This window comes from Globicephala melas, chromosome 6 (genome assembly GCF_963455315.2).
Source record: "Globicephala melas chromosome 6, mGloMel1.2, whole genome shotgun sequence".
In the NCBI taxonomy this organism is placed as follows: domain Eukaryota; kingdom Metazoa; phylum Chordata; class Mammalia; order Artiodactyla; family Delphinidae; genus Globicephala; species Globicephala melas.
The window spans coordinates 107,670,048-107,741,253 of NC_083319.1; the positions used below are offsets into that span (position 1 = coordinate 107,670,048).

The window sequence follows — 71,206 nt, forward strand, 5'->3', positions numbered from 1 at the left end:
CAGCTTCTCATTGCTGGAATCATAAGGGACAGAGACCTTTGGATTCTGGAGGCTTTTTCCTTGCTTTCTTTTTTTCATCTTAACATAAGCATCTTTCCCATGGCTACATGTCTTCACAGGGATCATTTTTGAAGCTGCATAATATTTCACTGTGTTAACTCTATTTCAAACTGGCCATTTTAGTTTCCTTTTTTTAACATCCCAGAGGGCTATGATTAAAAACAAAATAACATGTAGCTTGCAAAGTCATTCTGAACTGCATCACTCAGCCAAAGAGTATCCTTTCCTAGTCCTTCCGAGGAACGACAGTTATATAGGGAGACGGAATGCTTATTTGGGGGTGGAGTGGGGTGGACTTGGACTTGCATTTGAAGCCGTGGTGATAGTGGCCTGAGTTTTCATCCTCTCATCTAGCTCCCTCGTTGTCAGCAACTATATTCGCTGACCAGGGTTACTGATGTGGTCTTTGGCCGGAAAACAGACTTTCCTCTCTGTGAAATGAAATGACTCATAAGGAAACAAAACGCAAGGCTTTGACCTCATTTGTCACATAGTCTAAACCAAGATTCTTAATCAGAGGTCCATGAATCGTTGTGAGGGTTTTGGGGAAGAAGCGTCCTGAAAATGAACACACAATTGGACATGTATGCACATAAGTGTGTTTGCAGGGGGAGGTGTCTGTAGCTTCGTCAGATTCTCCAAGGAGGCTGTGGCCCCCAAAACGTTTTTAAAAACAACAGACCTTTCTTCCTCTCTCTCTCCTTCCCTCCCAGCCCCTTTTGGGAGTCTGGGGTTGAAATAAAAGAATCCGAAAGATCTGTGTCTCCATACAGGAAGTCCAGGCGTGGAATGGTGACCATACGATCCCCATCTGGGGAGACTTGGATTCGAACCCAAGCCTGTCTCACTGCCAGCTCTGCGTGTGCGTACCCATTGTGCTAAAGTGCCTTATGGTTGAGAGAGTTGCTTCTCTTTTTACTTCTTTAACCAAAGCCAATTGCGAATGTGTTCAAAAAAGAGGCCCTGCCATGATCATGGCCATCCTTGGTTCTTAACAAGAGGAAATGTTTTGGCCTTGCATTTCTCTCCAGGGAGTTGGCCTGACACAGAAATATTTGTGGTTGGTTAATTAACCATAGGAGATGAGCTGAGTTTATCACAGGAAATGTTATCACTCAAGGCTTAAGGAGCCAAAGAAACTTTGAAATCCAAGAGACCAAACCCAACAGTTCAACCCAACGGGTGGGAGACTTCAACCCATGACTTCCTGAATACCAAGGGGCCTCTTTTCTTCAAACAGATGTTTTTAGTAACAACAAACTATGTGGCACCCTTAAGTGACTTTGGCTTCCTAAATGTGTTTGATTTCCTTTCTCTCTTAGTAATCCTGTCCTGAATCTCCTTAAACACAAGCGTGCATACCTGGAGGCAAGAAGATGGGGCAAAATTCAATCTCAGGTCTCCTTGTTTCCTCTGAGAACCTCTGCTAAGTTAACCACTTATTATTCCTGAAAACTGGCAGCCCTTAAAGGGGAAAGACTTCCTGAAATATGGGAAATAATCATGCAATAAAAAAGGAGTAAATTATTTCATTTTGGACATCTTAGATGTAATACAATATTAAACATTAGATCAATGTGCCTTGTTGACCACATAGTACTGGCTAGGGATCGATAATCAGTACATAGAATAACACTGGCTTTTGGTATAAATGGCAACTTTTTACTGTAGTCCTGGTAAATTAAACTGATTACTCTTTATGGCAGCGGGATATTAGGGGGAAGTGGATAAGTAGGCATTTTCTTATATTTGGGTTCTCTCTGATTGATTCATTCATTCAAAAGAAGAGAAAGCTCTACTGCATATTAGAATACGTTCCAAGTGCTGAGATGGGTCCTGGAGATATAAAGATAAAAAAAAAAGCCCCTTCCCTTGAGGCATTCACAAAATCTAATTTAGAAGGCAGGCATTAAACAGAAGGCCCAAAGGACTGTGTTTGGTGCTGTAAGAAGTGCTGTGGGCCAGAGGAGGGGGTGACGTAATGGAAACAGGGTGCCAGGATGATGGATGGGCTACGCCATGAATGAAGACTAGTTCTTCAATCAGACCCAGGGACCAACACCCAAGAAAATCATGTTGGGTGTTTCCTTAGCTTTTTTCCAGAACTTATTATCATTTCTTAATGTGGTCTAATCAATATCATCGTTAGCATGTAAAAATCTTGACTCAGTAAGTCAGAAAGAGAAAAACAAATACCGTATGCTAACGGATATATATGGAATCTAAAAAAAAAAAAAAAAAGGTTCTGAAGAACCTAGGGACAGGACAGGAATAAAGACGCAGATGTAGAGAATGGACTTGAGGACACAGGGAGGGGGAAGGGTCAGCTGGGACGAAGTAAGAGTATAGCATTGACATATATACACTACCAAGTGTAAAATAGATAGCTAGTGGGAAACAGCTGCATAACACAGGGAGATCACCTCTGTGTTTTGTGACCACCTAGAGGGGTGGGATAGGGAGGGTGGGAGGGAGACTCAAGAGGGAGGGGATATGGGGATATATGTATACATACAGCTGATTCACTTTGTTATACAGCAGAAACTAACACAACATTGTAAAGCAATATACTCTAATAAAGATGTTAAAAAAAACACTTCACTCTAAACACTGCACTGAAGTCCACCTGATGACATATGAGTTATCCAGTAGGGAGGCGGATAGTCTGGAAGATGGACAGTTCTAAATTTTTAGGTTTTATTATTTGGTCTTAACAGAGATTTTTATTAGGTATGGTACTTTAAAGTTTACATATTATTTAAATGATTTTCATTTGATCCTTTAAGGCAAGCAGGAAACATATCCCTAGCCCCATTTTATAGATAAAGCAACTGAGGCTCAGCGAGATTTAAAAATCTTGCCCCAAATCACACAAGCTTCTAAATAAACATAAGTATTTCTTGATGGTTTGGGGGTCTGTATAATAATATATTATCAAGCCGTGGTATAAAAATAACTGACATTTATTGAGGGCTTACTATGTGTCAAGGCACTACTGTAAGTAAGTTATATAGTTCAACTTATTTAATATAAAATCATTCAGGAACTTGCTTTCATAAAAGTATTTTTGGCTTTTTTGCCTTTGCTCATCTTATAGATGAATCCAGATTATTCACTTTCAAGGTTTTCTGGGCAAAAAGCATGATTGCCTTTCCAAAAAAGTAATGAATTATTCAAGAAACACTGAAGCAAAGTTCTCCCTTTTTTTTTCTTTTTGCTCTTGGTAGGATATTTTCTTTTTCTTTCTTTCTTTTTTTTTTTTTTGGCCGTGCCACGCGGCATGAGGTATCTTAGTGCCCCAACCAGGGATGGAAGCCTTGCCCCCTGCAGTGGAAGTGCGGAGTCTTAACCACTGGCCCACCAGGGAAGGCCCAGATACAGTATTTTCATACTCCCCATATAGTACCTTCTTCATTCAAGTATTTGTTAAGTTGAACTTTTGCCTTCTTTTATTGCATTGAAAAAGTTATTTATATACTCTCGTATCAGATATATGTTTTTCAAACATTTTCCCCTGTCTGTGGTTTACGTGTTCATTTCTTTAATAGTGTCTTTTAAAGTGCAGAAATTTTTAACTTTGGAAAAGTCTAATTTATCAATTTTTTCTTTCATGCTTACGTGCTTTTAAGTTCTAAGAGATGTTTTTTTGCCTAAGCCAGGATCACAAAGATTTCCCCTATGATTTTTTTTCTAGAACTATCATGTATCTTTTTTAGCAGCTTTTGGGATTTTTTCTTTATCACTAGTTTTCAGCAATTTGATCATGATGTAACTTGATGTGGTTTTCTTCATACATGAGGTTGAGTGACTTTCTTGAATCCTTGGGTTTATAGTTTTCATCAAATTTGGAATTTCCATCTTTCATTTCAAATTTTTTTCTCTTCCATCCCTTTTCTGATAATCCAATTATGTGTTTTTTGACCACTTAACATGGTCAGTTGTCTCACAGGTCGCTGTGCCCTGTTCTTTTTCTAGTTTTATTTCTCTTTATTTATTGAAAGCACTTCACTTTAGTTTCTTTTTCTATTGCTGCTATGTTTACAATCTCTAAGACCTGCATCCTGTTCTAAAATCCTACCATAATCTACTTTTACTTGTTTATCACTTATTACTTATACATAATTTTCTAATCATTTTTATGTTTTTCACAGATGTCATCACAAGTGTTTCATTTACATTACTTCACATACTTTGGAACACAGTAGATTCAGCCAGATTTCAAAGCCAGAGAATTGGTTTTTAAATATTAGTGTCTGACTCGGTGTACGGTCTTGATCAAGTCTTTAGACCTCACTGAGCCTCAGTTTCTTCATCTATAAAATGGGAAGGAATATGTCTACTGTCAGGTCTAGATATACTATATGTAAAGCACATGGCAGAGTGTCCAGCCTTGAGTAGGAAGGAATACTAGGTCCAGTGCTAGTAATCATTAGTATTCATGCTCCCCTGTGATAGGCAAATCCTACAACAAAGAGTTTTATAAGTTAGTTTTAGATCTCTGTGCCTCTAGCCGGACATCCATGTCTCACAATAATTACAGTTAACCCAAAAAATGTCAGGGGGGGCTTCCCTGGTGGCGCAGTGGTTGAGAGTCCGCCTGCCGATGCAGGGGACACGGGTTCGTGCCCCGGTCCGGGAAGATCCCACATGCCGCGGAGCGGCTGCGCCCGTGAGCCATGGCCGCTGAGCCTGCGCGTCCGGAGCCTGTGCTCCGCAACGGGAGAGGCCACGACAGTGAGAGGCCCGCATACCGAAGAAAAAAAAAAATGTCAGGGACCTAAGACCTTTTTTTTTTCTTTTCCTTTCTTTCTGTCTTTAACCTTTTCCAATTTCCTGTTTGCAAGCATAAAATAGAGCCAGCATTTTCAGTCCGAATGTCTCCCCGCCCCCTCAAGCCTGGTAGAGGTGCTTCTCTACACAAGCCTCCCTTCTGTTTACAAATTCCGCCTCTGAGTTGTGCATAATAAGCATTGGAGAGGCGGCTCAAAAGGACTGATGATGGCTAGTGCCTTTGAAAGCAATTCAGGTCGTGAACAGACGCGCATCTGGGAAGACACCTGTGAGCCTCAGCTTGAGAGAACAAGGCTTCCCGTCAGCGATGTGACACAAATCCCTGTTCAGTTGCTTCTGTTTCTTCACCTCCGTCTTCAGCCTCCTGAGGACGAAGATGAGGTTTCTGTTCAGCTCACAGGGTCGTTTTGAGGGACACGTGTATGGAGGACAAAAAAAAAAATCATTCCTTTTAAAGACAAGAGGATCACAGGCAGGAAAACTACAAGCGTTATTTACGAGGGACTCATATGAAGAAATACCCAAGGTCTTCAGGACTATCTTTTAATCCTTTTTGCAAGTAATACTCCAGAAATGCAGCCAAATGAAAGAAAGGGTCTTCATGAAGTGGGGTTGATGGACCTGTCTGCATCAGCATGGTCAGGGCAGTAATTAAAAATGCAGATCCTGGGGCTCCAGGCTGGACCTACACGTGTCAGAACTGCTGGGACTGGGCCTCACACTGGCTGTAAACTCCCAGCTTTGATAATGCAAGCTTAGGAACTACTGTGCTGAAGAATCATAACTGACTCCATTAGGAAGTGAACTCATGATTTAATTTTTTAATAAAATCAGTGCAAAAAAAATAGAAACTTAAAAGTAGATTAAGATCCATGGTCCCATCGGTACCAAATACACCAGTAGTTTTTTTGTTTGTTTCGACATACGGGTAGCATGTTTTACTTATCACTACTGTGTGTTTTTTGTTTGCTTTTTTTTTTTCATTTATTTTCTTTTTATTTATTTTTGGCTGCATTGGGTCTTTGTTGCTGAGCACGGGCTTTCTCTAGCTGTGGTGAGCAGGGGCTAGTCTTTGTTACGGTGCGCTGGCTTCTCATGGCGGTGGCTTCTCTTGTTGCAGCACACGGGCTCTAGGCGCGCGGGCTTCAGTAATTGCGGTGCGCGGGCTCAGTAGTTGTGACGCACGGGCTTAGTTGCTCCACAGCATGTGGGATCTTCCCTGACCAGGACTCGAACCCGTGTCCTCTGCATTGGCAGGCGGATTCTTAACCACTGCGCCATCAGGGAAGCCCGTGGTTGTTGGTTTTTTTTTTTAGTATAAATGTACATGCTGTCTCCCGATAAAAGAATTTTATTCACAAGCTAGTAATTATCACAAGAATTTAAATATCATCATGATACCATTTTCCGCCTAATTGCCTAACAAATTTCAAGCTTGCCTATGTCAGCAGAATCAAATGTAGGTGACACAGGAAGCATGTGTCTATATTTTACTTAACACATTGTCACAAGAAGGCTGTCTTCCTTCCTGAAGTTTTGCTCAGCACCCTCAAACATTTTACCACCTGAAAATCATTTTGATCAATTTACCATTGCGGGGAGTGAATTTCCACTGCAGAAATATTTTCAGTTTACAAAATTGAAATAGCCATATGTGTGTCTCCTCTTCACTGGGCCTAAGTTGGCGACCGCTTTGACCAAGGGCATACACAAGTCCAAGTCCACTGCTAGCTCGCCCAGTGGCCCTGACATACTCAGGCAGGAGTTACAACTCTACAGTGGGTCCTGTGCTAGCACTGGGCAAATATTCTACTAGTATTGAAAATATCGCACAAGGTGTCAACTGTGGTTTCTTGACTAATTCTAGCATTAGCATCCAGCCAGTGGAAAACGCTGAACAAGGTTCTTGCATCGATGTCTTTGGGAAAGCACCATTTCTGTATATGCAGATACTACCCAGCCCTGGTGGAATTATGCAGGGCATTTTTTTCTGGTGTTCTCTCGCTCTCATCCTTTACTCTCTCAACTCCCAACTAACAAGCGTGGAAGGAATGCTGGAATTAGCACATTGACCCCTCATGGAACCATTAGTTGAAATGTTGATGAGGAGATGATCGATGGAAGGATCAAACCAGCATCACCTGAACCCAGATCTATCTTAGCATCACTGAAGCGGTGCCGCTGGACAGTTGGGCCTCCAGATAGGTTGTGACACAGAGCTCATGTCACCCCCATAAGGCATCCCTACCAGGAAAAGATGAACCTGAATGTAGTGGACCCCGCAGAGTTAGTTCTATGTATGAGGAAGAGGTAGATAGAGCAGCAGGTTGTGAGCCACCACGAGGATGCAAACTCCAGCACGCAGAACATTCCACAGGACCACCACTCTGGATCTGATAACTCAGTGGCATGAAACAAACCTAAGCAGGGGCTGGGGGGCAGTTCCAGTAAAGATGACTTGAGAGAGACTCAACCATCCCATAGAATGTGTGAAGCTTGTTTGAATCCTGGATAGGACAAACCAACAGCAAGAAGGCATTTTTGAGACAACTGGGGAAATTGATTACGGATTGGATGTTACATAAAACCGCAGAATTATTGCTCATTTTGTTAGGTGTGATAATGACATTGTGAGAAAATGTCTCCATGTTTTAAAGACACGTGCAGAGTATGTGGAGGTGACACGGCATGTTTCAAGCCATGAGTTTCATTTCATTTCAAAGTTTCAATCCTTTATTTATAAAATGATTTGTCTTAAAACACCTAAAGTACTTCAATCAAGAAAACAATTTCTAAAGATAATTGGTGAATCTAGGGGGATGAGTATGGACGTGTTCATTATACTCTTTATTTTTGTATTTAGAAAGTTTTCATTAAAAATAGTTTTAATCTAAAAAAGTGATATCTGAGCCATCCGTTAAGGACTACCTAGTGTTTTCTTCCAGGTGGAAGTGATTTCTTCTTGCTGAGCTCACAAGACCTCTCTTCTGTATGTCACCTGCCTACCCTGATTGTTGTGACTTAAGTGTATGTCTCACCTCTTATCGTCCCCCGAGAACGGACGCCTTCCTTGTTTCATCTCTGTGTCTTCGCTGTGTCTGACACAGTACACGGTTGACAGTGACTGAATGAACACAAGAATATAGTTTCTAAGAGCCAACACTGCAGCTGATTTCATGATCACATGTGGGGGGAGCGATATGGGCAAAGGTGATGTAGCGTCATTCAAGTTAGTTATCCTGAACTTGAGACTCAAAAAATAAGTTTCAATTCAAGTTCTTTGGCCTCTTCTTTAGTTTAGAGTCATAGGCCCATCACTGTACTCTGTAGGAAATGGGCATTGCACTAGTGGATTCGTGGGGGGCAGGCCTTGGAATGCTTGGAAGTAGACAAATGTTCCACGAGGGCAGAAGGAACTCGCCAATGAGAGGCTGGCGTCTCACCACGATGTCCAACACTCAGGATGGGCCCTGGGTCTGCACACAGGCTTACCTGTTCCAACTTGAAGCTACCCACCCATGTCTGGCAGGTTAAGTCAGAGGGTAGAGCTTTCGGCTAATAACATGGCAGTGTTTCCAGATCCCAGACTTAGGAACCAGTCAGAGGTGGGTGTAAGGCTGGCTCCGCAGCTCACTAGCTTGACGTGGCTTCAAGTCTGAAGTCCATCTCATCTGTAGAAAGAAGGTAGCACTGCCTGTCCCACAGTTACTAAAGGAAATATTATTGTTGATTATTTGTATATGTGGAATAATAGTAAAATATTTATTAAACACTATGGGCCAGGCACTGTTCTAAGATGTTCCAGTAGCATGTAATAACTAATCTAATCCTTACCACGCTCTGGGAGCAGGAACTGTTACCATCTGGAGACTAAGAGACGGAAATGTTAAGCAACTTACCCAAGGACACACAGGTCAAAAGTAGCGAAACCAGGATTCAGAACTCAGCATTCTTGTCAACGGTGCCCCATGGTCTCTCTCAAACAAGACAGTGTTCATGGGGCATCTGGCTCAGTATCTGGCACAGGGGGACCACTTAACATATGACAGTACCTGCTATTTAAAAGAATAGACCAGAGTCGCAACATTGTAAATGAACTATACCTCAATTTAAAAAATTAAATTAAAAAAAGTAAACCAGAGTCAAACTGATTTTTCTGTCATGCAACCATGTGCATTCCAGGATTGATTTTATGCAGAAGATTTTTTCTACCACATCATCCTCCTGCCTCTCAAATAACCTGCTTCTGGAGCAGCCAGTTCAGGTGGAGGGACTCAGAGCCATCAACACTTCCCGGGGCCACACGATAGCCCGCCATCCTCGGTGGCCTCTGTCCCCCACTTACCGTCTCCACCACCACCCAGGCTCTCACCCCCAAAGGAAAGGTTAGGAAATCCCGAAGGACCCCAGTGGTAGCTTAGGGCACCATGAAGCTCTGCTCTGTCACCCAGTTCATCCTCTAGTTAGAATTTATTTAGCACCCTCTCTGCTCTCGTTCCTTTCTGACCCTCATCTTGTTTGGTCCACATGACAACCACGTGATTTACGTACGGGCTGTTGGTCCTTGAACTCTATAAAACCTATGTAGTTGTGCATTATGGATCAACATCCCCAAACATTTTCCATGTGTTGAATTCGGACTTGAGCACGTCAGCTGGTGAATGGACTGCCACCCGCCTGCCAACAGCTCCGTCTTGGCAGGACAACCATTTTCATCTGGGTAATAGAGTTTGCACAAGTGTTTTAATGTTTTGGTGCATCTGCCCCCTAATTTTACACAAGTAGTCATTGGAAATACGCTTGTAATCATGGGTAAGTGCATAATTAAAAGACATCTGTGAAAGGCTAAAAATAGACAAAGATTTGCCAAATAGGCAAGACATAATTGACACGTTATTAGTTTTTGTTTAAAAACATGCTAAAGATATGGCATTCCATAAAGCCAGGATCGGGATGGAGGAATCGCACCCATAGGGCATGGCAAGCAGAAAAGTGCACCGAAACCTGGTTTAATTTCCACAGAAACAGAACTGCCCCTTCAGCCCCAAACAGGAAAGTCCATTGTTTGGCTTTTTTAGGCATTCACCTTTGAGTATGTTTTCTCAGGAAGTCTTTATGTATGAAAACGAGGAGTAGTTTCATACTTCCCAATTTTATAGGTCAGGAGACTGAGCCTAGGTGATGAGGTGATTTGCCCAGGTTCACACAGTCAATTCGTGGCTTGCTTTTGAGCCCAGCTTGCTTGGACCACCCACTCCCCCCAGAGCCAGGGAGGAGGGAGATGGCTGTACAAAGCTCTCTGCCTGGAATTCCAGACCTCCCCCGTCCAGCAGCTCCCTAGAGGGTTTTCCTCCCGGCAGGAGGGCTTTGAAGGCAGGTGAAGCCTCCACAGCAGAGAGGACTGTGTGTCTGAGCCTGAGCTGTGGGCCCAGGGGATGGAGCCCCAGGCAGGGCACCCATGTCCCTGATTTGGGCAGGGAGGTCGGGGGCAGCATGGGGGCTGAGAACCCCCTCCAGCACCTGGCTCTGTCACCTTCAGTGTGACCTTAACAAGCCACCTTGCCACTCCATCCTCAGCTGTGAAATGAGAATAGAGTAAGTCCCCTACATACGAGCCGTCCAGCTGAGAACTTTCAAAGACGCGAACGTGCCTCTGTATGCCAGCTGTTGTACTGTACTACTGTACTTTTCAAGGTACTGTACTGTAAGATTTAAAATGTTTATTTTTTGTGCTTGTTTTTTATGTATTATTTGTGTGAAAAGCATTATATACCTATTACAGTACAGTGCTATATAGCCGACTGTGTTAGCTGGGTACCTAGGCTGTTTTGGACTTATGACAGCTCTGTCGGACAGGAACTCGTTCGTGTGTAGGGGACTTACTGTAATTGTAACCACCCTATGGATGCTACATGAATATTGAATGAATCATATATGTCAAGTGCTTTCATCCTGTGAAATGCTGGCCACTGTAAATAAAGGGTTTCCAGTTTCTCTATTTTTAGTTACTGCCTCTGCCACATCCCCTGCCAGGCTGAGGCTGTGTTTCAGGTTTTGTTTGTTTGTTTTTGCGGTACGCAGGTCTCTCGCTGTTGTGGCCTCTCCCGTTGCGAAGCACAGGCTCCGGACGCGCAGGCTCAGCGGCCATGGCTCACGGGCGCAGCCGCTCCGCGGCATGTGGGATCTTCCCGGACCGGGGCACGAACCCGTGTCCCCTGCATTGGCAGGCGGACTCTCAATCACTGCGCCACCAGGGAAGCCCCTGTTTCAGGTTTTAAGCGTCTCCCCGGGGGCCTACATTGATCTCCCTGCTCTGGTTAAGGTGGGCAGCGGCGTCTAATTCATTTCAAATAAACAAGCAGAGGTCGCCTCCCCCAACATCCCCTCCTCTTTCTAACCCCTACCCCCTGCACTACACACACACACACACACACACACACACACACACGGGTGCATTTACATGCTTGCTCTGTCATGCACTCACAGACACACGCAGGTGCACGTGTGTGCACTCTCTCACACATACACACACACACACACCTCACATCCTTCTCCCATCCATCCTTCCCCGCTGGGAGGAGGCCAGTGCCCTCTAAGTGCAGCAAAGCCCCCCGAACACCCAGGGAGCCGCACGTGTTGCCTTGGGCTTCTGCGTGGACGCTGCGTTTGTTTCCTGGCTCCACCCAGCCTGAAACTGCTAAAATATCACAGCGGGGTGGCAGCCCGAGCACGCGGACACAGCTCTGCTTGTCACATGGCTTCCTGCGTAACTCAGGCTCCAGTCAGAGCCTCTGGGGTGGATGGACCCTAGAGAACCGATGTGTTTATAAAACCCATGGAAAAGCATCTGCATACACACTGCTAAGGAGTCAAAGGACGAGGAAGTGTAAGTAGTGGTGATTTAATCTGAGGAATTTTACTTCCTGTCAAGTTATGTAGATGTTCAGTTCTGCTATTTAAGTGGACATAAAGGTCTGCCCAGGAAGTTTAAAATTGGTGGCAGTATGGTTGACGCTTCATTGCGCCAGGAGGCTGGGTGGGAGAGGGAGGAAAGGCCTGAGGCCCAGGCAGCTGTTCTCCAGAGCTGGGGCTGACCCGGGTCCAGGCCTTACGCCCCCTCTGGTCCCTGGCAAGTCATTCACATCTCTTTTCATTTTCTGCTTGTACCAATAAGATTATGTTTCCTGTTAAAGGATTCAAGGAATATATAAAATCATAAGAAAGAAGATAAAAGTCACACGAGGTCTCATTACTTGAGATAAACAATATTAACACTTTAGGAAATGTCTTTTTGGAGTCCTGCTTTGCATTAACACCCACACACGCACTTTTTAAAATTTGCTGTTTTTTCTGTTGGGTGTGGGCGTGCTTCCTCCCTTTCTGTCTCTGCCTCCCCTCTGTCTCTACCTCCTCCACCAATCACCAAAGTAAACACCTTCGTGTTTATCCTCCCAAACCTATTTCCATGTAATATAAAAACACGTGCATGTGCCTACATAGGGGTTTCTTGTCTCATTCTTTGGTTTTTCCGAATATGGGACAGCCTCACTTTTCACATCCTGCTTTTCTCACCTAACTATATGTTGTAGCAATTCCTCTTAGCCTCGCTGGTAAAGATCTAACATGTTCTTTTTGATAGATGCATAATATTGTAGAGACTTTTAAAGTGCAGATTTACTCAACAATTCCCCAGTTGGTGAGCAGTTACAAAGTTTCTTTTGTTTTGTTTTTTGTTGCTACAACTATTGCGGCAATAAACGTGTTTGTATCTCATATATTCCTATATAAGGATGTCTTAGTACACAGTGAGATTCTTGGAAGTGGGATTGTAAATCGAAAGGTATGTGTAGTTTTTCATTTTAATAGAACTTGAGAGATTGCTTTCTACAAGTTTGGCAATATTTCATATTTTATTTGTTCAATATTTATTAAGCACTTACTCTGTGCCAGGCACTGTTTTAGCAATTTGGATTAACAATGTATAATGCAAAGATCCCAGACGTCACAGAGGTTTCATCTTAGAAATGGAGTGGGAAAGAACAGATGAAATAACAATAATAAATACTTTTGTACCAGAAATGTAAGAAAACACAATTTTCCTTTTCTTTACCATCAACAATTGGTATTACCATTCCTCTTTTTTTTTCTTTTTTTAACATCTTTATTGGGGTATAATTGCTTTACAATGGTGTGTTAGTTTCTGCTTTATAGCAAAGTGAATCAGTTATACATATACATATGTTTCCATATCTCTTCCCTCTACCATTCCTCTTATATATTTCCCCATCTTATTGATGCAACGTTCTTGTTATTTTGATTTTCATTTTCCAGTTGGTAAGTAATTTCAACATTTTTCACATGCCTATTTAGTGATTTGGATTTGTTTTGGATGGATTGTCTATTTATAATTTTTACTCATTTTTCTATCGAGTAGATTATATGCTAAACGCATACTTCTGGCCAAATTTCATGACCTCTGCGTATAAGTGGACATTTGTTTGCCATATGCTTTGCAAATCTTTTCCCCAATCTATTGCTTATCTTCATGATGGTTTCTTTTACTGTGTAGTACCTTTAACATTTATGAATCTGTCCTTTTGTTATGAACATGTCTTTTTGTCCTCTCTCAGCTTCCAGCTATTCCATCTTTGTCAATTGTTATCTCCAAGCTCTGCGTCATATGTATGGTCTCCTAAATTTTCTTCCAATTAAAATTGTTTAATTTTTAATATATTTTTTCAATACACCTGGAATTTATTTTTTTAATATGGTGTGAGATTGGCATCCAATTGTATTTTGTTCTAGGTAGATAGCTATTTCCCCAATACCTTTTATTAAAATAAACCCTCAGTTCTCCACTGAATTAAAATGCCACTGTTTTCATATATGCAGTTTCCATACGTACTGGAATCTGTTTGCATTCTAATTATTATGCGTCACTGATGATATGTCTATTCCCATTCCACTTTCAGGCAGGTTTGATTTTACTCTCCTTTTTCATAATTTTAAAGCTAGGGTAGGACTTTATTTGGTCATAGAAACCTTCAGATAATGTTATCCAATTAAAAATTGTAATTATTGAAAGTACATTTAATTTATATTGAGAACAACAAATAAGTCATAATCAAGAAAGAGAAGAGATGAAAATAATTACAAAACAATACGATTTAAAACTTCATGGTAAATTGGAAATGGAGAGGAAATCAAAGATGTCCTATAAATCATATAAATTATCAAAGTGGTGCAAGAAGGAGGAAAAGTGGCAACAAATTCCTGTGGAAGAAACTGGAAATTTATTTAGAGATCTACTATGAAAAGGGTCCCAGGAACAGATGACTTACCAGCTGAGTTCCATGTAGTCTTTAAAGAACAGATAACCCCAATGTTATTAAACGATTCAAGATCATAGGAACAAAGACGAAGAGATCCCCGGTATGTTATGAAGCCAGAATCATCTTAAGGTTAATTCCTTATAGACCAATCATGCTCAGGAATATAGATTTTCATTCAAAATAAAATATTAGCAAATAGGACCCATCCGTGTATCCAAAAGACTAAGGCACTGTAACCAAATAGCTTTTTGTTTGTTTGTTTTTGTTTTTTCGCGGTACACGGGCCTCTCCCTGTCGTGGCCTCTCCCGTTGCGGAGCACAGGCTCCGGACGCGCAGGCTCAGCGGCCATGGCTCACGCGCCCAGCCGCTCCGCGGCATGTGGGATCTTCCCGGACCGGGGCACGAACCCATGTCCCCTGCATCGGCAGGCGGACTCTCAGCCACTGCGCCACCAGGGAAGCCCCCAAATAGCTTTTATTCCAGAATGCAAGGATGTTTCAGTAGCAGAAAATTGATCAACATAACTCATTACATCAACAGATTAAAGAAGAAAATTATCATATAAATAGATATTAAATAGTCCCCTGATAAAAGTCAGCAGCGCTTCCTAGTACAACCCCATAATCTGTTATCCAAAATGTGGGTAAGTGTGGTGGTCTAGTGTCCGCCAGGGCTCCACGGTTGGCTCTGCATTGCTTAACTCTTTGACCGGGAACCAGCTGCTTAACATCTCAGACCTCCTACTTGCACTTATTTTAGAGACTTGAAAGGATGATACAAGATAGGTGAAGTTCTTGGTCAAGAGTAAGCTCTCCTTGAACAGCCGGCCCTGGAATGCGGGTGGTGGTGAAGTGGCGATGCTCTTGGCTGTGGTCCCCGGGGTCTTTCCCACATCTGTCGTTTGAAGATTCTTTACCCAAGAAAAATCTTGATCGTATTTCACTCACCTGTCAAGAAGATTCCCCGATATTGTTGAAAAGTTGGCATTAGATGCCTGTACTATCTTTGTGACCTAAATTACAGCATCTCACCTGAAAATCTGAGCTGGAAAGAACCTCAGAATGTTCTAACGTGGGCCAGGAGAGGGAATGTGACTTTCCCAAGTGAAGACTGAAACCCAGACCACCAGACACATTGGTCAGCCTCTTTCTAGACGGCAAGGCTCCTACCCCCAGGGGCCTGGGATCCACCCTGGCGGTTTCTGGCAGTTTCCTCAGGCCAGACCATCTCTGTGTCCTAAACCCAGGAGTCTCTCCTCTCTGGGCCACTTCTTCCTGCTCTGGGAAAAGAGATGGAGGCAAGCTTAGCCCACCCAATCCCCTCCTGACCCCATGTTCTGACTTTGACCTTCTCTGCCCCCCTGCTTCCCCACCTTTCTAATCGGCAACCAGAAGGGGTTTGGGGACGCTCTTGTGCACAGAGGCTCTGAAAACCTACTCACATGGCCAATCTGCTGTGTGCTCTCCAACAGGATGGGAGTGGTGAGCAGCAAAAGGCAGGTCAAGGAGAAGGGGAAGGGCAGATGGAGCCCCGTGAAGGCCAGCACCCAGGGCAAAGAGGCCCCACCACTGCCGCCCCTGGTGAGTGACTGCTGTGCGCAGCTGGAGGGGTGGGAGAGGGGCGCACGGAGCTCCCCCGCGCGGCTCGGGGGCTGCTGCTCGTCTCCAGCCAGCACCAGCACCATCTCTAGACAACGCGGGGCACCAACAAGTAGACCCCTCCCACTGCCACCACGGCCCACGTCGCAGTGGTGGCATAGTACCAAGCTTAGCAGCCGGATTGCCGAGCTTAAATCTACGGGCGGTGTGCTTCCAGGGAGGTTACTTAACTCCTCTGTGCCTCAGTGTCCGCATCTGTAAAATGGGTACAGTAAGAATGCCTTTCTGATGGGGACGTGACCATATGCAGGTGTGCAAGGCACAGGGCCGGGCCTAGGGGGCTCCCGGTAATCCTTAGCCAGTTTTGAATGCACACGGGCAGCCTTGAAGAGGAAAGGAAATCAAAAATGTCAACTTGAACAAAGGGTGGGGCGAGGGGGGGTCTGGGGCATTTAGCAACATCTGCTGCCCCCACCCCCTGCCCAGAAGCTCCTGATGGTCATTGTCCCTTTCGTGGCACTGCTGCTGGTATTCCAAGCAGCTTGCCGTCCTGGGATAAGGCAGCCTAGGACTGGAGGGGCCCTCTCCTCCACAGCAGGCCCTCAAGTTCTCATGGAGCCTGTCATGCAGTTCTGGTCTGTTCACAAAACGGTTGGCACCCTTTGACGGTAGCATTCCCAAAGAGGCACTTTTAGATGATGATGTTTGTGTCTCCCCCGCCCGGCCACCTACCCCCTTTTGGTTTGGATCAGTTGGGAGTCATGCCTGGGTCCCCCAACCCTCACCAGCACATTCGACTGGCCATTGCTTTATTCTGACAGTGACCTGATGGGGGAGGGGAGGGGGAATTGCCAATCCTGTTTCTTAGAGGAATCTTATCTATCCGTGTCCCAATTTAGTGCAGGGCTTGGCAGGCAGCAATGAAATGTTTGTTGAATGAATGAATGATCGACTGGGAAAACGCCGACTTCGACTGTGTTCGTTATATGCTAATAAGTAGTAGAGCCTGGAAGGTTTTAAACTTTTTTAAAAGTCACATCATATCTATTAATTATGGAAAAAATCGTAAATACTCATTATTCCACTGCCCAATGATACCTGGAGTTAGCACTTCAGAGCTCCTGCCTCCAGACCCCTTTTCTGTGGGTTATTTATATTACATGTTTATATTGTCAATGGAACCACGCTATACATGCCATTTTGCAAAATCCTACTTCAAAATTGTTTTCAATAAATATGGAATACAAAAAGAATATTTGGAGACTTCCCTGGCGGCCCCAGTGGTTAAGACTCCATGCTCCCAATGCAGGGGGCACGGGTTCGATCCCTGGTGGGGGAATCCCACATGCTGCGTGGCCAAAAAAAAAAAAAATTTGTAACGCATATGTCTTGAACAAAGAACAGAATGAAGAGCCAGCACAGCTCCGTCATCTTCAGAAGTAGAAGGTGACCGGTTGAGACTGTCTGCTGCCCCCAGTCTATCCTCGTCACCCCGGGCCCCACTCTCCTGAGAGTGTGTATCATTCCTTAGCTTCGCTTTTTCGGTGTGATCACATATGTATGTGTTTCTAAACACTCTTCAGTTTGATTTTACCCGTTGTGAACTTTAAATCATTTGAATCAGACAGCACGTATTCGTCCGAGACATGGGTTTTGGATCTCTGTTACGTTTGTGGGTTTTATCCACGGGGATGCCTGGGGCTGTAGCCACGAACTTGCCCCGGGTTTCGTTGCATGACTCGCTCCAGTTTGTCTATTCGTCTTTTTGGTCAAAGGGTGATTTCCACACTTCAACGATGTTTATTTTTTTTAATTTTTTTTCTGGGAGCCTTCCGGTGCAAAGGTTTCTCTACAGGGTACATACCTGGGAATACATCTGTTGAGTTTGAGGGAAATATGCTTTTAAAATAATTTCCCTTGAGAGCAAATACTCTTTTGCAATTTCTCTTTTAAAGAAGAACCAGGACTTTAACCTGGGTGATACGGCTTCCTCCCACAGTTCCACAGCTGCCTCTTACGAAGTTGGGGCATCCCCATGTACCCCTCCTCCAGCCACGTGTGTGGTTGGGCAGGCGGTCCCGGCTTGTGGGACGTGGCACTGGCACCTGGGGCTTGAGGCAGCACGTGTAGAATTTACCTGTGCAGCCTCCTGGGCCAGCAGAGAGGCTCCCCCAGACCCTCCAGCTGGCACGCAGCAGTCTCACCCCTCCTGCCCTGCCCAGGCCTCGGGGCGTGACCTAACACAGAGCACGGTGCATTTCCGCTCTAGGTCGTGTTTAACCACCTGGCTCCGCCCCCTCCTGACACCAGCCACCCGGACCAAGGTAAGAAGGGGCTGCTTCGGCAGCTGAGGCTCCCCTGGCCACGTCCTCTGGGCCCCCGGCTTCGTGCAGTTGGAACAGGGGCCGAGGTGGGAGTGGCTTCCTGGGGAAGATGGGCCCTCGAGGGTCGGAGAGGAGGAGGCCTGGGGGGAGGCTGAGTGAGGTGCCCTAGGCTTCACCTGCCCTTGGGGGGTGTCCCTCCAGGAGCCAAGCCCCAGCTCATTTAGTGTACCTGAGCCTGGGTGGGCTTTTTTTTTTTTTTTAAAGACTTTACAAACTACGAACAAGCACCAAAAGAGTTACAGCAAATACAAACAGCATCGTCAAACCCAGGCTTTCAAAAATTCTAGCTCTCAACCTCCAAGGGCGAAGGCCGATGGCTCTGCGTCCCAGCCCTTGCTCTGTTCCATATGGAGTTTCCCATATCTAGTTTCCCAGTCCACTTTCAAAGGCCCCCTGCCGGCCTTCTAACCACCCCTGGTCTCCACTTCCACTCTGATGGGCCGGACTCTGGAGGTGACATAATGAATGACCTCGGGGGTTCAGGCCGGGGCAGGGGGCTCACAGGATGGGGCTTCCGGGAGAGCTCTGCCCCAGCATCTTCATAACCCACCTGCATCCAGCACCGGGAGGCCTCAGGCATTAGAGCACTCGCACGACTGCACTGAACAAACAACCCAGAGCCCGGCTCTGCCCCAGGACCGCGGAGGGCGCAAAACTCATTACGATGGGGCCCCTCCGCGAAGGAGCTCAGAGTCTGTCAGTCAAGAGCTGCAGCCCAGTTAGTGGCCTCACCTGGTGCCTGGTGTTTCTTACCCGTGCTGAGGATCACGGTTAATTACCATCAGGGGAGATCCTTACTTCCTGCCGGGGGCTTCGCATCTCCAGGAAGGAAGTCCAGGAGAAGGAAGTAAAACCAACTGCCTCTGGCACAAGACCTTGACTCTCAGAACCGGAGGCGGCCTCTGTCATCTATTCCAGCCCCCCTTCCCGCCGAGGGGAGGGGAACAGCCACACTCTGGTGACAAAGCTGGGGACGCTAAGTGGTCTCCAGGTGACCTTTTTCGGGGCGGGGGGGTCTTCGCTCCCCAGGGCTGTGCAGAAAAGCCGTGGTCATTGGAAAGACGATAGGCCACGCTCCGGAGCCCGCTGCGTTGCAGGGACCAGCAGCTCGTCTGGGTACTGCCAGCCAGAGCGCTGTGACAGGGCCCTGGGTACCGTTACAGGTCAAAGTTACAGCTGCTGTGTTCCGAGACCACTACTCCCCTTGGAACAGAGGCAGGGAGGGCAGGGGGAGAAGGGGAAGAGAGGGGAGGGTCATGGCCTCCGAAGTGATAAGGGATGGTTCCCAGACGTGGGTCTGCGTCCCTCAGGTCCACACAGCTGATCTCCCTAGATCTTCAGGATTTTTCCAGCCCCTACCATCGCTCTAGCAGCCCAAGCAGTGACCATCTCTTCCCTGTTCACCCTAGAGGAGCACTTCGTGGTGGCCCTGTATGACTACAAAGCCGTGAACGACCGGGACCTGCAGATGCTGAAGGGGGAGAAGCTGCAGATCCTGAAGGAGTAAGTGTCCCGGACACCATCCCTGTGACTGCAGGACCCCACCCCCCACCCACCTACCTTTCCCCCAACCCACCGCCCTGCACAGCTGCCTCCAGAATATCTTCTCCAGTGCCCTGCCCCCCAGCCCAGCCCAGCCCAGCCCAGTCACTCAGTAGGGGTTCGTATTCACTACCTCCTGCTCTGCTGTCAAAACCCTACTCTTCCTTCAAAACCCACCTTTAACGTCACCTCCTCTATGAAGCCCTCCGGATGCCCACAACGCTTGCCTGGCTGCTCCGTCACCGCTCTGGACTGGAGTCTGTTGTGTCCCGATTTGTCTCCCTTGCCAGACAAGATCTCGCCTGAGACCCTACCTGTGAATTCAGCTTTAGTTTATCCAGAGTTTCTTCTCAGAAACTGCTCTAAAGCCACCCTGTCGCACGTCAGGCTTGTCCTGTGGAGGCTGAGGACTCCTTTATTTCTCGATGTTCTGAGATAAAGTGTGAAGGCCCTGACCTTTTGACCATCTGTGGGCTTCGGTTGGTCCTCTCCTCCGCAGCCCTCCTTGTTTCTGTCTTTCCCGTCCAGTCCAACCTCACTCCCCAAACCCTAAACTTGTCCCATTAATCGAGAGGAAGGCGGCTCACCAGAGGACTGGGGCCCTCGTGGGTGGATCAGGCTACGGAGACAAACCTCCCCCGGAGGCTGCGTTGTTCCCTTTCCTCCCCTGGGCCAGGAGCATCTCGGGCCCATCGGATGCTGGCAAGTTGGAATGACCTGGACACCCCGCATCACTGAGCCCCTGGCCCCAGTTCCCTCCCTCTGCCCGACCACCTGCCTCTCGAATCCTCTGCCTCCCAGGGGTGAGATGCTGTGGGCTGTGAGCTGCCCAGAGAGCCTCGTGGGAGCCGCCACCTGTTTTGTTTTTCTTTCCCACCTAGAGCTGGAGACTGGTGGTTGGCCAAGTCTCTCATCACAGGAAGAGAAGGCTACGTGCCCAGCAACTTTGTGACCCGAATAGAGACCCTGGAAGTGGAAAAGTAGGTGGACAGACGGCCCCTCAGAGCAGAGGCGTGTGCTGGGGGCTTCTAGTCTGTGCAGGGCAGAGCCAGAAAGTAGCTAAATAGCAGAGCAGGGTGTGAACCCGGCACAGAAGGGGCAGGAGAGGGGTGGGGACTTGGTGCCTCTGGGAAAGGCTTGTCTAATGTCCCAGCAACGTTGAAATCTCTGTGTGACACTGAGGGTGTCACTCAGGGAGCCCATCTCACCCTTCCCATCTGTAAAATGGGAGCTGCCCATTTCCCGGCTAACCTGGTAGAGACGACCCCATGTCCTACCACCTTGATCAGCCACCCTCCTCCCCTGCCTCCAGGACAGGACTCAGGGCTTGCACCTCGGTGGACTCACAGGATGGGGGCCTTAGGGGACAGCTCCGCCCCAGCATTCTCATAACCCACCTGCACACGGCACCAGCCAGGGCCTCGAGCGTTAGTGCCCTGAGCAAACAGAGCCAGAGCCCCAGCTCTGCCCAGGACCGGAGAGGATGCAAAACCCATTATGACGTGACCCCTGCCCTGAAGGAGCTCAGAGTCTGTCAAACTCACGAGCTGGCACGGCTCTGCCGCCTCGTCTAGTGTTCCCGTCCAGCGATGCTTGCCCCCAGGAGGGCTCCTTGCCCAGCACGCCGGGCCCTGTGCCTGTCCCTGGACCAGTGTGGGGCGGGCACGTCCACCCTGACCAGCCTGTGCTCAAGGGGCACTAGAGACCCAACCCCAAGGAGGGTGGGCTGTGAGGGAAGGTGTCAGGTGCATTCTCCCAGAGCAAAATTAACAAAGGGCACCAAATACTGCTCTCCTTTTATTTCAAGAAAACACCAAGTCCATCGCTGACAGCAGGGAAGGGGACCGAGTGGTGTTTCATGTATCAAAATGTGAGGGGCTCAGCTCAGGGTTAAGCTGGCAACAGGAATACATTTCATCTCTGGAGGGAAGGGACTTGGGTGACAGTATCCCCGGGAGTGTGGCCACTCTCTGAGGTCCGTCTGCCTTCGTGCTTTTCTTTTCCAGGTGGTTCTTTAGATCAATTTGCCGGAGAGATGCCGAGAGGCAGCTTCTGGCTCCAATCAATAAGGCCGGCTCCTTTCTAATTAGAGAGAGCGAAACCAGCAAAGGTAAGCCTGGGCCTCCGCTTCCCTCCCTGTGCAGCCCGGGAGCCCCACCTGCAGCCTTGCTTCTGGGAGTTGGGAGGGGGCCAGTGTGTGGGGTGCTAGGCAGGAGAACCTGGCGGCGTCCACCCCGGGGGTCCCTCCCACATCAGGCCAGCCAGGACAGCCCATGGGTATCCGGTAACTGAGCGTGAGGCTGTACACATGGACAGTTCTCCCAGGGCCCCGCTGGAAATGTGCCCAGCACGAGAGCGGCTCCCATCTCGGGCTGGTCTCGCACTGCCTCGGTCAGCAGGGGTGCTGAGGCTGGCGGGGGCAGAAGAGGGGGTGTGACCCAGGGCCACGTCTGGAATCAAAGGATTTGGGAGCTGAAAGAATCCTTAGAGATAATCTCAGCTAGAGGCTGTGACTCAAGACACTTCCAAGAGCCTGTGAGGTATAAGTTTGTGATATACAAGGACGGGGCAGTGATCACTGAGATCTGGTGGACTCACAGATTCAAACCCACTGACCGAGCAGAACGTTTCTGCCACCACCCTCAGGCCACTGGGTTTTCTCTTTCTCTGTCTTTAGTTTTCTCTCTGTCTTTCCTCCTCAAAGTTCTTTCTGCTGTAAAGTATAAAACACATCTAAAGGGCTTCCCTGGTGGCGCAGTGGTTGAGAGTCCGCCTGCCGATGCAGGGGAGACGGGTTTGTGCCCCGTTCCGGGAAGATCCCACATGCCGCGGAGCGGCTGGGCCCGTGAGCCATGGCCGCTGAGCCTGCGCGTCTGGAGCCTGTGCTTCGCAACGGGAGAGGCCACAGCAGTGAGAGGACCGCGTACCGCAAAAAAAAAAAAAAAAAAAAAAACAAACCCAAACACATCTAAAAATTGCATAAATTATAAATGAGTGCATAATTATAGAGTCATGCTAAGTAAACACCTGTGTGACCACAAGAGCAAGAACATTCCAGACACCCAGAGCCCCTCTCCCTGCCCCACCGGTGCCCCTTTCTGATTCACCTCCCCGCCCGCCAGAGAAGCCACCACTGTCCTGACTTGGATGGAAATCCTTCCTTATCTTTCTTTATAGTTTTACCACCCATGTTTTGTCTGTTTCTCACCTTTATACAAATGGAATCATAGTATTTTAGTTTTTGTGTGTGTCCTGTTCCTTTTACTCAACACTGTAAGATTCTGTATTCGTGTGCCAGGCCTTCTGAAGCAAAGTACCAGGGACTGGGGGACTTAAACAACAGAAATGTGTTTTCCCACAGTTCTGGAGGCTAGAAATCTGAGATCAAGGTGTCAGCAGGGTTGATTTCTCCTGAGGCCTCTCTCCCTGGCTTGTAGACGGCCGTCTTCTCCCTGTGTCCTCACATGGTTGTCCCTCTGTGTGCGTCTGTGTCCTCATGCCCTCTTCTTATAAGGACACCAGTCATATTGGGTCAGGGCCCACCCCAATGACCTCATTTTAATGTAATCACCTCTTTAAAGACCCTATTTCCAAAGATAGTCACATTCTGATGTACTGGGGGTTAGGACTTCAGCACAGGAATTTGTGGGGAGAGGGGGGGACACAATTCAGCCCATAACAGACTCACTCGTGTTGTTGAGGATAGCAACAGTTCACTTTGACTGCTATACGGAATCTAGTATATGAATATTCCATAAGTTATTGCTATTTCTCCACGCTAACGTTGGTGGACTTGGGGTTGTTTCCGGTTTGGGGCTGTTATGACCGTGCTGCTATGAACCTTGTTATATATGCTTCCTGGTACACGTTTGCCACTAGTCTTCCATCTTTGAGGTACTGGGCCAATACCCCTATTTGAAAGATGAGAAAACTGACTCCCTGAGGGAAGAAGTGACTCATTCAAGACCAACAGTGAAGAAGCGTCAGGGCCCAGATCATCTGAGGGGCACCAAAAATCTTCACAAGCTCTAAAACGTGTCCAACTGGCCTAACCTGGGTGGATGGAGGGGAGTTTCCCAAGCAGGGCGAAGAAAGCCTTTGTTATCAGGACACTGCACAGAGGGACCTGTTACAGGAGAGGAGGTGGCAGCAGCGACATCAGAGGTGAAGGGGAGAGAGGGTGGCCGGGCTGTGAGCCTGGCCCCCTGTGTTGGGGCAAAGAGAAAGGACAGGGCTTTCCTGGTGGGAGCACCACCCCCTCCCCCGCCCGCTGGCTTACGCTTCAGCTCCATCCATGGCTTGAGAACTGCAGTGAGTGGAAACACGAAAGCAGCAAAAGCTGGACAAAGAGAGCTGCTTACAACCCACTGGAGGCTCAGGGGAGCCCCCACAGCTCACTGCCCCTCAAAGGGTCAGAACGAGGTGGGGGAGGTGGAGGGATGCAATGGTGCGTTGGGGAGCTCTGTGCAGAATTTCCGGATATGCGCCGATGGATGCATTAAATTATATACACATACATATTAGGATATTGCCACTACTCCATCTGAATAGCAGGGCACCTATGTCCAAGAAACAATATGGGAATCATTAGAGATGACATAAGTGTTTTGTTTGCTGTAGAATATTTCAAATGCATATGGAAGTAAAGCGAATAGTATAATGGAGCCCCTGTACCCAACACCCAGCTTCAACAATAATCAACCCAGCTAATCTCGTTTTGTGTATATCGCCACCCACCACTCTTACTTTGAAGCAAATCCCAGACATCACGTCATTTCACCCGGAAATGATGTTTTAATTGTTGCCTATTGCTAAGGGACCCCCTGGAGGGAAAGGGTGTCCCCAGCCTCAGTGTGAAGGAGGAAGGGGTCTCTAAGGGTGGCGGGTGTCTCCTCCTGTCCTTGCCCCCCTCCCCAGCTAGTCCAGGCTGGGATTGGCCAGATGGAGCTGAGGCTTCAGGACCCCACGCACATATACACGTCCCTGCATACACATGCGCACACTCCACCGAGCTCCAAAGCATCTGGAGGCCACAGACAGAGGATGGGAGATGGGGAAGGAACACTGCCCCCAGAAGCCAGGGAGCGAGTTCTAGCCCTGAGAGGCCTCCAGGACATCCCTTAGCTTCTCAAGCTTCGTTTAATTGGTATCTGTGTGAGGACTGACTAGTTTCCCAGTTCAAGGGCAGGTGGTCCTTACAGTGTTAAGAAATCTCAATCTCTGGGAGCCCAGCCTTGCCTATGCCCAGCGCAGCCCACACGCAGCGTGGAGACAGGACAAGGGGATCCAGATTTTGTGAACCGCAAGGATTGACGTCCCCTTTAAGAGGAAGGAATGCCAGATTGTAAATAGATATTCGGGACAGTCCCTAGGAGGAGCCCACACAAGAGAGGCCCTAAATCCGAGCTTCTGCAGCCCTGCTGGAGGAGAGCCCGGTCTCCTTGGCTAATCTAGAGGATTCACAAGCAGGGTGCAGCGGAGGGAACGGGGAGAACAGCTCCCTTCCTCACTAGGGTGATGCGCGGATGAATGGACTCACTAGAGCCACTCTCTGGTTCCTGAGATACCGGGGCACGTTGCACCCACCCGGGGCGAAGTCGGGGCCACAGTTTGCCGCGTGCGGGCTGGGCTGGGGTCGGGCGCGTGGAGCGGGCTGTGGCGGAGGCAGGGCGCGCCGCGGGGCGCAAGGCTTCTCCGCATCCTTTTGCAGGTGGGCAATAAGAGAGGCGCAATGGCCAAGGGTTAGGGGAGAAGAGATTTGAGATGGGCTGATGGGCTGATGGGGGAGGAAAGACGCGTAAAGACAAACACCGCAAAGCAAAATCAAGCGCCCACACCCAGGACAAGAGGTGTCCAAGCCTGACACCTGGCGGGGAGGGCTGGTACTGCTCGAGGTAGGCGAGCCCTTAGAAAGGGCACGGGAGCCCCCAAGCCTGCTGCTAGCCAGCGGAGGACCCTGGTGCAAAGCGACATCCCCCTTCTGGGCCTCAGCTTCCTCATCTTCCAAATAAGAGTGGAGGAGTGTGGTGCCCAGAGAGCTGGAGAGAGGCGCTTTATAAAAACCATCAAGTTCGTGGAATGTTTTTCAGCTGAAAACTCTTGCCACCTAAATTGCTCTTAACGCTTGCCATCTGCTACGTTCACCTAGAAGACAGAATGCCTAGTTGTGTGTATGGATTTGAACAGAACCCCTGGGGAGTGTCTTATGTTCTCCCCCATGGACAGGAGTGCTTGGGGTTGTAATTTAGTATTGCATGTGGGGTAGGGTCAACCTTTCAGCTGGAATGAATGAATGAATGAGTCAGTCTCTTAGTCCCTCCAACAACTCTATATTTCTCAATATCCCATGGCAAAGGGTCCGCAAGCCCCAGGGCCCAAGTTGGGGGACAGCCTGATTGCTAAGAGAACATCCTGCCTGCTCCAGAGCTCTGGGATTCTCTGGCTGAGTTTTGGGAGATTTTGGGGAGGAACGTCAAGGACAGAGTCAGATGGAGCTGAGAGGAAAGGCTTCCAGGAGGGTGGAGGGTGAGATGAAGGAAAAGATAACTTTTGATGGAAGTGGTCAAAATGGAGAGCAGAATTTGGGGAACTTTTTTCCAGGGTATTGAAATGAAGCCCAAATCCCAGTCCTGGGTTTCCCTCTATGCCTTGCTTCTCATGTATGTGTCTTTATTAACCCTCCAGGTGCCTTTTCTCTGTCTGTGAAGGATGTGACCACCCAGGGGGAGGTGATCAAACACTATAAGATCCGCTCTCTGGATGAAGGCGGCTATTACATCTCCCCCCGAAACACCTTCCCCACCCTGCAGGCTCTGGTGCAGCACTATTCTAGTAAGAGGGGGCGTCTGATGAGGGTGCGTGGGGGGCTTGTAACAGGGGAGCCCTTGTATCTCCCTATCACTAAGATCTCAGGACGGTGTGAACTACTGGTACCATCTTGGTGGAGGGGTAGAGGATTATCCCAAGGCTGGACCTAAGGAGTTGACAACTGTCGACATAATGATTCACATTCTGTGTCCCTCATCCCCTCTACTGGCTGTGAGCACTTGGGGAGTAACGAGTATTTTCAGCCTTAGAGACAGCAAGACAGTGATAACATTCCTTGCTTAGTGCAAAACGAATGCAGAGAGCTGTGTGTGTGTGGTGTGCACACGACGGGTAGGGGTGGGGTAGGGCGAGCAATAGGGGGCAGGGACACAGCTGGGAGTGATGTGGCTCCCATGAGAATGAGACCAGTCTGGCTCCAGCCCCACCTCTTCTTTCCTAATGCAGAGAAGGGGGATGGTTTGTGCCAGAGGCTGACCCAACCCTGTGTGAGCCTGGCTCTCCGGAACCCCTGGGCCCAGGATGAATGGGAAATCCCCCGGCAGTCCCTCAAGCTGGTCAGGAAACTTGGGTCTGGGCAGTTTGGCGAAGTCTGGATGGGTGAGTATGTGTCATGCCGGGAGCCGCTCTCTCCCTGTCCTGCATCCCGAAGCACAGAAGTCTCGGGATTTGCACAGGGCATCGTGCTTCCCATAAAGGCTTATGAGGGGGAAGGGACTGCGGCTATATACCCATTTTACAGATGAGGTGATGGAGGCATAGGACACTAAAGTGACTTGCCTTCAGCTGTTCCGCACATGATGGTGAAGCAGGAGTAGAATCCAACTCTCCCACCCTCTCAGCCCAGTCCCTCCTTGGTTCTTTGCTGCCCAGAGCTGCCTTTGCCATTGATTTGTGTGTGACCTGGAACGCCTTGCTAACTCATAGAGCAGCAACGCGTGTTAACCGTGGTGAGCAGTGAACCAGGGGCCCCAAGACTGTGGTGACAGACCAAAGCCACCACTTGCAGCTGTGAGACTAGCCAGTCCCTTAACTTCTGGACTCCTGTGGCCTCACCTTCAATGACAGTTGACGGTCGCTCCTCTGCTCAGCATGGGCACTCTCAGAACACAAGGTGCTTTAGTTTATCCCCGGAAAGGTCCATGTCTATGGGCATGATTTCACGGTGGGATCCTGCTGCCCCCCTCCCCGCCCCCGCAGTCCTCTGGCACCCAGGACTGATGCCTGAGGCGCCCCTGGCAGGAGCTCCACCTGGATTGTTGCAAGTCTGAGTCATGACTCACCTTCTCCCTTCAGTGTGGATGGGGACCTCATGGTGGGGGTGGGTGTGTGCAGGTGCCGGCGCTGTAAGGGAAACATCACAGGGCGCAGAAAGGGGGAAGGGGTCTCCAGGCCCCCTCTGCGTTCTCTATGCTTTTGTCGTGGGCTGTGATACTCCCTGCCACGCTGAAGCTATCAAGTGGTAGAAGAGACTCATTACGTAGTGGTAGGAGGCAGGCTACTTGAAGGACAAGAGATGCACCCCAGACCCGGGTGTAGGGGCAAGGAGGTGAAATGGGCCCCCCTCCCAGGCCGGGTAAGTTCCTCCACTGCCTGGCGCTCCCATCTGGCAGGGGAGACTGGGACAAGCTGGCATCCCGCAAGGTAAGCAGGCACATCCGTCCGTCTCAGGAGCTGTCATTCTAGCCCAGGACCACTTCCGGCGGCGGGGCGGGGGCGGCTGTGGCCTCAGTGCCCCATCTATAGAACAGGGATGGCTCCTGGAAGCTTATATCGATTTTGGTTAAGGGGTCACCTCCCATAGCCTCTGGGTCTTCTGAATGTCCTCCTCATTCTCCGTCCCTGGGGCTCAGGTTATTACAAAAACAACATCAAGGTGGCCATCAAGACCTTGAAGGAGGGAACCATGTCTCCGGAGGCCTTCCTGGGTGAGGCCAACCTGATGAAAACTCTCCAGCACGAGAGGCTGGTCCGTCTCTACGCCGTGGTCACCAAGGAGCCCATCTACATCGTGACCGAGTACATGGCCAGAGGTGGTGCCCTGCCCGGGACTGCATCCTTCAGACAGAGGCAGGGAGGCTTGAGGGTGGGAGTCCAGGCTTGGGGGCCCGAGAAGGCTGAGGCTGATCTGCTGCCATGGGCTTGCCTGGCCAGGGGACCTCGGCAGGAGATCCCTGAGCCACGGGCTGGATCGGTTAGCCAACATCGTTCAGATCTAGGGAGTGCCGTGTGCGTGGGGGGCGGAGGGAAGGATGATGAGAACAAGACGGATAAGTGGTCCTCACAGAGCGGTGTCCTCGGTGCAGGAGCCCTTGAACCGGCATTTTTGGAGCGTGCCTTCTGTGCCTGGCACTGCTTGATGCCCCCTGGGGAGGACAGAGCGAGGCAAAGTCCAAAGAACAGTAGGCTGGGTGTCCAGAGACGGTTCTAGTCCAGAGAACGTTTTACAACCCTATGAGCGTTTTACAACATGGATGAAAAGAGAGGTTGGGCGAGATGGCCTCTGAGGTCCATGGTGTGGCCACGCTCTCCCGGGACAGGGGCTCCTTCTCACCCCTCCTGTGGCCCTGACCGCACACTGATTCTGGTCAGATCCTAACGTGCTCTGCTAATATAGTTCCTGAAAGGTCGTCATGAAGGGGCCCACGCTGAGCACCTGACTCCCCAGCTCACCTCTTAGCCACCCCTGTGGTGAGCATCCCCCAACTCTTAGACGCCAAAGGGGAGCTGCGTTTGTTCCCTGCACCAACCCAGGAGACGGGTCTCTCCGTTCTGGTGCTTTCTTGTGCCCTTGGTCCTCGGAGGAAGAATCTCTGCCAACAAACGGAGAAGGGGGCAAGAAGATGCTTTGGAATGTGGTGCAGGGAATGAGCATGTTCCGCTCCGGTTCCCTGGCTGCATGACCCTGAACTTGGCCGAGATCTAACATCCTCCGAGCAGCTGGTAGCAGATCAGCACCTCCTGGGCGCTGTGAGGACTGAGATGGGAGTTTCTGTAGAGCAGAGGCACCTGCAGCTGTGGGTGGGTTTGTCTCTGGGCACTAGAGATCCGGTGCCACCCACTTCCTGCCGCAGGTGGGGAACAGCCCATACCCTGAGAGGCCGGCCCAGCCAGGGTTGGGTCACTGCACAAATGCAGCTGCAACTTCTCTTTCCTCAGGCTGCTTGCTGGATTTCCTGAAGACGGATGAAGGTAGCCGATTGTCCCTCCCAAGGCTGATCGACATGTCGGCCCAGGTTTGTGAGAACCGAGTGCAGCGGGCCAGGTCCCCAGACCCTCTCCTCCGTCCCCATGGCTTAACAATATCAACTAGTTAGAGGTTGTGTCCATTAGATTTAGGCTGGGCTGTGAAGGACAGAGAGCCCAAAGTCATCATGGCTTAAATGTGTAAACACCAGAGGTGGGCAGCCTGGGGCGGGCAGCGGGGCCACTCCTCAGAGCAGGGACCCAGGTTTCTTCCACCCTCCAGGTCTTAGCAGGTCGTCTTCCCACCGAGGGAGACTGCTCACACTTTAGCATCTTGTCCTCCTCAGCCAGCAAGAAGAAGTAGGGGGGCGGCGGGTGGGGGAAGCCCACCTCCCTCCCTTTAGAGACACGTCCCCAAAGTCACCCACTACCCTTGCTCTCCCAGCCCCCTGGCCAGCGGTCACCAGCCAACACCTACTGCAAGGGAACCTGGGAAATGTAGTCTTTATCCTGGGCAGCCATGAAGGAGCGAGGTGGGTTCTATTGCTAAGGACGAGAAGGAGGAAAGGATGGTGTGGGAGACCCAGAGAGTTCCCACGAATTCCATGCCACACGGTAGGCCCGTGTTTTGTGGTGACCTCGCCTGTCCTCAGACGGTGCCCACAAATGCCTTCTGTAGACTCAGACGGCGTGAGGTAAAGAGCAAAAGGAAGGGGAGGGATCCTTCCTCCCTGGGGATTTTAGCTGAGGGTTCTAACCGGCAGCAAAGCACATCTGGTGGCTCCAGGTTAAAACTGGAACTCTCAGCAGAAAAGCTCTGGTCTGTGGTCAGCCCGTGAGACACACACACACACACACACACACACACACACACACACACACACACACACACATACACACACACACACACACACACCCTGCTGCAGAGAGGCACCCTCCCGCATCTACCTTCTCCTCTACCGTTATCTGCTGTTAATATCAGGACAGGCACTGAGGTCACCACCCCTCTTCTCTGCACCGAGGTGAGCACAGGCCGGGTCCAACAGGCTGGTGAGGTGATCTCGGAAAATTAACGCTGGTGACCGGTTTCAAAGCACAGCGCAGCGATCAGCCTGCCCACTCTTTTTTTCCCCCGTTCTTTTCCTTCTCTCTCTCTCTCCGCTGTCTCTTAGTCAATCCTTTGGGAAATCTTGGGTCACCCGGAGGCAAAAGATGCGAAAAGCCACCTGAGTTTATAAGTAGGTGTGGTCAAGAGTCTGAAGGTTAGGAAACAAGAAAATCAGAACCTTCCAGGCGAGCAGCTTCTAAACCACATTCTGATCATGCTAACACCTCACTGCGTGCACACACACACACACACACACGCACACGCACGCCCTCACCGCCTCCTGGGCGCTCCTTTTCCTGCTCTAAGGCATGAAATGCCAAGCTCCCCTCCAACCACAAGCCCATGTGCCCCGCTTTGCAGCCACACGGCAGCTCCCCCCTGTCCTGTCACATCTGGGAGCCTTTGCCCAGACTGTCCCCTCTGCCCAGGATGCCTTTGCCTCTCTTCTCAGCTGGCAGAATCCTAATCAACGTTCACGACCCAGGTCAAGGTCACTTCTGTTCAATTTTTCTGGACAAGAAAGTGCAGAGAGCACCTTGGTCATGTGTTCCCCTAGCATCGTGCCAGGTGGATGCTTCTTGAAAGCAGATCCGGGTCCTGCTAGACCTTTTTTTAAAATTTCTAATACCGCTCGTTAGTACATATATACATGAATACAATACAGTACATATTTGTTAATGGGGTGAATACTGCTAAATGCGGTCCAGATATAAGATATTTGGTATTCAGCCCTATAGTCCTCACAGTACCATACCAACACATACGTATGATGGAATGACTTAGCGAAGGAATAAATATGAAGATAGAATATACAAATGAATGAATAAATGAATAAACCAGTGCAATGGAAGCCTAAGTAGGAGTGGGATCAATTCCAGTGCTGGCTTTGAGGAGGTACATTGGCTTTCTATTCTCTGCCTCAGTTTCTTCATCCATCCACTGGGAGTGCAGTGAATAAACCCTGAGTTCGTTTCTTTGGCTAAACGGCACAAGAGCAGGACAAACAGCTCCTCCTGGCCCAATGCTGGTGACCTGGGACAGAAACAACTCTCTTCTTTCACTGCCTCCGTTCTGTCAGGATCCTGCTGGGTTAGGTCCTCCTACCGGTCTCACCTAATGCTCGCCGCAACCCTGGGGCCCTGGAGACCCATCCCCTCACGTTCCCTGTCAGGGCAGTGATTCCCCCTCCCCCGAGGAGCTTAAGCAATGATTGCAATCCAGGACTCCCTGCTCCAGGACCACTGCTTGCAACTTGCTGAGGAAATGAAACCCTCTGCCCAACCTCCTGCCTTCCCCTCCTCTCACGCCCCTTCCTTCCTTTTCTCCTGCCTGCCATCTGCCACCTTCCTGCCCTGCAGACCCTTGGAAGGAGAGGAGAGGTGGGTGAGCAGGGCGGGGCCCCTGGCTCTGACGCAGAGGGCGGCTGGAGTCCTTCTCCCCGAGGGGCGCTGGCCTTCACCGTGGGGCCCATTCCCTCAGATTGCAGAAGGAATGGCGTATATCGAGCAGATGAATTCAATCCACCGGGACCTGAGGGCGGCCAACATCCTGGTGTCTGAGACGTTGTGCTGCAAAATCGGTGACTTCGGCTTGGCCCGGATCATCGACAATGAGTACACCGCCCAAGAGGGTGAGCGGAGCCTCCCAACTCCCCCAAGTCCCTTTGGACTCCTTGTCGTGCAATTCTGGCCTTGCCCCCAGCTAGTCCAGCCTTTCCCTAAAGTGTAGAGCACAGGTGCCTCAGGAGGAATAGCTCTGCGAGGGAGTAAGTTTGGAGACACCGCCCAGTCCATCCAGCCCTCCCTTGGAGACTCCCAGCCCACAGCAGCATATTAAAGGCACTGAGAAGTCCTGCAGCTAAGGAACAGTGTACTTGTGCCTCACCTCGGGTCTCCCAAACTAATTGGAATCCCGAATACTTTTTCCATGTAACTTCTGTGAACCTCCCACAGAACCAGGGGTTCACAGAACACACTTTGGAAAACACTGCTCTAAAGTATGAGCGGCAAAACCTAATACCTGAATTGGGGTCTCCACGGGTCTCTACTTTACTTTGTAAAACTTTGGCAAAAAACCCTCTTCACAAGAGGATTTGAAAGGATCAAAATGCATTTCATCAAGCAAGTTAGTGAGCAGTGTTAGCTCAGCACATTCCTCAGTTGATACGGGAGAAGGATTGACATGACTCGTTCCCTGAGGGAGCTTCAGGGGATAAAGCCAGGCAAGGTGCAGGTGATCAAGGGCAGGGCCGTCCGGTGGGCTTCATGGACAGCAGGATTTGAATTCCTTCCTCACTGTGACCCTAGGAGGTATATGAGTCATGTGTCACCACTTCCCTTTTGCAGGAGAGGATGAATGCAGGGACAAGTTAAATGACTTTCCCAAGCCATGGGTTCCTGTTAGTAAACAAGACTCATGGGAGGTGCCAAAGGATTCTTCCATCCCAGATGGAAACACGTGCTGGTTGCCCAATGAAGCCCACTGGGCAAAGACCCAGAGCGGGTGACAGGGGTGGTCTTTGTCCTTTCATGCTGCGGACCCCCGGGGTCTGCACACTCCTGGTCATGTGTCCTAGGGGTCGGAGTGACTCCCGGGATGCATCTGTGTCTGGCGCAGCCGCCCTAACTCCACCAGGCAGGGCAGGGTGGAGGGGAGGGACAGCAGGGCGTCGGGGGGCGTGCAGGGGCGGTCAGTCACGGCCTCACAGAGCTGCTCTTGGCTGTCTCACAGGGGCCAAGTTCCCCATCAAGTGGACTGCCCCAGAGGCCATCCACTTCGGGGTGTTCACCATCAAAGCAGACGTGTGGTCATTTGGAATCCTCCTCATGGAGATCATCACTTACGGGCGTGTGCCCTACCCAGGTAGGCGGCTGCATCGTGCAGCGACTCTACTGCTCAGGGCTGTCCTGACGTGACTGCAATGGCAGATGTCCCATCCTCAGTGCCTGGGGTTGCCCACCTGCACGTCAGAATGGAGCCCAGTGGTTCAAACAGAAACCCAAGTGTGCCACTCTGGGGGCGGGGCTTCCACCCCCTTCCTCAACGTTGCTCTTGGCAACGGAGCTGTGTCCCCTTCATCCAGCAGAGGTCCGTGAGCCCCCAAGCCTGGAATTCAGTTAAGGTCGGGGTCTGAACTCAGGTTTCCTCCAACTAGCTTGCCCTCAACAGAGGGCAGGTGGCCCCTCCCTTGGTCTTTCACCTTGTGTACAAAGCCGCGTCTTGAGGGTCAACCCCCAGCCCCGCAGCCTCAGGCCCGGAGGGCTGGGGCCTCTTAGCAGCCTCTGGGAGGGGCTGGGGCCTGTTCACCAAGTACCTGCGCAGTGAGTGATGATCGCCTGTGTGCCGCGCAGTCACAGGTAAGCGAGGTAGGGTCCCACCCAGGAGGAACTGTCCCGCACTGAGATAATCTACAGCCTCGTTTCCAGCTGTTCTCCAAGCAATGGAAAGTAAATGGTGGGATGCGTAAAGGTGGCACCAGCCGGGCTGCGAGGGCGGAGATGGCGGTCCGTGCCTGGCGGGCCCCTGCCGCCCTTCAGCCGCGTCCCCTCCGCCTCCAGGGATGAGCAACCCCGAAGTCATTGGCAACCTGGGGCGCGGCTACCGCATGCCGCGCCCAGACTCGTGCCCACCCGAGCTGTACAGCAGCGTCATCGCCGAGTGCTGGCGCAGCCGGCCTGAGGAGCGGCCCACCTTTGAGTTCCTGCAGTCGGTGCTCGAGGACTTCCACACGGCCACCGAGGGCCAGTACGAGCTGCAGCCCTAGGCCCGTGTGCAACTGGCGGCTTCCTCAGCCCCAGATGCGCTGCAAAGGCAGGGAGGGGTCGGCAAGCCCATTTCTCAGATGAGCAAACTAGAGGTAGAGCGGCCTGGCAGGTGGGTCACGGCTTGGACTCCGGATCCAATCTCAGCACGAACCTTCTCCGGCTGTGTGCCCCTGGGCGAGTTACTTAGCCTCTCTGTGCCTCCGCCTTGTCATTGGCACAACGGGAAAGAGCCACAGTTGTATCTACCTTGTATCTTCTTCACGAGGATGACCCGCTAAGGTGTTCAGAATAGTGTCCGGCACACTCGTAAGTGTTTGTCATCATGTCATATAAGGCTTCCTGTGCTGGCACCAAAAGCCAGGAGTCTACCGCAGGTGACCTGAGTCCCGCGGGCTCCCACCTGACCCATACTGCGCTCGAGCACTTTGGGACTTTTCCGTAATTAAGTCACGAGATCTGACCTTTCCCGTGTCGTTCCTGGTGACAAGCCTGGACATCGCATACATGACCTTCGTGTTTGCATGAGTGGTGCCGCTAGGGACTCGCGGACGGCCCTGGGTGAAAGTCAAGCCCCCAGCCCCCCAGGACGAGGACGCAGACCCGACAGTCACTGCCTTTTAGGGCAGCTTGAGTAGGACCAGCAGGTGGCGCTCTCACCTCAGAAATCCTCGGCCTCCAGGTCTGAGTCGGGGTCGCGGGTGGGAGGGCCGTTGCTCTGCAGAGCGCAGAGCTGACAGTGCGCGCACCGGGGAGGCGAAGCAGCCCTGGGCTCCGGTGGCGCCGGGACCAGCCGCCTAAACTGATGAGGCGGGGCTGGTAACACCAAGGAAGGTTCCAGGGTTCCTCACTGTTCATGGAGGCTCCCCATTTGTCATGTTTTTGTTTTGTTTGTAACAGATTTTCCTTTTTTTGAGCTGTTAGGTTTACAGAAAAAGAAATGAAAAGTGTAGAGAATCCCCATTTACCGCTCACCCCGCCCCACCCCCAATTTCCCCTGTAATTAACATCTTGCAATAGTGGCAGTACATTTGTTACAACTGATGAGCTGACGCTGACACATTATTATTAACTGCAGTCCATGGTTTACGCTGGGATCCACTCTGTGCCTTGTATTCTGTGGGTTTGGACGAATTAGAATCGCATGTCGTCATACTACCATGCGGAATACTTTCATTGCCATCTTCTGCGCTCCACCTATTTCCTCTCTCCCTCCCCCTGGACCTCTGGCCAACAACTTGCCTTGTTTCGACTCCTCTGATCATGTGACAATCAAGGAGGTGGGAATACAGAGAAAGAAACCAGCAACAGAGAGCGTGCGCGGTGTTTCCATGGTCACACAGCTCATTGGTAGCAGGATAGGGATGTGGCCCCAAGCAGAGCAGCTGGACTGTGGCAGCAGAGAATGGGGGATGCTGGGCTGGGAGAGCCTCAAGGAGGGGCTGCCGCACTGGCAAAGGAGGACAGACATCTGCATAGTATTGCTGTTTCCAGGGTGCTTTCCCAAACAGCCCCGGGAGGGATGGAGAGGCGGGCGGGGGCTCACCATTATTATGCCTAAACTCTTTTCCCAAATGAGGAAACCGGCAGAGACTCCACACACCAGGGCTGTCCAGAGGCTCTTAGCTGGCCAGTGCTGGACCCTGGATCTGAACCCACTCTTTGCCCTCAGCCCCTATTCATGGCTGTGGAGGTAGTATTCTCCCAGCCCCAAGCTGTCCGTGTGAGGGTATTGGAAAGGGGCCCAGGCCTGAGAGAGTGGAGCCTATGACTGCTGCCCCCCAACCAGAGCTCTGGTAAGGAGTACGCCCCAGCCTCGGACCCCTCATGGATTTTGTGCTTCCCCTTCTCCCTCCCTCCCCAGAGCCAGGGCATTTGCAGTGCTATTGTAAAATGAGTAACAGCAAGACCTTTGGGATCAGATACACCTGGGTTCAAATTCAAGCTCTTCCTCTCCCGGGTGTGTGAACTCAGACACTTTGCTTGACTTCCCTGAGTCTCAGTTTCTTCATCTGGAAAATGGGCACATTAATAACTCCTACGTTATAGGCTTGTTTTGAGGTTTAGACAAAATAGAACACATGGGGTGTTCATCCCAGTGCCTGTCTTATGGTAAATGCTCAGACACTTTAGCTCTTTTTTTTTTTCTTTTTTTCTGGCTGCGTTGGGTCTTTGTTGCTGTGCGCGGGCCTTCTCTAGTTGTGGTGAGCGGGGGCTACTCTTCGTTGCACTGCAAGGGCTTCTCATTGCAGTGGCTACTCTTGTTGCAGAGCAGGGGCTCTAGGCGCCCAGGCTTCAGGAGTTATGGCATGTGGGCTCAGGAGTTGTGGCTTGCGGGCTCTGGAGCACAGGCTCAGTAGTTGTGGCGCACAGGCTCAGTTGCTCTGTGGCATGTGGGATCTTCCCGGACCAGGGCTTGAACCCGTGTCCCCTGCATTGGCAGGCGGATTCCTAACCACCGCGCCACCGGGGAAGCCCAAGCTCTTATTATTTTGACAGCCCCCAAAGAAAGGCCTTCAAAGACCCTGATGCACAACCTCCAACCGCCTTAACTGGGTGTCCCCTGTCCTCTTTGTCTCCCAGGGTGGGCTTCAAACTGTGCCCCTCAGCGTTTTGTTCTTTACTGGTTGCTAGGATTTTTCTTTGTCTGCCGTCACACTGCTCCCACCCTTGGGGCAGAACTGCGAGAAGAGCGGCCCCGGGTGTTGAAGTCAGGGACCTGGGTTTACCCAGCACTTTCCAGCTGTGTGACCTTGAGTTAGTAACTCAAGTCCTCTGAGCCTCGAGTTCCCCTTCTCCAGGCAGGGAAGAGCAGTGACTCCCTTGCAGGGCTGTTTTCAGGATTTAAAGAGACTTTGAGTTGGTGCGTTTGGCTGCAGTACCAAACCACGCAACCTGCGGGGCTTCAACAACAGACGTTTATTTTCTCACAGCTCTGGAGGCTGGAAGTCCAAGATCAAGGTGTCAGGAGAGTTGTTTCTTTTGAGGCCTCTCTCCTTGGCTTACAGACGGCCGTCTTCTCCCTGTGTCCTCGTCCTCACGTGGTCTTCCCTCTGTGTGTGTCTGGTCCTTCTCTCCTCTTCTTACAGAGACAGCAGTCGTGTTGGATTAAGGTCCAGTCCAATAACCTCATTTAATTTAATCACCTCTTTAAAAGGTCCGTCTCCAAATACAGCCACATCCTGAGGTCCTGGGAGTTAGAACTTCAACATAGGAATTTAGGGGAAACAAAATTCAGCCCATAGCAAATAGTGACACGTAGACATAATATAATAATTATTTCTTCCTTTGTACCTTCCATTCTACCTTCCCAGTGCAAGACGCACAGTAGGTGTCAATGTATCCTTGTAACTGACCAGTTTTAAAAACAAGAATATTTAGTGTGAATAAACTTCCCATCTACGAATAAGGAAGAACCAAAGCTAAGCTGGAAAACCAGTGGACCAGCTCTCAGCAAATTCACACACGATAATCCAGATTTACGCAAAGGATACAACTGTCTCCAATGATTTATCTTACAAAGGGGTCCACTACAAACTCCTTTAGGTACTTTAAAAGGAAGGCTCGAGTTTCCCCAGGCTTCATGTTGTCTGGGTTTTTTTTTAAGTGTGGTAAAATGCACATAGAATAAAATTGACCAACTTCGGCACTTTTTAAGTTCAGTAAGTGTCAAGTATATTCACATTGTTGAACCACCTTCACCACCATCCATCTTCAGAAGTTGTTCATCTTCCCAAACTGAAAGTCTGTTGCCATTAAACACTAACTCCCCATTCCAGCCTCTGGCTAGCCCCATGCTACTTTCTGTCTCTGAATTTGACTGTTCTCCGAACCTCATGTAAGTGGAATCATACAATATTTGTCTTTCTGTGACTAGCTTATTTCACTTAGTATAATGGGCTCAAGGTTCATCCAAGTTGTGACATGTGTCAGAATTTCCTTCCTTTTTAAGACAGAGTAATATTCCATTGTATATTATATATATTGCATTTTGTTTATCCATCTGTCGATGGACACGAGTTGTTTCCACCGTTTGGCTTTTGTGACTAATGCTGCAATAAACACTGGTGTACAAATATCTCTTGAGACCCAAGCCTGGATCATCTAGTAGTTCTATTTTTAATGTTTTCAGGAACCACCGTACCGTTTTCCACAGCAACTGCACTATTGTACCTTCCCACCAGCAGCACACAAGCGTTCTGATTTCTCCACATTCTCACCAACACTTGATATCTTGATAATAGCCATCCTAATGGGTTTGGGGCGGCTAGTGTCATTTTAATAGTATTAACCCAAGTTTCTGTGACTTTGGACACCACAGGACCTCAGTCCTCTTTGATGTCTGAGTTTCCCGAGTTCTTTTCCCTGTATTTGCTGGTGACAAGCCTCTTCAGGCTGGTGCCTCTGAAGTTCTGCTGTTTGCGGCTGGGTGTTGGGGGCTTCGTGGGCCTGGCTGAGAGGTCCCTGCTGGGTGGAGGTCTGGGGTGGGGGGGCGGGCAGGACTCTCTTCTGGGGAAAGGACTCTATTTCTGTTTTCCCCCTGGGTGAGTCTGCCCAGCACTGCCTCGGGGTTTACTTGCCCAAGGCTCTCACCAGCCGTCCCCAGGCAGGTCTGCATCCGTGGGCACGTGCTCAGACCTCCACCCCAACATGTTCACAGGGAAGAAACACATCCTGTTCTGGGCACCCAGCCGCAGAGGCAACAAGGAGAGAGCTGCGGGCAGCGGCCACCATGACTCGCAGGCAGATCAGGGAAAACAGACAACTGACATAGGCTTGTTCGGTGCGTCCCACAGCCAGCCAAGCTGAGCTCATAAAGTCTTCTGGATTAAAGAAAGAGCTAACCTTGACACCACGTGTACATTCTGAGCTGAACAGACCTTCATGACCAGTCAACATTTACTGGGTATAAAGAGAGAGGTAGATCCTATGATCCTAATTTTAGACATGAGGAGACTGGGGCACAGAGAGGGTAAGTAACTGGCCCGAGGCCACACAGCTGGTAAATGGTGGAGTGAGGACTCATCACTCTTAACCATTCTTCCAGGAAGAATCTGGTCTAGATGTTTCAAACCGTGCCCCTCATGGATGAGAAAACCATGGCTGTGAGAGGTGAGGTCACCTGCCAAGCTTGGGCATCCGGGACGCAAGCCTCCGTGCAGAGCTTCCTCCTGCGGGAGTTCCTGGGAGAGTGAGGGAGGTACGGCTTTGCTGGAGACAGAGCTGGAGCTGCCCCAGACCCATCCGCGGGCTGGGCCCAGACCCCTGTGGCCTCGCTCCCTGGCCACTTGCCGAGCCTGCTGTGGAAGGACAGGCTTTGGAGGAACCAGGCCGTGTTCGCTTCACCTCCTGGCTGTGCCTCTTACTGGCTGTGGAATCCCTGGCAAATTATTTAACCCCTCTCGGCCTCAGTTCCATCATGTTTAAATTGGACACAAACGTACCAGCTCACAGGGAAGCTGAGGATGAGCTGAGATAACGTGCATAAAGTTTCGGGTGTGGGTCACACGTGCAGTAGAAGGTCAGTACATGCACGGCCCCTCCCCCGTCAGGGCCCAGGCTGGACAGCATCTCCCTGGGGTCACCTGGGAGTCAGTGTGGGAGCCCAGCCTGCCCACCCCAGGGCCCGTCTGCCTCCTCTTTCCAATCAGCTTGGCCCCTGGGCCACCAGGCCCCCGTGGGCAGCAGAGGCTGTCGGGGCTGATGGGAGCCAGTCCCAAGAGGTCTTCAGGCAGATTACCGAGGACTGATGAGGTGAAGGGGATAGCTGCCTGTGAGCTGACAGCATCGCCTGCGAGGAAGGGGAGGCAGGAGGACAGGGGGGCCCTAATCTCGGCCTGAGGTCTTCTGGAAGGACAAGGGTACCATCTGGAGGCACCTCTGCTGGAGCCGTTCCCTCTGGGCCAAGGTCGCTCTGCAGCTCATCACTCTGGACTGAACGGCCTTTCCCATGAGCCACCAGGACTGGGCTTGCACAGACCGACTGGCCTGTGAGCCCTCCGCTCTCCAGAGGGAAGTAGAATATGTGGCCTCTGTTCCAGAGGCTGGACAAGAGGGGTGGGGCATGTGCACGTGAGGGTGTATGAGTGCTTGCACCGGCGGGCCTGCCTGCACGCCTAACTCACCAGGCCAGGGCACCTGGGAAAGAGACTCAGTCCCAGAATTGTGCAAGCTTTTTGCCATTGGCATTATTTCTTGATTGTGTTGCTTCTTTCTTACTCATTTCTAGCCCCTAGATTTGAACAGTAGGCCCGCTGCACCCCCGTGCACCCCACCTGAGATTAAGAAAAATAGGCAGGGCCTCCTGAATCCCAGATGATCCACGGGTATTTATTAAGTGAGCGAGTAAATGATAAAGTAAAATGCGGAAAGGTTTGGCCAGGCCGTCCCTTCTGTTGAGCTGGGCTGTTTCTTTTTCCCACTGTGTCCCCAGCCCCTAGTACAGAGCCCGGAACATAGAAAGTGCTCAGTGGATATTCGTCAAATACATGAATGAATGGGGACAAGTTGCTATTTTGCTCTTTGTCCACATCCGATAGATAGTAACATATTAAAGTCAAAACAATATGCCCAATCAGGGCTCAGGCAAGGATGGTTGAAGCCACATCAATAAGGGGGCTGAGGCTGGGAAGACAAGAGCCAGCGGTCATGGCTCTGGGGGCTGGAGCCCTGTTCAGCCAGGTGGCCTTTGGCAAGTCAGCTGACTCCTCAAGCCCGAGTCCTCCCTCGTCAAGTGCACCCACTACGCGGGGCCTCACCTTGCGTGCATGATACAGGCGGTGCGTCTCCAGCCCTCCGCAGAAAGCCTGGCACGTGACAGGCATTCGATAAAAGGATAACTGTTACTATTGGTACCAGATGTTTGCAAGAGAAATGAGGGCTAAACATCCAAAAGCAAAGGATGGGATCACTGCTAATCCTGCAAAGGACATAAGAGCCTCAGGAAGGACTTGAACAAGTTAAAAGTAAGTGTCAGACGGGGAGAAAATATTTGCAGTAGCTGTATAACAAAGGATTACTGCAAAGAAAAAGTAAGGAGTCCTTCCTGTTTCTAAACAACCTAAAGACAAATGGACAAATGATTGACATGGGCGGTGCACAGAAAGACAACTACAAACAGCTACTAACATAGGGAGAGGTGTCCAGTCACAGCAGTAAATGGAGAAGTGCAAATTAAATAGTAATACAGTGTTTTTGCCATCAGAACGGCAAAATGGCAATACTGCTAATATCCAATAATATTGATGATGACGTGGGAAAATTGTTACCCTCATCAAGTGTCAATGGGAGCGTAATTTGATAAAAAACGTTTTGGGGAGCATTTCTGGCAGTACCACTCAAAATTTGGGAAGCCTACATACAGTGGTGGAGTAATTGCACTTCTAGAAAACTACCCTACACTAAAACAAGCCCTGGTTCTCAAAGACATGTGTATGATACCCTTCGCGGCCACATGCTGTCTTAGCAAAAGCAAACATTGAAAACAACTTGAAGGTACAACCATGGGGAAGATGGAAGTAAATTTAGGCACATGTATTTTGTGGACTCGTATTCTGTCATTAAAATGAATGGGGCACTTCCATATGCTATGGAAACATGCCCAAGATACGTTGCGTGGTCGGGATGGGGAAGGTGCAGAAAAATTCACATGGCGTGACTTAACACACACACACACAATTTTGTATTTATCACACAGACCCTTACACGTACAAGTGCGGCAAAGGGACCAGAGAGAGCCCAGCACGACCTGGCGTGGAGGTGAGGGCTCATGGGACAAAGGCGGACGAGGGAGGGGCTCACGGTTTACTCTGTCCTCCACCGGCTCACATCTTTTAGGATGAGAATGCAGTAATGCGCTTGGAGAAGAAAAGCCAGGCAGCGTCAGTGATGGATTGCGCGATGCAATTGTGCCTGGTGGCAGAGACGGGGTGACGTGACCCCGGGGTTGGGTCCGGCCCTGGGGCTCCAAGAGGCCTCCTGACGCTGGGCCTCATTTGCCCCACCCCCACCCCGATTCCAGCCCACTTCCTCTCCAGATAGCGCCCCCCACCAGGTTATCAGCGGCCTCCTCACGGGGAGGCCGGCTCGGCACCACACCTTTAATGTGCAGTCATCAGGCTTATCACCCTGCACTGAGGGAGGCCGGGGGCGCGGGGGCGGGGTGGGCATGTCCAGGGACCAGGCAGGGCTGGTTGATGGCGACCAAGCCCCTCTCCTCATCCTAATGGGGTCGGGGTGGGGGGAGCCTAACGTCCCACCACCAGCGACTCCTCTCTCCACGACTCGGACAGCCCTGTGACAGCCTTCAGACCTCAGGCTGCCCTCGTTTCCTACAGTACCGGTCATGGCACCTAGAATGCATGGCACGCCTACCCCGGGCCCTACCACGGTGCTAGTTGGTGGGCCTGCTTTTTTGCTTCTTCATCTTTAGACCTAACAGGGAAGTACGGAGGGACGAGGAAACACTCGGAGATATTAAGTGACCAAGGTCTCCAGCCAATATGTGGCAGCACCAGGATTTGGACACAGGTCACCGAATGGACATGCGCCCAGAAAGCAGGGGGTCCCAGTGGACCACGTCAGCTCCAGCCCCGGGTCTCCCCCAGCTGCCCGGAACCCCAGCAGTGACTCATGCTGCCCCTTATCGTTGGACGTGGGTGAGGGGCCCTCTCCTTTTGAGCTGACTCACACAAACGTCATTACACTTGAGTCCTGCTAATTGAGAATTGTGTCTTTTGGCTTTTTGAGGGACTGGGTGGGTGGAAAGAGTGATAGGATCAGAGACCTGGCAGGCCTCTCTGAACCTCCGCTGTGCCACTGGCCAGCCTCGCTTTTCTCATCTGTAAAAGTGGTATAGTACAAGTCCCTGTGCAAGTAAAAGGGGTGCCAACGTAGATCACACCCTTGGGAGTCAAGTAAATGGGTGACAGGAACTGTGGCATCACCACCACCAACAACAACATCATCAGCGTCATTTGTGCCAATCTCAGGGCCTCAGTTTCCTCATGTGTAAAAATTAAGAGGAAGGTTATATGATCTTTTATGTTTCTGCCAACTCTCTCTATAATCCCAGCTAGCCAAGGTGACGTTTGCTTGGTACCCCCTGGAGGAAATAGGATTTGCCGAACTAGCATAAACGAGCCTGCAGAGATCTCCCAGTCCTTCACCAGGGCCGGGATACAACTTGCAGAGTCTTCCAAGGACCTCCGGAAACCTACAGAGCGTGCTCACCACAGATCTGCCACTCTTTGGAAGAAATTCCCCGGCAGTGCCCTACGTCAAGTTACTTTACATCCCTGAAAGTATCAGGACAGCCTTACTTTTAAAATCTTCAACTTTCCAGCACAGAGCTTCCAAGAGTCAGGCTCACCTCCACCCCACTCAGAAGGGTTGGCACGGCTGACCGGGAGGAGACCCCGGCGCTGTAGCATCTCAGGGAAGTGTGCGGGAGCCGGGGATCTGGGGAGCTTTGGAAAAAATCTGGATAAAATCCCTTCATGAGTTGAGAGAGCAGGAATCTCTGGTCTTTGAAGCAGCCACCTGGATTTTCAGAGGCTTACCATCTGCTCCCAGCTCCATCCCTATTTGGTTTCGCAGCCACAGCTCCCTCTGGGTCCTAATGCTATTTTTTTAGTGGACGAAGTTGTCCCAGGCCTCAGCCTAGAAAGGACCCTTAGACGATCAGACCTGGAGAGACTCAGAGCTCCCCTAATCTCCCCTGCTTGGGTCCAACCTTTGTGTGCTCTCCAGCAAGTCACCTAAATTCTCTGTGCCTCCGGTTTCTCTTGGGAAAATTGTAGTTCGTCCCGTCCTGTGTCCTAGGGTTCTAGGACCCCCCCCCTCAAGACTCAGGGGAGCTGATTTGGGGAAATGACATCAACTTCTTTGTTCTCTCTGAGGCCCATGGTGACTCTGCTCCATTCTTCCAGTATCATTTCCCAGTTTGACTGAAAGTGCTGGGGACCCCTCCCCAAGGGTCCAGGGTGAAAAAAATCAAGAGCAGTGTAGGGTGTCATGGGGGTTGGTGGGCTATGGAGGGGGATGGTGCCACGGTCTGGGGACGTTATAACGGGTGGGCTTTAGGGAGGCTGGTAGGATTGTGTAGTTGGTCTCGGGCGCAGCTAGAGCAGAGGGCAGAGTCTCCTGAACCCCGAGCCCCCAACAGCAGGTCGGAACATGTTTGTGAATCTTCTGGGAAAACAGCACCCAGGCAGGCTGGTAGAACAGACAGAGCTGGCAGGGGATGTGAATGCAGAGAGGCTGACGGGGACACCGGTGGCAGCCACCAGTGGCTGGAGGCAGGGCGTCCTCCGCAGTGGAGTTGGGCTGGGGGTGGCCAATGCCCAAGTGGCAGCTGCGTCTTTGTGGGGACTCTTTCTGAGCCGAACATTGATCCTGGGGACTCAGATTCACCCAGCACATACTGCATGAGCACTGACTGGGTGCCTGGAACTAGGTACTTCGCATGTATCGTTCTGTCTAACGGTAAAAACCCCATGAGAAGGCACAGATGGGGAAACTGAGGCCCAGAGAAGGTGGGTGAATGGCCCAAACTCACACGACTTTAGACTTCCAGCCCAGTCCCCTATCCATACTCCTCAGCTGGTGACGTTTGCGGGATGGGGACCCGACTGCTTGCAACCCAGTGGGCTCTGGATAAATTGTGCCGGGAACATGCTGCTGGATGAGAAAGGACTTGGAGTAAAGCAGGATATCAGAGTTCCAATCTGGGTCTTTCCAGCAAATTCTCTTGGGTCAGTGCGACCCTCTCAATAGTAAGTTAGACCATACGAAACTGCCATTTTTGTTGGTCAAAAATAATTGAATATTACCAATTTCATAGGTTCCACCTAAGAGTACGGAACAACCTTACGAAAAAGTGTCTGGAGACCGAGGGCTAGAGGAAATGACCTCTCTCTGCCTCAGGGTTCTATGATTTGCTCCTTGAGTTTAATTGCAAGTGTGGTCAGCTTTACTGGGGCAATGGCTGGGACCCAATAGATTCTATATCCTCTACTACCACCACCCACCCAGGGGAGGTGACAGATGCGTGGTCTTGAACAAGCCCCTTCTCCCATGGCTGGTGAGCCCTAAGGCTAACGTGCTGTGGGTCGATGGCCGCATCCCCTGGGAATGGGGCTAGGATAAGACAGGCCATCTACCCACTGACACTGAAACCCCCAACCGTCTCCTCCATCTCTCCCAGTTCCTTATGTCCCACAAGGATTCCGGATCCCAGATGGCGATGTAAAGGCTTGGTGGGAATTCGAGTGGTCTTCAGGCCAGGGCTGTAGAGTGAGGCAGGGGTTCTGGGGCTGACACGCCTGGATTACCATCCCAGTGCTGTCACTTCCCAGGTGGGGAGTGCCCCCAGGAAAGGCATTTACCCCATCTCTGTTACACACCTCGGCTTCCTCAGCCACAGAATCTGGAGAGCACCGGTACCTACTTCGAGGGCTGTGGTGAGGGTGAGGGAGGTAGTGTCTGTAATGCTCCCAGGAGATGCTAGCCAATGTTTGCATTACTGTCCCTGCAAGCCGCGTGCATTTACTAAGCACCCGTGTGGAGCCAGGGCTGGTCCAGGGGCCTGAGGGACCCTCCCCTAGTTTCCCTCTTTGCTCCACCCCCCCCCTTGCCCTGGCTGCATCGTTGGTGGTCTCAGGCCCACCGCAGCACTGAATCCCTGCGATAACTCTGGGGTCATGGGGGTCAGCCTGGGGCCAGCAGCTGCTCAGGCATCCGGATCTCTCCACGCTCCCTGCTGATGGGGGGCTGTGTCGGAGGCTTGAGGCTCTCAGAGACGTTGGTGTAAACACCGAGATGAACACGACAGCATCCGCAGCAAATCTGGATGAACCAGGAAGCATCTCTCCCTCTGCCGGAAGCCACAGGCCTGGGGGGAGGGGGTCCTGGCCGAAAAAGCAGCATCCCAGCCTAGGAGGACCTGTCCCAAAGACCCAGTACCCACAGGTATGCCCAAGGTACCTTGTGCAGATGGTGGGGTAAGGCATGGGCCTTCTCTGAGGCCCCCTTTCCTGAAACACTGCCCCTCTGGCATTTTTACTCCTGGCATTCCCCCTTATACTCCTTTGCATTCCATGGGACCACTGTGAACCTCAGTCTCTTCTTCTGCAAATGGAGGATAATGCCTCCTCTTGCTTGACCTGTAATATTTGTGAGCATCGGATTGTGCAGTACCCAGTGCAGTGTCCGGACACAGAGAAGCACTCAGTACCAGTCAGCACCTTCCCGCTATGAGTTCTGCCCTCCCCAGAAGTCTTTTCCTAAGATGCTAAGGCCCCTGGGATGGGCCAAAGAGGCAGTGTGGTCTGTGACATCCGTCAGTGAAGAAACATGGAGATAGAATCACAGAACTTTGAAGCTGCAAGGCCCCTGCAGAGCTGGGCAAACCCAGTCACATTGCTCTCCTTTGTGAAGGCTACAGGTCTTGTGGTCAGCTGGCTCAGGTGGAACCTCCACTCACCAGGGGTGTGGGCTTCAAGCAGGCTCTCAACCTCCTGAACCCCAGCGTCCATGTCCTAACATGGGGGTAACAATTATGTCCGCTCTGCTGATGAGGGGAGGCATGAGAAAACGTCTCACTAGTTATCTGCACTGTTTTCAGAGGCTCACGTAGCTAAGTGTTTCCTCAAATTAGCTGGGAGTCAGTCTCACCAGGCCTGACCCCTAAGCCTCCTCCCTTCCCTGGTCCACAGAGGCGGCCAGTCCGGGGTCTGGGCCGAGCAGCCCGGGGCTGAAGCCAGGCTCCAGCACCGCGGGTCCTAATTCAATACCAGTAGCTGCTGTATGGGGACCGCTCGCTGTGGGTCAGGCCCGCCACACACTTGGCTTGTTCATCGTCCCCCATCATCCCCGAGGTACAGATGCCCCGGCTTCGCATGTGCCGGGGATGGCGCTGAACTCGAGGTACACACAGTCAGGCACGGACCCTGCCTGAGAGGGGAATAAATTATAGTCAAAACCACAAAAATAATGGAGGCTACCATCTACTAAGTACTTCCCATGTCCAAGTGCTTACTACACCCTCAGAGTTTGGTCCTATTATGTAATTCTGCCCTTATGAAGTGGGTTCTAGTCTTATTCTCATTTTATGGATGAGAAAACTGAGAACTGATTAGGCAAACAATCAGCTGAGACTGGATCACAACTTGGGTCCTTCTGACACCAAAATTCTTGCCCTTCGTCCTACAGTTCTTTCTAGATATTCTCCCCGTTAGTCCTGTGGATGAAGCGTGGCATACAGTAAATGCTCAGCATCTTAAATAATTGTCATCCTTTCTGTCTTCCTCCAGCCATGTTTGTTCTGGGCGCTCTGGCTCCTCCCCTCTCCCCATCACGCCATCTGGCTTCCCAGCGTGCCTCACATGACCTCACCTCCCCCCACCTTGAACTTCCGCCACACCAGACCCAGGATCCCCAGCCCGTTGCCTCAGCCTCCACCTGCTTCGGAGGACTGAAGGGCCAGGAAATAATTGCTTAGCGAGTGATCAATACACTGACATCTTCAGATACTGCAAACATTTTGACGGTGATCTCTCCCTGATCAGGACCGTTCATAAGAATCTGTGTAAAGACTTACGTTTCCTCTTCATTCTTTTCCTCTACACGTGCCTTAAAGTAAGCAGCAAAATACTTTGGACTCAGCTTCCTCCAATAGATTCTGTGGTTCCTGCAGCCCTTCTCAACTCCCTCCCTTTTCCCTGTAAAATTAAGCTTCCCTTCCTTGTTCTCTGGAGTTGCCTATGGGCCTCCATAGTTCATGCCTCCTGAATTGCAATTCCTTTGGCTATTCTCAAATCAACTCACTTTTACTGGTTTAAAAAAAAAAAAAAAAAGTAAGCAGCAAAGAAGTGGTGGCGGGATATGCCAGGAGGGGAAAACGAGGGGTCCAAAGAATCTCCAGCTAACCGTCAGGACCGAGTTTCTAGTACCCACCCTGGCCAGGCTAGTGGGTGTGCAGACCGCAGGTGTAAGAATTCCGGGGCCAGGGAGATGCCGCATTTCCACTTACAGCACGGTCTCTAAGGGAAGTCCGGCACATGCCTGCCAGCTCACGTTCTTTATCCTGCCAATCTGGCCTCACCCACCTTGAGAGGAGGTGGAGAGCCCCCAGGGTCATTTCACGCTCTGCTTCACGTTTCCTTCCTTAGGTCGATTCTTCCCCTGAACTTGCAAGATACACCTCAGATGAGTACAGGATCTGCCTTGGAGTCTCTTACCTTCTATTTCCTGTCTCTTAGATCTGTTGGAATAAGGCTACGGCCACAAAACACTTATGTAGCCAGGCACCTTAGATGCATGACATCCTAACTTGCCTGGTGTGATTCAGGGATGCCACTCTCTCCCCCTTCTCCTCCCGGAAATGACGCTTGCCTACACCATTAAAGTAAAATGAAAGTTGGCTGTCCATCCAACTTCATAGCAGCGTTATTCACAACAGCCAAGAGGTGAATAATGGAATTTTGGAGGCTCTCTGTGACGACTGTGTCTCCAAGAGGCCAATGGTGGCCGACTGCTGGGTCCCACTGAAACCCAGGGAAGTAATTGTGCAGCAGAAGGGCACAACTAATGTCAACACTCACAAATTAGGCAAATGAATTCCATCCAGTAAGGAAAAGGGAGAGGGTCCCTGACTAAAGGAACGTCTGGGTTGAAAATATAAAGAAATGATGAAGTGGCCTTACCTCCCAACATTCCTGGGATGGAATGCTGATGTACAATCAGTTTTCCACAGATCTTATAAGGTTATGAAAAAACAGTGTTACTAGTATAAGAAGATAGAGTAGTGGATACTTGGTTAATTAAACATGGAAGCAGGATATGTGTTACTATGGCCATGATGACTTATTCCCACAAGAGAGATCACAGTGCTGTCTTTCCCTGTGCTTCATATGAGAACCGATACAGGATTACAACAGAGTTTCCCAGAGATGAGCCCGGCAGCTCTATGTAATCACTCCTTGAGATAGTAATACACATTGCATACTTTAAAGCGTGAAAAATACTTCAAAAAAGAAGTCTGTTTTACTTCGCTTAATCTAGCATTTCTCCACTAGCATTTCTGTAGAAAATTAACTTTCTACAGAAACCTTTCTCCACTAATATCTATCATTCTGTGGAAATAGAATTTCTAGGAACATACTTAGGAAAATGCTTCAGTATATCATTCAAATACCCTTGACTCACCCCATGATTCATTGAACAGTCAATGTTCGCTCACAAAGACACGTGTTGTCCAGGCACTAGAAATGCAGAGTACATGAGTGCAGTCCCTTTCCACCAGACGTACACTGTATGGGGGACACCATGGTCAATTGGCTTCGCAGGGGCTGTGTAATTCCACAAAACACTGAATAGGAGTTGGAATAGTGGGCAGCGTAGGGTCTGGAGATGCCCGGGCGAGGGCACCTACCCCAGCTCAGGCATCGGGGAGGGATTGCCATGGGACAAGCTGCTTGAGCTGAGCTTTAAATCAAGTTGAGGAGTTAGCCAGGCTCGTATCGGAGAAGATTGTTTTAGAAAGAAGGAAAAGCCCACGAGGGACTTCGAAACACCAACAAAAAGAGCTTACGCAGGGGATGACTGAGCAAAAGGTGTGCATAAAGGGATAAGAGAGGAGAGGCTGGAGAAGAAGATGGGGAAAGATCCTGGAATCTACCGTCTTAAGGAGTGTCGGCTTTGTCCTAAACCATGTGGCACCATGGAGGGTCTAGGCGTGTGGCTGTCTCCCTTCCTGATACTGCTGGATTGAGAAATTTAACCTCAGTAGCCTGGGGGCCGGGCAGGAGGGGCAGAGCTGAAGAGGCAACCCCAGCATAGGGGATGGGACAGACTCCAGACAGGACCTACCATCGTGGACAAAGGCAACATCCCGGCAAGCAGTTTTATCAGATACGTCAGCAGTGGGAAACCTTGCAGTGGATGCCAGTTTCTGCATAGTCAGGAAATTCTGTGAGGCAGGGGGACAGGACTCTAATCCTGGGGGCACAGGGGAGAGAGGAGATTGAGGTATAAAGATCTAGGAGAGCTTTTTTTTTTTTTTTTAAGAGGAAGCAGTGGTCAGGAGGTAAAAGGGAGCGGTGGGAATTGGGGTACAAGTGAGAACTTGGTGCCAGGGACAAAAATCAAAGCTTCGGTGACACAGGAATAAACATGGAAACCAGATTCATCAAGATTTGTCTCAGAGCTTGGAGTGAAGGTGGGAATGAAGTGGTCTTCGCTGTGAGGCGGGGGAGCTGAGACTGAGCAGGTCCAGGCCGCTGGAGAGCTGCCCCTGCAGGTCTCACCTACCAGACTCACTGCCCAAAGCAACCAAAGCGTTCTTGGCTGGTGCTGCCCTCTGGTGGCTAGAGAGAAAAAGCGAGAGACGGATCTCTAGGTGGGCATCTCCCCTTTCTCTTTGAAGGAATTACATACACTCTGCCCTCACCTCTTTACAACGTTCTGTGGTTCTCTGTGCACAGCTTAGTTCACTCCAGATCAGACGCTTGTTCACATAATACACATGTTCTCTCTTAACTCCTGTATCTCTGCCTTAGCTCACGCCCAGCGTTCTCAGGGGAAACCTCTCCCCCTTCCTATCTTGCTTTCTTTTCTTCTTTCCTGAATTTTGTTTTGGGACAGGGGGGATTTCCTTAAATGACCCCAGTCACCATTAATAAAAGACAGCAAAGGATCTGTATGAATGGAAGGAAAATACATTAGGTTTGAAACTAAGCACAATTTTTAAAAAGCAGAGCAATGTTATCAATCTCTACAGCACAGTACTCGTAGGTGATACTCAGGAGCGCCCTCGGGTACATGCAAAAGTCTCCATCTATTTCTCCACCTTCTTCTGATTAAAACTCTATGTCTCCTCAAGAACTAGCGTGTAGGAAAGGAAAATGATTGCTTTATTGAATCTGTTATTTTGTTCATGTAAATGATGAGTTTGCAAGAGCATTTACTTTTTGTTGCAAATACACATCATTTTAGACAATGGGTTTAAATAGATTGGGAGGTGGGGTAGGGGATTGGAACTATTACATTGTTTCCACAAGGAAGTGTGTTACTATTTCCAAACAAACCCATCCATAAGGAGGGGCTGCCTGGAGCATCACTTCCTTAGCGTCCAGGTTGAGACAAGGTCTATGGGGACGAATGGAGGTGTGATGGGGACAGCAGATCCCTACGCGAGGAAAGGGAAGGCTCACTGACTGCACTTCTTATAGAACTACAACCAGGAGCCCGGCACTGGACAAATGGACCCAGGGGCAGAGGAGCAAAGCCAGAGCAACTGTGAGAACCAGTTTCTCTCCTAGCAACTGTACAGAGCATCTCTCAGAACTAAAGACAAGGCCTCCCTGGCAGTTCCTAGGGTGGCCCCCACCTGCTCACTTGTGCAGGGAGGGAGACTTCCCTTGTGAGGCTGTGCAGTTGCCACGAGGCTCCCCTGGAAGGCCCACAAGTTAGGGAAAAAACAGAATGATCTTTGCAGGCATCGGTACAGCTCAGCAGCTCGAATCACGGGTTCCTGCACCTATGAAGAATGCCCTCTGTGCCATGGTCCTGGGGGCGCAGCAGCAGCCAGGGCCCCTGGTGCAGGTCTCGGCCCCTCTGTCCCTGTCTCTCTCTGTCTCTCACACACACACACAGACCCAAGCACATTCTGACCTAGACCTCTCCTTATCTGGGCATGAACACGGCCTGTGTTCTCCCACAGACCAGGAGAGCGTCAGCCACCCTCGGGGACGCTTTACTCCACCATTGGCAGAATAAGCCCCCTGAAAGCCGAGGGAAACTGACGATTTCCCTTGAGGAGGAGCTCCAGGAAGGTCTCCCTCTCCCGTGGACCCCAGAGAGCACACTCCTGCCTGAGCCAGAGAATTGGAGGACATGATGGCAACCACAGAGGTGACAGGTTGGGCTACAGATGAGCACTTCAGTCTCGTGCTTTTTTAGAAGAGAACTGAGGACATTCCTTCCTTGCCTTTTTCTTTCTTGCCTCTTCTCTGCCCTCCTGGCTCTCAGGATTTCCAGTCCTATTCCATGTCTGTTGATCCCGCCATGTCCACACAGAAGACCCTGGGGATTCTTGGAAGGGCATCTTGAACCTCCTTTTCTGCACAGCACTTGTCATAAGACTGAGAAATCATCCACCGTCCACATGGAAGACTGGGGCGCTGCCGCAGGCTGGGGCCTGGGTACCATGCCCACCCCACGTGCCCCGCTCTGGCTCTGCGTTCAGCCCTGCCTCTACCGCCCCCATCCGTGCTTGGGGCCGCCCTCCTCTGCTTCAACCCTCGCAGCTCTCCTGTCCCCCCGGGGTGGCTATCTGACCGCCCATCAGCTGGACAAAGCATTTGTCAGCTTTAATGGATGTACAGCTCCCAGCCCTGACATGTTTTATGCATCCCTGGGGGCTTTGATCTCCTTGTCTGCGTACATAAATGAGAGGATTACCGAGCCATCCAGAACAGGACACCAAAAATGTCTTTCACTGGGGTGCTTTTGCCTCCAGCAGATAAGAGTCATAAGCCGAAATCCCGGGAGCCATTAGGGCCCCGAGCCTGAGGGTAACTCCGCTCAGGGAGAAATGGTTCAGGGGGGCTCCCTGTCACAGCTCCCCGATATTGTTTATATCTGGGTGATGCGGATAAAGAAACTGGTCAGTTCTGGCCCCGCCCTCCCTCCCGGAAGATTACGAGCAACTGTGGCTGACATTTGCCAAGGCTGCCTGGACTGACTTGGTGGTGGCATATGGTTACTGTCAGGGCTTTCTGGACGTGCGGGCTGGGACTGGACACTCGGGTGGGGACTGGTATTTTTAGGACACTTTGAGTTCTCAGCTGGATTTAGGCCAGCTCCCCAGACGGGTACAAAGCAGCAGTGTCACTGCTGCCTGGTTCCACCTCCCGAGAGAGGGAGGGAGGAAAAATGACAGTGATTATTGCCCTTACCACCTTATGCCTGGTGGATGCCGAGAGCTGGTGTTTGGAGGTGGGGTTCTTTGAATGCTCACCCGAAGTTTCAAGATGGCAGCACAGACATGGCAACCAGCAGAGAGATTGGGGAGGGGGTAAGATACCATCAGGGAGGTGGGAAGGGTCCTCGTTAACCATCAGCCAGGTGAGGGGCCTCATAAGTTGCTCAGGTGAGCTAACAGCAGCTCTGATCCCGCTTCTCTGGCCCCCGTTTGCTTAATAAGGCTGCCGTATCCACTGACATATTTATCACATGTGCCTATATGTTCTAGGGACATATGAGTCACTGGCAAATAAGGTACACTGCTTCCTTCAATGAGCTCAAGACCTTATCGTCATTTTCCTTTAGTAAAATAACAGGAAAGGCTCCCGGGGTTGGAAAGGCCGCCTAACCCAACCTCACCTAATGTTTGAGGACCTTCTACAATATCACTAAGAAAGAATCATCTGCCCAAGCTTGAATACTTCTGGTGACGAAGACCTCACTACCATAAATCTTTGACACCTTTGATTATTGTAAAGCTCACCCTGGGTCAGAACAAAATTTGCTTTTCCATAGCATCTACCCCTTGGTCTTACTCCTTGTCTCTGGGGCAGAGTAGCATGAGTGTAACTTGCCTCCACAGATCTTGTGTGGAGTAGTCTCTAACCCACTGGCAGGTCATACTCCACATCTGACAAACGGCAAGGAAAATTAAGTAATGTCTAAATCATGCCCCTCACCCAACCCCTGGCCACCCACTAACCCATCCAGGGCCTTTGTGAATTAGACGAAGGTGTCTTTCCCCAAGGCACATTATCGCCACCTGCTGGCAAGTCGCCATAATGCACCACTTCCTGGGGACTTGGTCCTCCCAGCCTTGAGGTTCCCTTTTCCTTCGAATGTGAGAAGGAAAGTTGAGGAGTCTCAACACTGCAAGGGGTCAGTGATGTGCAATCTAAACCCAAAGTGATTTTTTAAAATTATTTTTTTAAAGACCAAGCAAAACATTCTTAAGCATCTAGAGCAATCCTTCTCCAAACTTTGAGAAAGCATGTCACGCTCCCAGATGATTTTAGCCTCTGTTCCCGACTCTCTTCCTTTCCTTGATGCTTTCTTTCATTTTCTTTCCTGCGTTGGTGCCTCATCCCCAGGACCCCAGTCCTTGCTGACTGGTTCAGGAGTGGGTGGAGGGGGTCTGCGCTTATAAATTATCGATGCTCACTACAGAATAAATCGGTTCTATAAGCCTCCCACCCTGAGCCCTGGGAGCTCTCAGAGTTCAAGCTCAGTCATCCTGACTCCCTCCGGGTCTGAGGGCTGAGCTGGAGCCCGTCTGGGGGCAAGAGGTCCCGCCCTGCCCTCCAGTAGCTTCCAACCAGTAGAGTGTCTCACTGGGACTTGACACAAACATTTCCTTTCTGGAAGAAAAGGCCACCCTATGAGTCTGATGTATTCAGTCATTTCCAACAAGCGACTCTCAGTGCCAGGAACACAATGCCAGGCCTCAGATTGGCACAGGTTTGGGCAACAAGCAGGCTTTGCTCTTTCTCCTGCTCAAGGCACCTGGGAATGCTGGCGTGGGGAAGGGGCTACCTCCCCCTGTGCAAGTCCCCAGACGACTCTCACCTTCCGTTCCTGGACATGTTTGGCAACTGTGTGCAGTTGGGTTTGTGCAGGAGGTAACACCTGAGCTGAGTCACAACAGGAGGGAGATTTGGAAGGGTGGAAACAACCCCAGAGTCCACCAATGGATCATGGGTAAACAAAATGTGGTCTAGCCATACAATGGGATATTGTTCAGCCTTAAAAAGGAAGGGAACTCTGACACAGGCTACAATGAATGAAGCTTGAGGACATTCTGCTAAGTGAAAGAAGCCAATCACAGACGGACAAATATTGTATAATCCCACTTACGTGAGGTACCTAAGTAATCACACTCACAGAGACAGAAAGTAGGATGGGGGTAGCCAGGGGATTGGGGGAGGGGAAAAGGGGAGTTCGTGTTTAGTGGACACAGAGTTCCAGTTTGGAGTGATGGGCCAGTTCTGGAGATGGATGGCGCTGATGGTCGCACAACATTGTGACTGTACTGAATGCCATTGAATTGTATGCCCCAAAACAGTTAAAATGGGGACTGTTATGTTATGTATATTTTACCACAATTAAAAACCAAAAGGATAGGTATATTTGGAGACTGGCAGGGACAGCGCTGCAGGAGGTGGGGCAGCTGGAGTAGTGGCGTGGAGGGGCTCTTCTCAGGATCGGAAGTAGAGTTTGAATTCCTCAGTGCAGTCATTTATCTGGAAAAAGTCACCCTCCATCTCTGAGCCTGTCTCCTCCTCGAAGGAAGTGTGACAGTACTAACCCCAGCCCCGTCTCTCTCATAAAGGATGGATGAAGAACAGCCTCTGTCAAATCCTTTATAAACCACAGGAGCATCGAGATTTTTAACTGGGCACTTCAGGCCTAAACGTATTGAGGCAATGGAGCTCCACTTTAGTCAAAGATGGGGTAGAATCTCCTTGAAGAGAGATCTTGGAGACCCAGGTGCTACAGGCGTCCTTCAGCGTCCCGAGGACCCTTCCCCAAAACACTCACTCGGAGCTGGCTGACTCTGCTTCCTTGGTTGCCTGGATACCCCAGTACTAACTGGGACCATACCATCTTCCCCCTCCCCTCTCCGCCCTCATCATTCCCTCTCGGGACCAATCACGCTCCCAGGAACCCCTTCCCTCCCTGCAGTGGGAGCATCCTTCCCCCACCACGATGGCTCGCCAGGCTGAGACGTGCTCCGAGTGGGAACTTGAACTGAGCTGTCTGCCCCCTGGGAGCTGCACCAGCATCCATCGTTGGGGACCCCCAGGCCACACTCCTCTGTGGGGTGGACTGCTTTGGAGGCCAGCCCCCGGATTCAGTACTAGAAGACCTGGATTTGAGTCCCAGCTGCAAAGCTGGGAGTTCTTAGGCCGTCACCAGCTTCTTGGAGCTGCAGTCTCCTCGTATGTGGCCTGTGGCGTGGGAAGGTATATCTGTCTTGCCTTTTGCACCAGATCGTTTCAGAGACCCAAAGGGAATAATAAATGCAACAGGGCATGGCTGATTATAGATGGACTTGCGAATACGAGGGGACACATTACGATCCTGAGTACTTGAGCAGCGTCTATACTGTCCTTAGTAAAGGAAAGTTCAAGTTCCAGACAAACACCTCACAACTCTCCCTCCCCGTAGACACCTTTAGGCCTAGCTGGTTGACAGGCTCCATCCACAGGCACAGGAATGAATCAGGAGGGGCCTTCAGATGCCACGGATTATTTAAAATATGTCTATTTCAGTGGCTGAATTACTGTTTAAAATTTCTGAAATGCCGGAGAAGCAAACGCCGCCTCTGACCACGTGTTGCTGCCTCCCAGCCTGTCTCCCGAGCCGTCCTCCCCAGGGGCCCCTCCCGGGTGAAGGGCAGAGCACAGTCTCCCCCTGCAGCCCCACACTGCACAGCTCCAGCTCCTCGGGCTGGAGCTTGGACCTGGTCCAGCCCCAGAGCCAGGATAAAAACTCCACTCTCCTCTGAGCATTTGAGCCAATTAAAAAGACAAACGACCGCTGGCTTATCTTTCCTTCTTCCCCTCCATCCCTTTCCACCCCATGGCCCCCTCTCCCCCAGGGAATGGGGCTAGGGACCTCCGGGCTGTGCTTCCCTTCTGTAACAACCAGGCTCCCCCATCCCTCTCTCCTGCCCCCCAAACCTGCCCTGGGCCTTTCAAGGTCTTGACGGATGGATCAGCTCTGGGCTCCTCCTGGAGCTTCTGAGTGTCCCCAAGCCCTCGGGCTGGAGGACGGACAGTGGAGGCATGGGAGTGAACTAGGAGAAAGTAAAGCAGAAAGGCCACAGGCTCAGATGACTTTTTTTTTTTTAAATGAGAAAGCCTTAGAGTTTATTTTCAAGCTCTTACCTTGGAGCCTGGAGCTTTTAACAGAAGGCTCTATTTCTGGAGGAGCATTTAATTCATTTGTTTTATGGTTAAGATGACCGGGTCCCCTGCCTTGAAGAAGGGCCAGCCTGCCCAGGAAATAACAGTAGCTCTGGAGGTGGAAAGCCCTAGGTCTATTCCAGTCTCCAACCCCAGCAAGCTCTGAGACCCAGAGCAAGTTACTGAAGCCTCTAAGCCTGCACGTCCATTTGTCAAATGCCTATCTGATAGGAGGGTTAGAAGGAATATGATATCACGCATTAAGTGCCTGGCACAGCATCGGGCACACACAAGGCATGCCATTAATATCCGTCAATTCTCTTCCCTGCTGTGGAAACCTCAAGACATTTATTCTTCCTCTATGACTCATACCTTCACCTCCTATCATAGCTTACTTAAGGGTCTCATAAGTATAAACAGAAAGTTTATCTTGAAATCTAACTGAAGAAAAAAAAATCTTTGATACTGTCTCTCCCAGATGAACTCCTATTCATCCTTCAAAACCCAGTCTAATTGTCACCTCTCTGGCATTAACCTTCTCCACCATTCTCCCAGCACCTTGATTACACTTCCATCTTTACTCTGCAATATTGCAATTGTTCCACTAAGTTAATGAGTATTTATTGAGTGTCTGCCACACGTGAAGCACACTGCCAGTTCCAGGGACACCTTGGTGAACAGGATGAAGGAAATCCCTGCTGTCCTGCAGCTTATATTCAAGTTAGAGGAAACAGACATTTTTTTTTAAATTCTAAAAAATAAGCAATTTGTCTGTCTCCTAGACAGTGGACTCCTTTGTCTTCTTCCCCTTCGTATCTTGAAAAACTGCACAGTGCCGAAAAAGTGGGCAGTTCAGCAAATGTCCATTCTCTTCTCCAGCTTCATTTTCGATGTTTCTCTCCTCTGGGAAGATGACCAAGGCCTGTTCACAGGCCCTTTTGGCAGTCAAGGTCCATTGCTCCTTAGGTCTGAGCAGCTATGAGCAGCCCATTTCACGGCCACACCAGCAGACTCAACAGCCCGCCTGATATGGACAAAGTTCCCTCAGACTCGCTGCTGCGAGACAGAGTGCATGGCAGAGAGGCTGGAGCTGCCTCTCACCACCAGGCTGGGCCCAGGAGGGCTGCGTGTGCAGGCTGGGGGCAGCCCGGCTGACGACCAGGCACCGTCGGCTGAGTCGTGGAGCCGCTTCTGAGAAGCCCCCAAGAGGCAGGGACTATAGCAGGAGCTGAATTCCTTCCTGTTCCCCCCTGCAGCCAACTCTCTGGAGAGGAGCATTTTGGGTAATGTTTGGCTCAGCCGAGGCAGGGGTCCTAGAATGATGGCGCTAAAAAGGAATTCAGAGATCGGCCAGCCCAAGTCCCTCACTGATGGAGAAGACAACTAACACCCAAAGTAGGAAAGAGTCACGCTTTCGATTAACAGGCTCGCGGCGATCATCTGCTTCGGGAAGGGAAACTTGTGGATTTTATGCTCCTCGTCCACTTTTTTTTTTTTTTTTTTTTTGCGGTACGCGGGCCTCTCACTGCTGTGGCCTCTCCCGTTGCAGAGCACAGGCTCCGGACGGGCAGGCTCAGCGGCCATGGCTCACGGGCCCAGCCGCTCCGCGGCATGTGGGATCTTCCCGGACCGGGGTACGAACCCATATCCCCTGCATCGGCAGGCGGACTCCCAACCACTGCGCCACCAGGGAAGCCCACTGCTCATCCACTTTTAGCACACATCACTGATCAGTTATGGCTCTCTCTGTTAAGTGAGACAAAGCCCCCCAGTCCTTTCAACATGGACCTCCAGGCACAGACGGCTGAGCTGGCACACGGAACAATAAAGATGATAATGATAATTCTATGATATATAGGAAGCTTGTTCTGGGTCGAGTTTCCACATGCATGGCCTCATTTGATTCTTATAACCCTGTGAGGAAGGTACTTTTATTATTATTCCCATCTTGCCGACGAGTAAAGGAGACTTAGCTGAAGTAATCAGTCCAAGATTTCACAGCTAGTGACCCTCACGCCTACACAGCCCTGGGTCCAAGGTCCGCAGGCAGGGAGGATAGATGTGCAGAGACACACACGTCATCCCAAGAGCTTGTTCTGAGCCTCAGGCAGCGACACAGTTCTCAGGACTGTACATCGGGCTGCTTGACCTCACATGCTAATCATCATCACATTAGCCGCCACTTACTAAGCACCTCCCCAGCTTCAGGGACAGTGCCGGACGATCGACATGCGTTGTCTCACTTTCATCTCGAAAGCGGTCCTACAAGGTAGGCATCACTGCCTTTATCATACAGGTGGGAAGGCTGAGGCTCAGGGGAATTAACCAGTGCGTGCAAGGTTGTGCCACTCATCCACGACAAAGTCAGCATTTGAACTCAGGTTGTCTGGCTCCCGACCCAAGCTCTCTTTTTATTTTTATTTTTTTATTTTTTTTTTGCGGTACGCGGGCCTCTCACTGTTGTGGCCTCTCCCGTTGCGGAGCACAGGGTCCGGACGTGCAGGCTCAGCAGCCATGGCTCACGGGCCCATCCGCTCTGCGGCATGTGGGATCCTCCCGGACCGGGGCACGAACCTGTGTCCCCTGCATCGGCAGGCGGACTCTCAACCACTGCGCCACCAGGGAAGCCCCCAAGCTCTCTTTTTCCATGACACCATGCCTCCCCGCAGAGGTGTTGGTGGAAGGCAAGATGCTCTATGTTTGTGGGCCAGGAACTGCTGCCAGCACGGTCCCTGGTTCATCGAGGAGATGCGACACCCGACGCAAAGGAGGCACGACCCCGTCCCGCAGCCAGTGGGTACACTCCCACCTGCACCCCCATCCTTCCAGCCGCCACTCGTCTCAAGCAGCCAGAGCACATGGAGGGCGGGGCTCGGTCCCCCAACCTACTGGGTCCCACCTGTCCAGGTATGGTGCTGTGGTGGAGAAGAAAGCACCCAAGATCAGAAGTCATCAGCGTTGGTTCTGGCTCCATGACCTCGGGCACTCACGTAACCCCCAAGCATCTTCTCCACCAGGGAAATGAGGAGCCCCAGCCCTTCCCGTCGGGATGGTCGAGGGAGTCAAATGAGCTCACACAGGCAGGGGACCAGCCCCAGCAGCCAGGGGGGCTTGTTCCCAGAGACGGACGCCAGCCCCTCCCAGCTGGGCAACCCTGAGCGAGTCACGCCGCTTTGCTGAGCCTCAGGTTTCCTGTCCTGCAAGATGGGAACGGGGACAGTCAGCCCTGGGCAGATCAAACGGAGAGCTGTCTGTGAGGCCACTCGGTCGACGGGTAAGCACCGTGAAGACGGTATTTGCCACATACTCAAAAAATAGCCACCACCTGTCGAAACAAACCCTTGCTCCCCAGGTAGCAATGTGGATGGCCCAGAACCAGCAGTTACGAAACGTTACCAGCTGCCCCCGTCCTTGTGCACTCCCAAGGTTTTACGTGACTGGGCCCTCGGGGACGGGGCTCGCAGGACCCTCTCCAGAGCGGGCTGTCCGTCAGGACGACCCCCTTCCATGCACGAGAAGCCACTGGCGCTTCCTGGCTCTCCCCGGGCAGCTGCAGCTGCTGCCTGAGACATCACGTGCCCTTGAGAAAGTAGCTCCCAGCGCAAGTTTAGTCTGAAATTCCATTCCCGGCCTCCCCCTGCCCGGAGCGCAAGGCCTTGAAGATGTTGCGTGCTGTGTGGTCGGACCGGGCGAAACGAACAGCGTGAGAGAAAGAGGGGCGAGAGGGAGACCGTGAGCACGGCGATAGCGGGGTCAAGGCCGGAAAGTACAGCGCAGACCAAAGGCTTTGGATCCTCTTTCGGCTGAAACAGTTGTTAGTGGTGATGCATTAAAAACGAGCATCTTCGTAGCTCCTTCATCTCACGACCTCAGATCATTTTCCAAATACAAGTCCCTCCCACATCCTCTGTCCTGGAACAGCAGCCATGCCCTCGGGACCCCAGCCTAGAAATGTTCAGGCCTTTGCTCACTTGTCACCTGTGTCTTTTAAATGGCGGACCCGTGCGGCAGCTTCCCCACCACCCTCCAACACCACAGCCTGCCCGGGCTTCCTTACGGACAGAGTTGTGTCCCCTCCAAATCCCTATGGTGAAGTCCTCACTCCAGGAGCCCAGAATGTGACTGTGTTTGGAGATAGGGTCTTTAATGAGGAAATTAAGTTACATGAGGTCATTAGGGTTGGCCTTAATCCGATATGACTGGTGTCCTTATAAGGAGAGGAGATTAGGACACAGACACACACAGAGGGACGACCGTGTGAGGACACAGGGAGAAGACGGCCATCTACAAGTCAGGGAGAGAGGCCTCAGGAGAAACCAACCCTGCCCACACCTTGATCTCAGACTCCCAGACTCCAGAACTGTGCGAGGATAAATTTCGGTTGTTTAAGCCTCCAGTCTGTGGTACTTTGTCCGCCCGAGCAGATTAACACTATTTCATATTAGCTTCAGTTCAATTCAAGAGATTGCCCAGCCGGGGCTGGCCAGGCACCGGGCCAGACTACAGATTCAAAGAGAAAAAAAGACACCAACACAGCCCTCAAGTTGTTCACGGTCCAATGTGAGGTCAGATAAGTCAAGGAGAGAATTCATTCTGGGAGGTTCAAAAAGAGCACTGAGTATGGGGTGATTAATTACATGAGAACGTCCAGGAAGACTTCTCAGAGGAGGTGAAATCTGAGGACATCCTCAAAGGATGGAAAAGGCTGGACAATTTATCAGGCAGAAAAGAAGAGGGAGTGAGTGCTTTGTAAAGACACTGATGCACAAACAGACAAGGCAAGTTTGGGAAATTACCAGATTACAGGAGCAAATAAAGCACCAACTTGGGCGGGTGGTGGGAAGTTATGTAACCTCGGGAAGCCATGTAACCTCTCTGAGCTTGGTTTCTCCATCTGTAAAATGGGAATAATAATATCTCACGCAGTTGACATAAAGGTCAACTCTTACAGTGGGGAAGAACGTTTACGGCAAAGCACTCACCCCCCCACTACCACTTGTAACCTTCATTTGGCATGGGCACCGGTTAAACCAGGCCAGGCCTGATTATTTATTTATTTATTTATTTATTTATTGGCTGCACTGGGTCTTTGTTGCTGCGCGTGGGCTTTCTCTAGTTGCGGCGAGCGGGGCTACTCTTCGTTGCGGTGCGCGGGCTTCTCATTGCGGTGGCTTCTCTTGTTGCGGAGCACGGGCTCTAGGTGCGTGGGCTTCAGTAGTTGCGGCACGTGGGCGCAGTAGTTGTGGCGCACGGGCTTAGTTGCTCCGCAGCATGTGGGATCTTCCCGGACCAGGGCTCGAACCCGCGTCCCCTGCACTGGCAGGAGGATTCTTAACCACTGTGCCACCAGTGAAGTCCCTCTGATTTGTTTTTAACAAAAAAATAAATTAAAATTTTAGAACAGATTCAGATTTGCAGAAAGGTTGCTAAGATAGTACAGAGGGTTCCCACATACCCCCTCCCAGTTTCCCCTATTGTTAACATCTTACATTAATATGACACACTTGGTACAATTAAAGAACCAGTACTGGTGCATTATTATTCACTGAAGTCCACAGCTTATTCAGATCTCCTTAGTTTTCACTTAATGTCCTTTTTCTGTTCCAGGATCCCATCCAAGATACCTCATTACATTTGGTCATCAAGTTTCCTTAGGCTCCTCTTGGCTGTGACAGTTCTGGACTGACTTTTTTGTTTGTTTTTTATTCTGAAGATGCGGCATTTGCTAGGAAAAGTACTAATGCCCAAAAGTAGGAAGGGTGGTGAGGAATGTGATTTTTTCAGCATTGTATCATTGGGCTTATCAACGATATTGGTTACAAATGAGATTTACCTGTTCCCTGAGGAGCCCTAAAGGGTCTGTGTTTTTGTTTTTGTTTTTTTAACATCTTTATTGGAGTAGAGCCTGTTTTTTTTATAGTCTCAGTTCATTTTGTCCTTTGCATTAAAAAATAATAACTAATTTACATGAGTAAACACACAGTTTTAGGATTATCCCCCTGTGTGACAGCCCGGGCCCTTTTTCCCTTCCCAGTAGGCCTCTTCTGGTCCCAGGTGTCCTGGGCTCTTGGAACCACCTGAGAACCCAAGGTCCTGTCTCTCAAAGAGGTGAAAGGCTGCCTCCTTTTCTGGGCCCTGGGGCTGGGCCTGTGGGAGGGACAAGGACGGCGCATGCCCAGTGGTGTCTGTTCCCTCCGAGGACCTCTGCAGCGGCCCTGGCGTCCGCATCCACCAGCACACAGTCGGACGGGAGGCTTCCACGCGGCACCTGCATGGCCTCGGAGGTGAGCTGGGCCGCATGGGGCTGTTAGTGGCTGGGACAGGCTGGAGGAAGGCACCGCAGGCATTCCCCTGCCTCTGGGCTGCGGGAGTGGCGATAAAGGCACACGTCCCACTGCTCTGCCAGCCCAGCGCTCTCTGTCTGGAACTCGAGGTTGGAGGGCTGTGTCTGTTCACAGATTTCACATCAAGGCCCCGTCAGGATGGGGAGAAGCATTCGCAGTCGAAGCAGGGTTTACGAGCCTGGAGCGGCGGAGAACCGCAGATCCCCCCACCCGCGGGCTGCAAGGCCCGAGTGACCCCAAAGTCACACTCACAGCTGAGCTCGTTTCTTCTCATCTTTTTTTACTTAAAGAAAAGAACTTTTAAAATGGCTCCAGTCACTGTAAAAAGAGTGAAACAAGCAGATGGAGTGAAAATCCCCCAGAACACTGCTCAATCGAGTCCCCTCCCCAAGGGTAACAAGGCCAGCGGCTAAGCTTGTGTCCTGAGAGCTCTTTTCAGTGGATTTCCATGCTTCTATGGGTACATCTAGAAATGAGTAGGTTCTAATATACTGCACTAATCCACTAGATGGGCTCCCATACCATCCTCATACGCTAGAGGATTTACATAGGGCTTCTACACGTAAAGATGTGCTATGGTTTATATAACGACTTACTTACAGAAATTTGGACCCCTTCTCGTTTTTTTCTGTTCCAAACCATGCTGTAATTAAAATGCGTCCCCATTTTATTTTGCAGGCAAAGTTGGTAGGTGTCCATACCCCACTGGGACCAGATGGTCACATGTCTTCCTCTTCATCCTGGGAAGAGACCACACCCTTGCTCTGCACGTTTGCCCTGCACGGTGTATAAGGAGTGATCTACAGCACCCAATGTCCTTCCCAAGTTGTGTCTATTTCCACAGATACAGCTGATGACTCTTTGAAAATGTTGGCATTGTTGAGTGATATTCTCAGCCCTAACTCTTCTTTAGGTTTCAGACTGTTTGGCCTGAAGTTGACCAGAGGAACAATCTAGAGATTGCATCGTGTGCTGTGGCTGCCACAACAAATGATCACAAACTTGGAGGCTTAAAACAACAGAAACTTATTCTCTCAGGGTCGTAGAGGCCAGAAGTCTGAACTCAAGGTGTTGGCAGGGCCCTGCTCCCTCCGGAGTCTCTAGCAAAGCATCCTTCCCAGCCTCTTCCAGCTTCCTTGGCTGGTGTCTGCATCACTCAGGTCTCTGCCCCTGTCTTCAAATGGCCTTCTCCTCTGTGTGTCTGTGTCTCCTGTCTCTTATAAGGACACTTGTCATTAAATTTAGAGTCCAGGGCTTCCCTGGTGGCGCAGTGGTTGAGAGTCCGCCTGCCGATGCAGGGGACACGGGTTCGTGCCCCGGTCCAGGAGGATCCCACGTGCCGCGGAGCGGCTGGGCCCGTGAGCCATGGCCGCTGAGCCTGCGTGTCCGGAGCCTGTGCTCCGCAACGGGAGAGGCTGCAACAGTGAGAGGCCCGCGTAAAAAAAAAGTTAGAGTCCACCCAGGTAATCCAGGATAAACTCCTCTCAAGATCCTTAACTTAAGTACGTCTGCAAAGACCCTTTGTCCAAATAAGGTCACGTTCACAGGTTCTGGGGCTAGGATATGAACGTATGTATTGGGACCACCATTCAACTCACTACTGGGATCATTAGTGCAATTCTCCACTTCACAGATGGGCGTATTCTTCCCAGCCAGGGGATGATAAGTACTATGGAAAAAAAAACAAAGCAGAAGAGAGACACAGGGAGGTGCCAGGCCAGGGGCGGGGTTCCTATTTCTAATAGGGTGGTCAGGGGAGGCCTCCCTGATAACATGACATTGACCAAAGAACTACAGAAGTGAGGATGTGAGTCATATGAGCGTCTGGGGGAAAACCCTTCCAATCAGAAGAAACGAAAAGGGCAGATCCGGCCTCTGTGTACCCTCGGCACTTTGCTCCTATTGTAATAATTTACTACACTGCTTTTATTTTAACCATGTGCATATAGGTCTCCTGGATTAGACTGTAAGTTCCTTGAAGCCAGAAACTGTTTCTTTCTCCTTGGAACCTCCCCAGCACCTAGCCTGAGGCATGATGCATGATGCATGGTAAGTAAATACTTGACCAGAAAGGAAATGAATGACAGCAGATATGAAGGGATGCATGGCTTACATGACTTGCCCAAGGTCATACAGCCGGTCAAGGGCACTGCTGAGACCAGAACACCAGAACTCTGGTTCTCATGAGGAAGCAAAGTGGCACATTTCAATGGAAGCTCATTTTCTAGTCAATTCTCTCTAAAGAATCCATTTGCTGTATTGAGATACACAGAGTAGATGTAACCACATCGTAAGACAGAGCCACAGGTCTCCTCAAGTCATGGGCCTTATTGAATGAGAATATCCACACTGCTCTAACGCTAGGAAACATTTCATAAATGGCTGGTTACGGGGCCGAGAAAGCAGAATGGACAAAGTCAATAAATTGAGTATCTCTTGAGAGTAGACCAGATTCCAAGGAACAACCACCCAAGAAACCAAGTGGCTATGGGAAGAGATAAGAGACAGAGTGACATGCAGTGCTGGACAGTTGGGTCAGCTGATTATCAGCAGGGACAATGGTAGTTAAGGGGGAGCCCTGGACTGACTTCGAGGCTGACCCTCAAGGCCATCGTGGACTGGGTCCAGTGAGCTCAGGTCAGCAGGACCTAGAAAGTGAGTGAAAGGGCACGGTACTGTAAATCAGACAGGCAAAGTCTGGTGGGGTCCAGAGCCAGGGAAGGCCAGAGGCCAAGGACCCAGGTAGAAAGATGTGGCGGGGCGGGGGGGGGGGGGGTCAGTTGATTACAGGGAACACAGGGCAAAGCACTTGCAGGACCTTGGATAGCTCCACAGGAGGCTCTGCTGAGGGGACTGAGGGTCTCTCCAGCTCCAAGTCCCAAGGGTGAACAGTTGGATCCACCTCTCAGACGAAACTCTGAGATTTAAAGGCCTCCTACAGTCACAGAGGCTCTCACCCTCTGGCTGTGAGGAGCAAAAGGGCTTCTACACTCTGAGCACATTTCCCGCAAGTAGTGGCTCCTTCAGCACTTTTAAGGTGTTGTGTTGATGTGACCAATGGTTGCCAAAGCCACAATGAAGCAGGAGAGATCAGTGTTCAGAGGAGGAGCCTTAGCTGTGTTCCAGATCTCCCACCTCCAGTGCAGACCCCATCCCCGGCCTGGCTTCCCTGCTCCAAATAGCGGACGCTGGCTACGCCTTGGGCAAGGGGTAATCGTCACCTACGCAGGAATCCCCAGGCATCTCCAGGCCACGCCAGTGCATCTGTGATGTGTCAGAACGAGCATGCAGTTTGCAGGCATTTAGCAGCACAGCAAGTTATTTCGCTTCTTTGAGCCTCCATTTTGTCACCTGTAAAGTGCGGGCAAAGGATACCTTTCAGAATGATTGTAAAGACTAGTCATGCTCCACAAAGCACCTGGCGCACAGCACAGGTTCCGTGAGTGACTGCTGTTGTTAGGATTGGGACCAGTCCCCGTCCTCCTTAGGGTCATGCTGCGGGTCTAGTGCACACCCCTCAGAGGTGGCATTGACCCTCTCCCAGAATTTTTAATCCCCTGCCACATCCCACCCAAGTTGGAAGCTTGTGTCCAGGCAGGATCTTAAGACACGGTGGAAACAGACAGCCAGGAGATTGGAGAAGGATTTTCAAAAGCCAGTGGAAGGAGAACTCGGCAGCTTAAGAATTGCTTCCCATACTAATAAAACATAACATTTCTGGACTGCACAGCCTGGAGAATGGCTGAAGACAAACTCAGTGTCGGCGCAGCCTGGTCAGACTTTCTGCCCCCAGAATCAGGCCAGTACAGTGGGTGCCTACTTCTGACCAACATAGAAATGCTTGTGGAATTATTTATGACAAGGAAGAGAAGCCAGGGCTGGATCATACAGATCTGGATTTAAACCCTCTGTCTAGCTCTCACTAACTCTTTGGCCTTGGGCAAGTTACATATCCTCACGAGCCTCGGTTTCCTCATCTGCGAAGTGGGGAGCTAACACCTCCCTCAAAGAGCCGGTGAAAAATAAATGAGGAAACACGTCTACAATTCCTGACAGACAGTAAGCACCCTTCCTCCCACAGGAGTGACTATCAAGATTTTGAGGGGAAAAAAGTCTAGCTTTTAGGTTTTGTTGTAAGGTTTCCTTTTTTTCTTTCATTTTTGAATTAAAAACTTTTTTTTAATTGTTGTAAGTTTTCTAAGTGAGCTGGACCACGGGTCTTTGCTTCTCATAGACAGAAGTAGACTCACAGAGCTGGGAGAGCTTTAGCCATCACCTACTCCAATAGCTTCCTTTTAATGAATAAAATAAGTCAGTGAGGCCCTAGAAGTGACGTGACCTCTGTATCGCAATTCCTTTCGTTGCAAGTGAGCAAAATCCAACTCAGACCAGGTTAAGAATCAGTGAAATGTTTGGGACATCAGACACTGCTGGGTCCTGAGACTCAAAGGACGTTACCAAAGCTTCTCTCTCTCCTTTACCATGTCTTAGTTCTCATTCTGCTCGAGGCTTGCCCTCATTTTCTCTACAGCTGGCAAACTTTCTCCATACAGAGGGGAAAGGAGATTGATAACCGCTCTAGACTTGTAATGTCAGTTCAGCAACCTCGATAAGAACTTCACTCTCCCAATGGCCTATAGACATCCCAGGGAGGGACACACAAATGGTCCTGTTTGCATCATGTGCCAACCACTGTATCAGAGGGTAGAGGTCAATGATTGGCTAAGCATGTGATGGGATGGGTGAAACAAGACCTTATGGGGGGAGGCTGGACAGAGAACACCCTTCTGTCCACTCTGTCCGCCGAGTCATCCAGCTGATTAGTGGCCCTGCTGGGGTGAGCACTCAAGTTTTCTGATTCCTAATCCAATGTTTCTTCCCCTCTATCAGCTCACATTCCTAGACCCAATGGTAGACCTTATTTACCCATTGGTGGGAATGGATTTGTGCTATTTCAATCCCTTAGGAAATGTGAGGGCCCACAGCTCACATCTGGGGACCCGTCAACCAGAGTTTGTGATGAGATCAGGCTGCAGCCACGGTCAACACTGTAAGGGTCTGGGAATACTCGCCCGTAACCGGCTAGGGCAGTGCTGTTTTCAGTCTCCTAGTTAGCAGTGGTGTCAACGCTAGGCTACATCGCCTGTCAGGAATTCAGGGGCCTTTAACATACCCTCCCACTGTCAGAAAAAGGTTTCTTAACTGCTGCGAATGTGGCTCTACTGCTCTAAGAAAATATATCAGGTTGCTTCTTCTTTGGCCTCGCCACGCGGGATCTTAGTTCCCCGATCAGGGATGGAACCCATGCCCCCTGCAGTGGAAGCAGCGTCTTAACCACTGCACCGCCAGGGAAGTCCCTCAGGTTGCTTCTTTAAAGCAATTGTTCATGCATCTGGTGCTATCTGCACAGTGTATAGACGTTCCAGAAGGGTCAATCCAATCCACCACTCCAACTGAAACAGCCAGACCAACCTTAGCACCAGCTGATTTCGCCGTGCATCCAATCCACGCAGAGCATTGTATGTTAGTGTCCCAGAACGTTAGAGCTAGAGGTGGCCCAGGCTTTCTTCCACTTTACAGATGAGGAAGTTGGGGAATAGAGAGACCCATGTTACCTCAGGGCAGAGTTTTACAGCAACATTTATCCAAGATATCTTGAGCCTGGGCATGGCCAAGTGAAGCCTAAGGGCAGGGCAGCCACCACAAACAGGCCGTGGAGGCCACAGTCCACTCTTGGGCTCCCCAGGTCCCCCTCCACAGCCATTCAAGTCCTCAGGGACACGGGGCCCGAAGTCCTGCTGTCTCACAGGGACCAGCAGTGGGCGAGTTGCTGGTCCTGGAGGGAAGTCTGGGCAGAGTCCTGGCATCTGGGTCCCCTGTCCTCGGAGGCATCCCCTCCTGCTTCCCAGAACAAACTGCTGGAGCCCTTGGGAGACCCGGCTCGGCCAGCTGTTCCATGTCTAATCTGAGGAGCAGAAATTCTAATAGGGATGATTAATGAGTTTCTGGGCAAGGGGAATGGGAGCCGCACTTTCCTCTGACACAGAGCCTGGTCCCGCGGGTGCCGGCATGAGTGATGCTCTTCTGTGGGGCAAAGGGCTGTTGTCTGAGTCAAGGGATGATTTAACTCCTCAGGGAGCCAGCGATCCCTCCAATAACTCACCCTCCTTGAGAAAGGGAGTGGCGTCCCCCGTCCTGTCGGCATCTCTGCCCACTCGGGGGCAGGAGGGGCCCCAGGAGCAGTCAGCAAGGAAACCCCATGTCAGCCTCCGGCAGGGCAAGGTGGAAGCCAACAGGCACGGGAGCGGGTCAGCGTGCTGACCGCTGAGCAGGGGCTGCCCCAGGCTGCCGCAGGGACCCCCAGGGGAAGAAGGAGCTGACTTAGACTGGCTGGGTGCCAGGGCCAGCCCAGGGCAGATGTAAAGGGTACTAGAGGGTTTGAGCTCAGGATAAAAAGAACTTCCCACCAATCCGATTTACACCCACACCCATAAAGAATACGCTGTTTCCTGAAGTGGTTCCTGAGGATGTGGAGAAATCGGGACCCTTGTGCGCTGCTGGCAGTGTGAAGTGGTGGAAACCAGTATGGCGGTTCCTCAAAAAATTAAACCTAAAATTACCATTTGACCCAGCAACAGATATTTGCATACCATGTTTATAGCAGCGTTATTCACAGGGGCCAAAAGGTGGAAACAGCCCAACTGTCCACCAACAGATGAATGGATAAACAAAGTGTGGTCTGTGCATAGAGTGGAATAGTATTCAGTCTCAAGAAGGAAGGGAATTCTGACATATGTGACAACATGGGTGAACCTTGAGGACGTTATGCTGAGTGAAACAAGCCAGGCATAAAAGGACAAATACTGTATGATTTCACTTATACGAGGCACTTAGAGCTTCCAAATTCATAGAGACAGAAAGGAGAGCACCAGGGGCCGGGGGCTGGAGGGAGGGGGAGATAATATTTAATGGGGACAGACTTTCAGTACGTGACGATGAAAAAGTTCTGGAGGTGGATGGTGGTGACGGCTGCACAGCAATGTGAATGTATAAAATGCCACTGAACTGTACCATTTTTAACCTTAAAAATGGTTAAAATGGTAAATTTGTTGTTATGTATATTTTACCACAATTAAAAACAAAAAGAAAATATGAAACTCAGTAAACACAAGAGGAGGAGCTCAGGCTTTTGAAGGACCCGGATGATTTTGAAATTAACAGGTTGTCTGAGCATCAGGGAGACTTAGGGTAAACTTGAGAGAAAATGGGAAACTCTGGACAAATTCTGGGGTTCTGTCCAGTCCAGATCCTCTCAGTCTGAGATAATGATGCCCAGGGCA

General features: G+C 50.6%; 1 protein-coding gene across 1 annotated transcript; it reads left to right on the forward strand.

The window, feature by feature from the left end:
* The first annotated feature begins 15,656 nt into the window (after nt 1-15,656).
* BLK (BLK proto-oncogene, Src family tyrosine kinase) lies at nt 15,657-35,222 on the forward strand. Its single transcript, XM_030879187.2, has 12 exons — nt 15,657-15,764; nt 18,052-18,106; nt 19,576-19,669; nt 20,590-20,688; nt 21,715-21,818; nt 26,393-26,539; nt 26,981-27,133; nt 28,387-28,566; nt 29,693-29,769; nt 32,307-32,457; nt 33,558-33,689; nt 34,385-35,222. The coding sequence occupies exons 1-12, from the start codon at nt 15,657-15,659 to the stop codon at nt 34,588-34,590; spliced, it is 1,506 nt and encodes a 501-aa protein (XP_030735047.1). The 3' UTR covers nt 34,591-35,222.
* Nucleotides 35,223-71,206: the final 35,984 nt, after the last annotated feature.

Coding starts and splice junctions, on each gene's coding strand:
- BLK (XM_030879187.2), top strand. CDS start 15,657: ATGGGAGTGGTGAGCAGCAAAAGGCAGGTCAAGGAGAAGGGGAAGGGC. Junction 18,107..19,575: donor CACCAGCCACCCGGACCAAG/GTAAGAAGGGGC, acceptor TGTTCACCCTAG/AGGAGCACTTCGTGGTGGCC. Junction 21,819..26,392: donor AGAGAGCGAAACCAGCAAAG/GTAAGCCTGGGC, acceptor TTAACCCTCCAG/GTGCCTTTTCTCTGTCTGTG.